Source organism: Musca domestica, unplaced genomic scaffold (genome assembly GCF_030504385.1).
Source record: "Musca domestica strain aabys unplaced genomic scaffold, Musca_domestica.polishedcontigs.V.1.1 153, whole genome shotgun sequence".
In the NCBI taxonomy this organism is placed as follows: Eukaryota; Metazoa; Arthropoda; class Insecta; order Diptera; family Muscidae; genus Musca; species Musca domestica.
In genome coordinates, this window is record NW_026712211.1 from 211,204 (window position 1) to 283,292 (window position 72,089).

At 34.9% G+C, this 72,089-nt stretch overlaps 3 protein-coding genes and 5 non-coding genes across 12 annotated transcripts; 2 read left to right on the top strand and 6 right to left on the bottom strand.

Annotated features, from left to right (window-relative positions):
* The first annotated feature begins 9,689 nt into the window (after positions 1-9,689).
* Positions 9,690-9,761, top strand: TRNAC-GCA (transfer RNA cysteine (anticodon GCA)). Its single transcript has one exon. It is a non-coding gene; the product is annotated as a tRNA-Cys (tRNA).
* A 5,754-nt stretch (positions 9,762-15,515) lies between these two features.
* On the bottom strand, positions 15,516-15,733 carry LOC131801331 (small nucleolar RNA U3). The gene has a single exon (XR_009341791.1). It is a non-coding gene; the product is annotated as a small nucleolar RNA U3 (small nucleolar RNA).
* A 4,292-nt stretch (positions 15,734-20,025) lies between these two features.
* LOC101899779 (hypothetical protein) lies at positions 20,026-45,484 on the bottom strand. Of its 2 annotated transcripts, none has more exons than XM_011296442.3 (2): positions 45,379-45,484; positions 20,026-20,946 (listed from the first exon to the last, which is right to left on the bottom strand). In XM_011296442.3, exon 2 carries the CDS (start codon positions 20,897-20,899, stop codon positions 20,138-20,140), a length of 762 nt encoding a protein of 253 aa, XP_011294744.1. In that variant the 5' UTR covers positions 20,900-20,946; positions 45,379-45,484; the 3' UTR covers positions 20,026-20,137. The 2 variants fall into 2 exon arrangements, with proteins under 2 accessions (XP_011294744.1, XP_005176061.1); XM_005176004.4 differs by lacking the exon at positions 45,379-45,484 and adding an exon at positions 31,912-32,034.
* On the bottom strand, positions 21,055-21,128 carry TRNAI-AAU (transfer RNA isoleucine (anticodon AAU)). Its single transcript has one exon. It is a non-coding gene; the product is annotated as a tRNA-Ile (tRNA).
* TRNAI-AAU (transfer RNA isoleucine (anticodon AAU)) lies at positions 23,474-23,547 on the bottom strand. The gene has a single exon. It is a non-coding gene; the product is annotated as a tRNA-Ile (tRNA).
* TRNAI-AAU (transfer RNA isoleucine (anticodon AAU)) lies at positions 23,750-23,823 on the bottom strand. The gene has a single exon. It is a non-coding gene; the product is annotated as a tRNA-Ile (tRNA).
* Positions 36,217-48,528, top strand: LOC101899953 (mitochondrial dicarboxylate carrier). Of its 2 annotated transcripts, none has more exons than XM_005176005.4 (4): positions 36,217-36,462; positions 46,605-47,063; positions 47,129-47,261; positions 47,381-48,528. In XM_005176005.4, the coding sequence occupies exons 2-4, from the start codon at positions 46,648-46,650 to the stop codon at positions 47,699-47,701; spliced, it is 870 nt and encodes a 289-aa protein (XP_005176062.1). In that variant the 5' UTR covers positions 36,217-36,462; positions 46,605-46,647; the 3' UTR covers positions 47,702-48,528. The 2 variants fall into 2 exon arrangements, with proteins under 2 accessions (XP_005176062.1, XP_005176063.1); XM_005176006.4 differs by lacking the exon at positions 36,217-36,462 and adding an exon at positions 45,857-46,195.
* A 2,631-nt stretch (positions 48,529-51,159) lies between these two features.
* LOC101900242 (histone-lysine N-methyltransferase PR-Set7) lies at positions 51,160-58,821 on the bottom strand. Of its 3 annotated transcripts, none has more exons than XM_005176007.4 (3): positions 58,505-58,821; positions 57,660-58,301; positions 51,160-55,514 (listed from the first exon to the last, which is right to left on the bottom strand). In XM_005176007.4, the coding sequence occupies exons 2-3, from the start codon at positions 57,958-57,960 to the stop codon at positions 53,410-53,412; spliced, it is 2,406 nt and encodes an 801-aa protein (XP_005176064.1). In that variant the 5' UTR covers positions 57,961-58,301; positions 58,505-58,821; the 3' UTR covers positions 51,160-53,409. The 3 variants fall into 3 exon arrangements, with proteins under 3 accessions (XP_005176064.1, XP_019894478.1, XP_011294754.1); XM_020038919.2 differs by having other exon boundaries at positions 58,402-58,821; XM_011296452.3 differs by having other exon boundaries at positions 58,384-58,821.
* Positions 58,822-72,089: the final 13,268 nt, after the last annotated feature.

A 72,089-nucleotide genomic window follows, 5' to 3' on the forward strand; every position in this document is an offset into this window, starting at 1 on the left:
GATGGTGTTGAGTCCTGTTGGAATGTCCAAGGTCTGCGGCCAAAATTTTTGCCTGGCCAAGGCTTTAATGGTGTATTATAATAATATTCGGCATTTATTCTGATTAATACGAGCGGAGAGTGACCATCGACTGTTATGGCGGCCCACACCATTGCACATTTTCAGTTGACCTCTTTGGCAAGTAAACACGAACATTTTGTTTGCGTACAAACTGTTGGACAATCAATGTTTTCTCATCGGAGAAAACCAAAATCAGCAGTTCACCACTTTCGGCCAAGCGGATCAACTCTTTAGCTCTTGAGTCTATTTGTAAGCAATGTAATGAACCGTCACTGGAATAATTTTAACAACTGTCGGACGAGTGGCTTAGAAATGATAGCAGTCTGAAGTTGGTTGCAGTTTTTTCATCTCGACCTAGAAGGTAAACATTTAGCTTTTGATAAAAATTAAAAATGGGAGATACCAATTCACGTTTTTTAAAGGTTTTGATCGCATTTACCAATAGAAAATCGGGCCACGTTTTCAAGTAGCCTCCCAATTTCAGGTATTTTGGAGATTATAAACGTTTCATAACAAAGTTTTGGTATGGCTCCCCCAATAATTGATATTCTCTGTTTTGGGATAGTTAACAATCGGTAAATGTTTTGTAAATAAATTGGAATGTTGTGGAGTGTCAAAAGTTCAGTCCTTCCTAACTTTACGTTTTTTTACCTTCATCCACGTGTTTATATCTTCATTCAAAGAAATAACACTTTTAGACCCTACGTCTCTTTGGACCAAATCCATTTCAGTACATTTGGAGTCGATCTAGCATTGTGCATCCGCCTGTCTATCTAGCTTGTGCACACGATAACTCTCGAAGGGAGTATCCGGTTTGGTCCAAACATAGTACATCGTAATATCATTGCCAAACTTAGATGGAGTTCTGAGATGGGCAAAATCGATCCACCCCTTCTGGTACCTCCCCCAGAATAGATAAAAAATTTCCAAAGAAAATATTTTACTGAACAGAAAGAGAAAGGATAATCCGATTTTGCTGCAACTTTATATATTTGCATCAGTGCTAGATCAGGTTTTGAATAACCATGATAATCATTAAACCCCGAAATAATTATTCGGTTCTCTTCAAATTACACACATACCATTATTTCTAATAACACAAGATCTGCTGTAAAGATGGGATATATATGTATACTCCTTCTGGTACCTACCCCACAAAGTGCCAACATTTTGAGTACCCATGAAGCCCATAAAACACGATATTAACATTCTATTCCATTCAGACTTGGTACATCTCAATATTTACATCAACACAAGATCTTTTATAAAGATGGTAAAGATCGGACCATTCCTTCTGATACCTCACCCACAAAGGCTGAAAGAAGTCAAAATAAGCATCCAACTCTCTTCAAATTTTACACATCCAAACATTTTTTCTAACACAATATCTGTTGTGAAGATGATTGATATCTGCGAACGCCTTCTGATACCTCAACCACATAGGGTCACAATTTTCAATACTTATATCTGTCATAACTTGCGATTTTGTTGTAAATTTGTCCACACCCATATTTTCAATTGTATTAGATGAAGTATGAAAAAAGAATAATTCGGTCGACTATATCTGGGACGTCGGGTACATTTTAACCTTTTCTAAAAATTAGCACATATGTGTCAAGGAAGTAACCAATATTGTTCAAACCTGACACGTTGCAATATTTATATCATATTTATTTAGGTCCGATACGAAATGGACATTATTGGTCTATTGCTTAGGAACCCAATGCATAGAGGGTCAACAATTTGAATAATCATAACAGAAGTCAAAATATATTTAAATTATCGAACATTTATGAATACCCTATCTGCCGGCAAAACCAACTGATACTTTTTAACTTCTTTTATTTAATTTCTATTTATTTATTTATTTATATTTTTTTTATTTATTTATTTTTTTTTTTTTTTGAAGCGCACGTGTTATGACCCAAAATTTAGTCCTCCTCTTTCCTTGTTAATTTAATAACATTGCTATTTTCATTAGTGTCTTTTTTGCCATACGTATTCCTTTTTAAATTGAATATCAACAAAAGTCCCCGCCCAAGCATGTTCCTCGTAGAAAATAATCTAAAACACGCTTCAAACATTTAAAAGTATCAAATTGGCCTCCATTGCTTTTTACAATTTTGGACCATTCATGGCAGCAGTTTATTTCAATTTCCTTCTTCACGTGACATTAGCTCGTGAATTCCAAAGAATTGTTCGTTAATATCCAGTTGGACACAGGCTAATCAATGGTCTACAAACAACATCCTCTAGCCGTTATTTTTATCTCTACCTCCCCCCACGAATAGCATTGCATTATTTTTGGCAACTGACAACTCACCAAATGTTTTCCTTTTGATTTTGAAATTTCACCATTTGGGATTCTGGCCATGGAGTCCTGTTGCTTTTTCGACAGAGGGAAATTACTTATCCATGTAATTTGTGGATTCGATGTATAGTTCGGCAACAGTTTCACTAAACTCTCTTAAGCGTGTTGCGGGCAATATCCAATTGCTCCCATGTGGTCAGACGCTGGCTTGTTGTGCGTTGGCAACTGTTGATTTTCCCACAAATTGTTTGTGTTCCCCTTCCCTTTTTGTGAAAGCATATGCGCTCGATGTAGACTTTAAGCTAAAGGACTTGTTACATAGATTAATTCTTCAGAGATTATGTATTCTTTGAAAAAAATGACAATAAATTTTTGTTTAGTATTTATACGTTGTGAATAGGAGAGGGATTATTTTCGAGAAAATTTAAGGAAATGTCCAAAATTAACAAAAATACGAAATTAATGGGAAATTGGTGTTTTTACGAGGGAGATATAGTAGTTGTCGGTCGGTTAAGTAAGGTTTGAGTTTGAATATACCAATAATCTCTATCAACGTGTGTTGCTAATAAGGGAACTTGTTCTCCCATTATAGTGACCAACGGTGCACGCAACAAAACCGAAGCCGAACAATTTTATTGGAGTTCTAGAGTAAAGTAATTGACTGACTAACTGACTGACTTAACGATTAATAAACGACTAGAAGAAACGGTTATAGCTAGAATATTGAAATTTTGTGTAAGGGTCGCCCAGAAGGGGTTAGATGAGACTGGGTTTTTGGAAATTTGTACTGTAAAACTGTACGAAAAGTTTTAAAATGTACTAATGTGGTACCCTTTGTATTTTAGGAAGCAGTAGAGCTAGAACTCTTAAATTTGGAATGAGGTGATGGAGTGTATGAAAAAGCTACCAAAGGATAATTGGAAATTCGCACTATAAGTGTACGAAAAGTATAAAAATGTACTACATTTGGTACTATTTCGTATAATGAGAACGTTAGGAACTAAGAACTTGAAATTTGGAATGGGAATGAAGGTTAAGAGGTAAGGTCGATGTGAGGAGGTAGTTTTGAAAATTTGGGTGAGGGACACTCTTGTACTAAAGTTAGTACAATTTAAATTTGAAGCATGGAATGTAGATCGCTTTGGAAATTCGTACTTATGTTTACTAAATGGTACTAGATTTGGTACATTTTATATTTTGAACCAATAGAGTTTTAATCCTAAAATTTGGAAAAAAGATTACTTTTGAATTCTAGGATTGAGAAATGTAGGTAGTTTAGAAAATTTTAACTTATATGTACTAAATGATTCTTAATTTGGCACAATTTACATTTTGGAAAAACAAACAGAGTTGGAATTCTGAAATTTGAAAAAAAAAAAATTCAATTGGTCTATATGATTTGCGTGAACCAGTAGTGCTGATATGTACGTAGTTTTGGGAATTTGTACTTATATGTACTAAAGTGTACTAAATTTGATACAATTTGGATTTAGGTGAAACGATAAGGTTGGGATGCTGAACTTTTGAACTGGTATTGTTGTGTAGGATTGTGTGGTAATAAATTCGTACTTATATGTACTAAATAGTACTAAATTTGGAACAATTTTGTTTTGGGTGAACCGATAGGTCTGGAACTCCCACACAAAACGGCTGAAGATGGAATCATAAAATTTTGAATGAGACACTGTCTAGGTGCACAGCAGTGTGATAGGCTTGGTTTTTGGAAATTCGTACTAAAATGATACGAAAAGTACTACAAATTTAATCTTTGTATTGGAAGCTACAATTTTGACATTGGAAAGAGACTTACTGATAGAGTGCAGGATAGATGTACCAAAGGGTTTTTAGAAATTTGAACTTTAAGGTTATGAAAACTATATATATTATGTGAAGGGATAGAATAAAACCACGAAATTTGGTATGAGAATCAAGTTTGGAAACGAAGTTTGATATATGAAGGTGGTTTTGAAAATGTGTACTAAGTGTGCGAACTGTAGCCTGGACATATGGATGTGGTTTCAGAAATGTGTACTATAATTGTGCAAAAAGTACTGAATAGTGCCATATTGAGTGAAGGGTTAGAGATAAAATTCTGAAATTTGATATCAAGATTACTGATAGTATCTGTGTTTGAGATTTGGCGATTGTTTGATAATATGTCCTTCATTTGTACGAAAATTACAAATTGGTACTAACTTTAGTATTTGGTATATGGAAATCCTAAAATTTGATTTTGAGGTACTTGCTGTTATCTTGAACTTAGATATGGAGGTGGGTAGAAAAACTGTTCTAAAAGTACTAAATAGTACTAAATTTCGATCACTGTTGCTGTCTAGGATGGAGAAATGTAGATTGTTTTGAATCTGCGTACTAAATGCCACCATACCGAAATTAAATATTGAGGTTACTGTTGATTTCTAGGGCTTACCTATGGAGACGTTGAAATAGTTTTGGACAGAAAAATAGGATGTGGATCCCATGTGCAATGATTCTATTAATATTCTCATCTGTAAACTTTATATTTTATGATATTGAAGACTTTTTAGTGTAAACGGTAAACCTTTTTCCTATTATTGTTTCCGAAAATTGAAAAACTTGAATAATATATAAGTCCTTGAAAATCTAAAAATATAGTTCGATGTATGAAGGTTTTATAAAAAAAAAAATTGTCTAACTGCATAAATTATGCATTTTGAGTAGAAAAAAACGAACTGATGGAACGAATCTAAAATGTTAAGGCAGAATCTTCGCTGACAAAGAAGCGACCTCACCAATAGCTACTTTTGAGGATCTCCATAGAATCACTTTCTGAGTCGATTTATGCATGTCAGTCTGTCTATCCGTCCGCCCGTCTGTCCATGTATTCTTGTAAATAAAATGCAGGTCGCATTTATTATCCGATTGAGATTAAGTTTTCCGAACAATATTTTTTGGTCCAAAGACGAACCCGATTGGAATTGGTAATAATCGGTTCAAATTTAGATATAGCTCCTATATATATATTCAGCCGGAACCGGGTTAATTGCGCACCAAATGAGCAATAGCAGACCAAATGACCTGAGTTTTGGCACATCCGACCAAATTCAGTCAAGTAGCAAGTACATCAAATTTGGTGAAAATCGGTTCAGATATAACTTTAGCTCCCATATATATGTTTCATGTTTAAGTCCCTCACATCAGATACAGTCCAAAAATGCAACTGCCAAATTTTATTAAGATCAATTCAGATTTAGATATAGCTCTCATATACATCTTCAACCGATTTCGGGTTAATTGTGCACCAAAATGCCAATATCAATCCAAATGACCTGAATTTTGGCACATCCGACCGAATTCAGTGTAGAATCAAGTACATCAAACTTGGTGAAAATCGGTTCAGGTATAGCTATAGCTCCCATATATATGTTTTATTCGATTTGATGTTGAAGTCCCTCACATTGGTAATGTGCACTCCACAAGAGTGATATTTAGTAGCAGATATAGAGTTCGGAAATACATATCCTTAATAATTAATTTCAGGTTTATTGTCCGAATAATGTCTAATATCAGCCCAAATGGATTTGATTTGATGGAACTCGTCTCCGATATATAGTTCTTTAATATAATCCTTTTCGAAATGATATTATGCACTCTATAGTAATGTTATTTGACATGAAAGATAAAAATGTCAAATTTAGTGAAAATCGGTTCAGAATTGGATATGGCTCCCATAGTTAGTTTTCTCTGAGAAAAAATTATAACTATTCTAAAGCCAAATGTTGATAGGTGATAAGATCTGCTTAAAAAAAAAAAATTCTTTTGTTACGGGAGTACTACTAAATATGCATAGTGATGTAGGGTATTACAGAGTCGGCCCCGGCCTACTTTTGACTTCTTTCTTACTGGTTTTTCTTTATATCAGCATTTGGTCCCACTTATCTGCTTTAAAATATCACTGCCTTATCCGCTATATCACTCAAAGTTGGCATAACATTTGGGTTTAAAATGAAAAAAAAAAATAAAAATGAAAGTATTTGTAGCAAATTTTACAAAATCATCAACAGACTCCACAACATATTCAATGTGTCCACCACAATTTTTTTCTGCCATTTCTCGTTTATCAATAAACCATATTTACATGCATACATTTAAAATTAACAGACCTGTTGTTATTATTTCATTCATTCAAAATTCAAAAACTTGTAAGATTTTTGTTTGCCCTAGCCCTATGCTTTTTTATTAGGAATTTAATTTTTTCCCGCAAAAAAGCAATCTCATCGCACCCCAATATATGTACATACCAACATATGTATGTATGTATGTATGTATGTATGTATATACCGACATATATATGCTCGCCATGGACATGAGTCCAATTTTCAGTTCATTTCACCCCCAACACATAAACAATATTTCATTGTGATTGATTACATATTGATGTGCAAAGTTTATTGCCATCGGCATCGGTTATGGTTGTGTTGGCATGAAACCAATACCGGGAAATGAGACCACTTCAATTCCCCAGTGGGTGGTTGAATGGAAATCAAAAAAAAAAAAAAAAGAGTTCTCGCCGAGCAGTGAATAGGTTCCAAGCCTGATAATAACTTACAATTTACAACAAAACCTTTACCGCCGAGGCAATGATAATAAATTTGTCAAAACAAGCTCTCCAACTAATATCCATTTAAACCGTTTATTATGGCCATTTGTGGTGGTGGTTGGTCAACTAGTGTTGGACATCGCGTGGGAAGTGTCGCCCAGTGTCACCATAGAATAGTCCATTATTTAAATTTTTATCTATGTCCGTATATCCCTCGCAATAAAATGACAACGGGATACATTTATTTGTCATTTAATGTATTTTTTATGACCACTTTTGATGACGTTTTTCCGTAACGACAAAATGGTTGTGTAAGAAATCCCATAAAATAGTATCTAAAGTTAATGCCACAAAAGCCGCTGATGATAGCCTTTTCAAGACTATTTCGCATTTTTTAGCTGCATTAATTCAAAAACAATAAAAATTGAGCCATTATATTTTTAGAATATCCTTTAAAGATTGTGTTACATATTTCTGGTGTAGGCGGAAGGAAACAAAAATCGTATTTTATGGTAAGTAGTTTGGGAAATAAAATGCCATAATTGTTACATTTTTACTACGTAATGAAAATGAGGGGATATTATGATTTTTAAAGTTAAAAATAAATTTATGCGGAACATAGATGTGAAAGCCTAGAATAAAAAACCATAAAAATTAAAACAAATCAATAATTCGACTTTTGTTTGCTAAGTTAAACTAGCATCCCAGGGCGGCTTTGTTTAGACTAAAGAAAAACCACAAATTGCGATTAAATAGTCTGCCTAAAAGTATGCTTTTAACTTTGTGAAGTATAAACCCGTTAGTAAAATACCAATAGATGGTTCTATTTATAAATGTCGCTGCATGTCATCTTTGACGACATTCATAATTCACTGACAACGTCTGTAGCGGAAAGGCATCGTTTTTAGTTAAGACAAACGAAAACCAGTAAGGAAAGGTCAAAAGTCGGGCGGGCCGATTTATGATACCTTACACCACTATGCATATTTAGTAGAGCTCCCGTAACAAAAGAATTCATATTGGGAATTTATTTCAAGTAGATCATACCACCTATCAACCTTTGGCTTTAAAGCAGTTATAATTTGGTTTCAGAGGGAGCTAATATATGAAAGGCATATCTAATTCTGAATCGATTTTCATCAAATTTGAAGGAGACATTTTTATATTTTATACCAAATAACATTGCTATAGAGTGCATTATATCACTTCGAGATGAATTATATTAAAAAATAAAATAGCTGTCATTACTCTCCACCATTTGGAACGAATTTGGCAATTTTCAAAAAAATAAATTCCGTTCAAAATTCTGTTAAAATAATAAAAATACCGAATGTAGCCGTTATATTAGGATCTATACGATGATGTGGACCTGTATAGACAACTTCTGTCTTAAGCCATCATCAAAATACCGAATATCGACAGCTAACGTTATATGGGGGCCATACGAAGGTGTGCACATGTACAGATAATTTTCTGTCTTAGGCTGTAGTATCCATTACAAGCTTCAAATACCAAATTTGAAACAATTCCGGTGAAAAATGTAGCTAAAATCATCAAGATACCGAATATATGGACGTATCTTTATATGGGAGTTACAATAAAACGTGGACCTGCATAGACAATTTTCTGTCACAGACTGTAGTTCCCATTACGAACTCTAAATACGTCATTTGAAACTACTCCGGTGAATAATGTCGCTAAAATCATCAAAACACCGGATATCGGAAGGTACCGTTAAATGGGGGCTATACGAAGACGTGCACCTGAACAGACAATTTTCTGTCTTAGGCTGTAGTATCCATTGCGAACTTCAAATAACAAATTTGAAACAATTCCGGTAAATAATGTCGCTAAAATCATCATAATTCCGAAAATAGGGAGTACAATTATATGGGGCTATACGGAAACGAGGACCTGCACAGACAATTCTCTGTCTTAGGCTGAATAACCCATTACGAACCCCATATACCAAATTTGAAATAGTGTCGCTTTAATCACCAAAATACCGAAAATAGGGAGGTACTATTATATGGGGGCTATACAACATCTACATGGACCTACATGGTTCGTTTTCAATACCAAACGTCCTGCAGACATAATATACATTTGAGTAAAATTTTATCAATTTACTTCAATTCGTTCGGAAGCTAGAGTGATTTCTACAGACAACCAGGCAGACGGACCGACATCGCTAAATCGACATAGAATTTTATGCCGATCAAGAATATATATACTTGTGGGATCTAAAATGTACATTTCGAGGTGCTACAATCGGAATGACAAACTTATATTTATATAGGGTATAACAAGTAAAACAACATTAATTTCGGCCGGGCCGAACCCTTAATACCCACCACCATTTGCTAAAGAAAACATTTTTATATAAAAGTATCTGAATTATTCTTCCAAAATATTTCTCTCCAAAACAGTACTGTCCTTGCGTGAAGTATAATGACTCGAAGCTAGACATTGTTTAACCACAATTTTTACTTCACCCTAACACACAAGATTAGCACAAGTCAAACTACTTTTTCAAAACAACCACCATAGCTGTGAGCGCGACCACATACAACAACAACAAACAGTATTGAAAATACCATCGAATGATTTCATACATTGATGCGACTGTTACAAATATAGAATTATGTTAACAACAGCAAAAGAACAACACACTACTAATGGCCATTGCTGTGAGTGGCTGTTTTCTTAACAGAGCTGTTAGACACACAGCTAACATCAGGGGATATAGCTCAGTGGTAGAGCATTCGACTGCAGATCGAGAGGTCCCCGGTTCAAACCCGGGTGTCCCCTAGATTTTTTGTTAATTTTGATTTTTTTAAATCCGAGAGAGAGGCTTTGGTTTATGAAAAAAGAGTTTTTTTTTAAATAAACAAGATTATTATATAATACTGTGATAGAATAAAAATAAGTCTACATTAATTTTTATTGTAATAACAGATAATTATTTAAAACAATAAATTATTGTTACACAAGAATATGGAATATAGATAAAGCAAATTTTTTACCCTCCACCATAGCATGGAAGGTATATTAAGTTTATCATTCCTTTTGTAACACCTTGAAATATACGTTTATATACAAAGCATATATATTCTTGATCAGCATAAAATTCTATGTCGATTTAGCCCTGTCCGTCCGTCTGCTGTAATCACGCTACAGTCTAAACGAATTAAGATAGGAAGCTAAAATTTTGCACAGATCCCTCTTTTGTCTGCAGGCAGGTCAAGTTCGAAGATATATCGGTCCACGATATTCGGTATTTTGATGATCTTAGCCACTTTTTCCAATAGAATTTTCTGAAATTCTACACAAGGAGTTTTTCGTGCCTACTATAGCACCCGAAAAAATTGACTATATAGGTCTGCGAAATCGTATAACCTACATATAACGGTACCTCCCAATATTCGGTTCCTCCCGGTACCGGTAATCCCAATATTCGGGTACTATGTCTTTGTACATTTGTTTGTATCATGGAGAAGGAAGCGAGATAGACCCATAGTTAGTTTTGAGGATATTCATGGAATCACTTTCTGAGTCGATTTATGTATGTCAGTTCAATGACCTGAATTTTGGCACATCCGACCTAATTCAGTGTAGAAGTAAGTACATCAAATTTGATGAAAATCGGTTAAGATATAGCTAGAGCTCCCATATATTTGTTTCATCCGGTTTGGGGTTTATATCCCTCAGATTCGTAATGTGTACTCCACAACAATGATATTTGGTATCAGATATCGAATACAGCCCAGAAATACATCTGCCAAATTTTATCAAGATCGGTTCAGATTTGGATATAGCTCCCACATATACCTTCAACCGATTTCGGGTTATTTGTGCACTAAATGGACTATATCAGCCCAAATTACCTGAATTTTGGCACATCCGGCCTAATTCAGTCTCGAAGGAAGTACATCAAATTTGATCGGTTCAGATTACATAGCTATAGCTCCCATATATATGTTTCATCCGATTTGGGGTTTAAACCCCTCAGATTCGTAATATGCACTCCACAACAATGATATTTGGTACCAGATATCTTATTGAGCTCGAAAATACCTTTGCCATATTTTTATCGAGATCGGCTCAGATTGTCATATAGCTCCCATATATATCCTTATTGTGATTTCAGGTTTATTTTGAAAATAATGGCTAATATCAGCCCAAATGGAGTGAATTTCGGGACGTACGTTGCCATTGGTGGAACTCGGTCCCGATATATATTTTTTTCTCCGAAAAAATTGGTTAAATCGATTCAGAATTGGATATGTCTCCCATATATTAATTTCCTCTAAAACCAAATTGTAACTGCTCTTAAGCCAAAGTTTGATAGGTGGTATGATTTACTTCAAATAATTCGTTTGATACAGGAGCTCTACTAAATATTCATGGTAGTAGTGTAGGGTATCATGTAGTCGGCCCCGTCCGTTTTGACTTTTCCTTACTGGTCTTGCAAAATGCAAAAGAGATTTATTTTAGGAAAATAATAAAAAAACGAGTAATACCTATAAAAAATTGTAATTTCTAGGATATACCTATCGAGGCACTGACGTATTTAAAAATTGCCGAACATAAATCCTCAACTGTAAACCTTAAACAAAATGTATACCAAACAGCGCAACATTTATAGTCCAAAACGCATAAAAAATAAAACAAAGTGCCAAAGATGAAAATAAATTTGAATTTCTGCTGAGCCAGAGCATGAATGTTATAAAACAAAAAAATTGAATAAATTCAAATAAAATATGTACGGCACACACACATCTCAGTGACCAAGTGTGCCGTCGCCGCCAAATGCCGCAGTTGAAATCAAATAAACATTACCCATAAACATCAGCATCAGTAGTCACATCACAAGCTTCAACGCCCGCACAACAAAACAAACCTAGAACATAAATTTCGCACTTTGGAATTTGTGTCGGAGAAGGATAATGGTGCAAAGAACAGAGAATTCCATTGGAAGTGGTGGAGTCTGCATTGCAAATGCAAAGCTTAACACAAAGCCCTGAAAGTGATTTGTGTGTATGTTCGTGGCGCGTTGATTCAATTCTTGTTGGCAAAGTCATGACTGGAGCACTGCCAGCCAGGCAACCAACCCACCCACTGCCATCCATAAACTATCAATTGCATAAAATGCCAATTTAGACCACATGCCGGGAATAGTTGCATGCATTCAAGTCATTCGAGTATGAAAAACTGAAGTTAAAATAATACGCAAATGCAAGTGAAAGAAATATAGAAAAAAAATATTTGTTTAGGAACGCGAAATAAGAAAATTACATGCCGTCATATACTTATGCATGCATATCTGCACATACATAAGAGCTGATTGACAGATCGATTTATCACCTCAAAAACTACTCGAATTAATTCCAATTAAATGCCATGGAAAAGAGGGTATATTAAATTTGTCATTCTGTTTGTTACGTAGAACGTAAAACTAATATATGGGAGGCATATCCAATTCAGAGTCGATATTGACAAAATTTGACGGACATTACTATACTACATACATATACATATCACTTGGAGAAGGATTATATTTTAAACAAGTTAAAAAGCAGTAAGTTCGGGCTGGCCGAACTTTCAATACCATCCACCATTTGGAACGAATTTGGATATTTTCGAAAAATAAGATCCGTTAAAAATTTGTTAAAATTTTAATAACACCGAATATATCCGTTATATTGAGATATATACGACGTGGATCTACATAGGCATTGTTTGTCATAAGCCATTACCATATTCAAATTCGAAACTTTAAATTAACGGTGAATAATGTTGGTAAAATCATCAAAATATATAGGGATATATATATATAGGGAGGTACCGTTATATCGGAGCTATACGAAGACGGAACCTTCAAAGACAATTTTCTGCCACAGACTGTAGCATCCATTACGAACTTCAAATACGACTTCTCAAACAATTTCGGTGAGTATTGATCGTCAAAATACCGAATATAGGGAGATACTGACATATGGGGCCTATACGAAGACATGGACCTGCATAGACATTTTTCTGTCACAGACTGTAGTTCCCATTACGAACTCTAAATACGTAATTTGAAACAATTCCGGTGAATAATGTCGCTAAAATCATCAAAGTACCAAATATCGAGAGGTACCGTTATATGGAGGCTATACGAAGACGTGGGCCAGCACAGACAATTTTACATCTTATGCTGTAGTATCCATTTCGAACTTCAAATACCAAACTTTGAACAATTCCGGTGAATAATGTCGCTAACATAATCAAAATACCGAATATCGAGAAATACCGTTATATGGGGGCTATATGAAAACGTGAACCTACATGGCCCATTTACGAACTTAACCTGCCTACTGGCAAAAGTAGCATGTGTGCACTTCAATTCGTTCGAAAGATAGTGTTATTACAACAGACAGACAGACAGACGGACGGACGGACATCGCTAAATCGACTTAGAATTTTACGCTGATCAAGAATATATATACTTTGTTGGGTCTGACATGAATATTTCGAGGAGTTACAAACGGAATGACAAAGTTAATATACCCTCCATAGGATGGCGGAGGGTATAAAAAATACATATTGGAGCCGAGTTCCACCAAATGGAAATGTACGTTCCGAAATTTACTTCATTTGGGATGATATTAACCATTATTTGCATAAAAAATCTGAAATCGGATTAAGAATAGTTGGGAGCTAGACGATCTTGATAAAATTTGGCAAAGATATTTCCGAGCTCTATAAGATATCTGTTGTCGAATGCATATTACGAATGTGGGGGACTTAAACACCCAATCGGATAAAACATGTATATGGTAGCCATAGCTATATCTGAACCGATTTTCTCCAAATTTGATTTACTTGATTCTTCACTGAATTTGGTGCGATGTGCCAAAATTCAGGTAATTTTGACTGATATTGGCTATTTGGTGCATCCGAAATCGGTTAAATATATATATATGGGGGCTATATTTAAATCTGAACAGATTTTGATACAATTTGGCAAAGGTATTTCTGGACTGTTTCTGATATCTGGGACCAAATATGATTCTCGTAAAGTGCATATTACGAATGTGAGGGACTCAAACACCTAATCGTATGAAACTTATATTGGAGCTATAGCTATATCTGAACCGATTTTCTCCAAATTTGATTTACTTGCTTCTTGACTGAATTCGTTGGAATGTACCAAAACACTGGTCATTTGGATTTATATTAGCCATTTAGCACACATTTAACTCGAAATCATTTGAAGATGTATGGGAGCTATCATCAAAAACTGATCCGATTATCGCCAATTTCAATAGGGTTCGTTCTTGGACCAAACAAAATTGTTCGGAAAATTTCATCTTAATCGGAAAGACGGACAGACGGATAGACGGACTGACCTGCATAAATCGACTCAGAAAGTGATTCTATGAAGATCCTCAAAAGTAACTATGAGTCTAACCATGGTACAATAAAAAGGTAAGGTAGAGCACTCAGCGGATTACAATTTTTTTCTAAGTGTGCCCGACTTCTGCCAATTTTGTGAACGTATTTATTATTTTCAAAACCAATGATTGGAAGACCCGTACATTGCGGCGCGCGCATTAATGCTGTTAACAAGTTTACCCATGAAATTTAAGGATTGAATAGTTTGGATCATATTTTTCAGAGAAAATCCAGGTTATTCATTCATTTTTCCCGTTATATAAATCATTTTAAAAATGAGGAAAAATATGAAAAAAAAAAATTAAAACAACTTGTTGTATATAATTTTGAATGAGTCTAACAAGGAAGCGGGCATAGCCTTAGGGCTGTATTTCTGTAGGTCTACGAAGCTATTCTGCCTCCTTATTGTACCATGGGTCTAACCATAGACAAATAAAAATATAGATAACGAAATGCTCTCTCCGTTCATCTCCGAAAAAATTCGGATCAAGAGATGTCGTTTATAACGTTTCAGGGGTTTGAGTGATAATATTGAAATCATACAATTCATATATCATAAACTATAAGGATATTTATAATTTAAATTTTTTTCCATAATAAAACATAAGTGAAAACTACGAGATGGCATCGAAAATATGGAAATATCCAGTGAAATTCTTGAAAAACCATAAAATTGACTATGATGAGAGCCGCCTTGATAAAAGATAAAACTAACTTTTCGTTGTCTATGGGTCCATCCATGGTAGAAAAATACAGGTAGATGCATCAACGCTTGGGAACATTGATATGTCAAAAATTTTGAAATGTCTTTTCAAATATAGGTCGATTTTTATTTGTTTTCTTATACGACGTCATTCGGAGGAGTATAATGCGTGTTTTTCAACAATTTTTATAAATTTAAATAATTTTTCATTCAACATTTTCAATTCCAAAATTGGTTTGCCAGTTCATTGTCCCAACAGCTGTGTGCCGAAGCGCCCACCTATATTCTTACCATGGGTCCGTTCTATCTCCCACTTCCCTCTCCATGTTACAAACAAAGGCACAAAGACTTAACACCCCTACCACTACGTGGACGTAGGGTATAAGGGAAACATCAAATTTATTAAATTAAAAAGAGCAACCACTCAGAAGTCGTTCTATCCGTTTGAATCGAGCGATCATCGAAGAAACAATACCACCAATGGAATTCCGTAGAGATCCCAAAAGAATGGCAAAGTTCAAAACCTCACGCTACAGATAGAACGATGTACCTCCTCATCGCAGGTTGATGGTTTTCCATTTTGCAATGAAAGTAATTGAAGACTGACTACAGAAATGATCCTGTGAAGTATAGTCTTAACTTTTCAACGCCAACAGTCAACTTTATTAGGTGGGCTGAAAATGAACTAATTGAGAATTAAAAGAAAGCAACAGAATCACACGATTTGTACGAATGTTAACGAATACACATTTCCTAGAGTCAAATACTACTAAAATAAGCAGTTGTTATCGACGTCTCTTGTGTGTTTGGCCTGATGTGGTGACGATCAACAACAACAACACTCATTCACATATAACTAATGTGAGAAGTGTGTGCTGTGCTCGTTGTTGTTGCGGACGAGGGAATAAACATCTAGAAATAGAATCATGTGCTTGTAGTGTAGTTGTCGATCGATCGGTTGTATTTTTTTTGTTGTTTGGCATTTGTTGTGTTTTTCTTACAGTAGGTATTTATTGTAAAAGGTAGATTAATAAGCAAATAGAATGGGGAGGTTCATTTATTTATGAGTTTAAATTTGCAATGTAAAATGAACACAAGACTCAATGATTTTTAAAGCATTTAACTCTATTGATTGCCGAAGAGTCATTTTTATACCCTCCACCTTGGAAAGGAGGGTATATTAACTTTGTCATTCCGTTTGTAACATCCTTAAATATTCGTTTTAGACCCCATAAAGTATATATATTCATAATCAGCATAAAATTCTAAGTCGATTTAACGATGTCCGTCTGTCTGTCTGTCTGTTGAAATCACGATACAGCCCACAATATTTGACGTAGAGCGCCAAAATTTAGCAGAGCTATTTGCATTGTGTCTAGGATGGTTGGTATTGAAAATGAGATATATCGGTCCACGTTCTGGTATAGTCCCCATATAACGGTACCTCCCGATATTCGGTATTTTCATGATTTATGCCACATTTTTTCACGGATTTGTCTGGAAATTTGGTATTTGTAGGTCATAACGGGTCCCTGAGCGTGTGGCAAAACATTGCATGTATAGGTCCACGTTGTGGTATAGCCCCCATATAAAGGTACCTCCCGATATTCGGTATTTTAGTTTTTTTTTGCCTCATTTTTCCACGGATTTGTCTAAAAATTGGTATTTGTGGGTCATAATGGTTTCCAACTCTTGTGGCGAAACATTGCATGTATGTTTCAATGATTTGGTATAGCCCCCATATAACGGTACCTCCCGATATTCGGTAATTTGATGATTTTTGCAAAATTTTTTCACGGATTTGTCTGAAAATTTGTATTTGTTGGTCATAATGGGTTCCAGCTCCGGTGGCGAAACATTGCATGTATGGGTCCATGATTTGGTATAGCCCTCATATAACGGTACCTCCCGGTATTCGGTATTTTGATGGTTTTTGCCACATGTTTTCACTGATTTGTCTAAAAATTATTACATGTGGGTCATAATGGGTCCTAGTTCGTGTGGCGAAACATTATAATTATAGGTCCACGTTTTGGTATAGCCCCCATATAACGGTACCTCCCGATATTCGGTAATTTAATGATTTTTGCCACATTTTTTCACGGATTTGTTTGAAAATTGGTATTTGTGGGTCATAATGGGTCCCAGTTCGTGTGGCGAGTCATTGTAATTATAGGTCCGCGTTTTGGTATAGCCCCCATATAAAGGTACCTCCCGATATTCGGTAATTTGATGATTTTTGCCACGTTTTTTCAAGGATTTGTCTGAAAATTTGTATTTGTTGGTTATAATGGGTTCCAGCTTCGGTGGCGAAACATTGCATGCGTGGGTCCATGATTTGATATAGCCCCCATATAATGGTACCTCCCGATATTCGATATTTTGATGGTTTTTGCCACATTTTTTTCACTGATTTGTCTAAAAATTGGTATTTGTGGGTCATAATGGGTCCTAGTTCGTGTGGCGAAACATTGTAATTATAGGTCCACGTTTTGGTGTAGCCCGCATATAACGGTACCTCCCGATATTCGGCATTTTAATGGTTTTTGCCACATTTTTTCTAATGTTTCTTTTACCCTAAGGTGGAGGGTATTAAAAGTTTGGCCCGGCCGAACTTAATGTTTTTTTACTTGTTGTCTGAGATCTTATAAAGAATAAATACTTTTATTATGTAAAAATGTTTGTTCTATGTCCAGGGTGAATTGTAAAATACCTAGCACAACTAAATGAGCTGCGGAAAATGTTCAGTAGAAGTCTAAAACTTGACATTGCTCCCTTCGAATTTAAAGGTTTAGAACCATTTCTACGTAAAATAATTTTAATTTGGTTCAAAGAGGATATTGTCCTCTCCAGTTGAAAACGTTATTTTCCTTGCTTCAAAAATTGCTGTTATCTTATTGATATCACTGTGTGACAAATTTCAATCTGTTCTATAATTACTGGGAAAATCCAGCAGATAATGAAAGTAGAGCTAAAAAAGGAGACACGTGTTTCGGCGTTTTGAAAGTTTAGATCCAAAAGTAACCAAAATAGAGGGGCGAGATTTGCACTCTTCCACACTTTTGGAAAATTTTGGATTAATCCGTTCATTTAAGGAATCCGTTCATTTAAGGAATATAGTGTCTTCGGCAATATTGCATATAACAAGTAAAATACTCTCCACCATTTGGAACGAACTTGGCAATTTTCAAAAAATATAATCCGTTAAAAATTATGTTAAAATCTTAAAAATACCGAATGTAGCCGTTATATTAGGGTCTATACGACGACGTGGACTTGCATAGGCAACTTTTGTCAAAATACCACATATAGGAAGGTACTATTATATGGGGACTATACCAAAACGTGGAACTGCACAGACAATTTTCTGTCATAGGCTGTAGTATCCACTACGAACTACAGATACGAAATTTGAAACAATTCCGGAGAATAATGTCGGTAAAATCATTGAAATCCCGAATATGGGGAGGTATCCTTGTATGGGGGCTATACGCAGACTTGGACCTGTATAAGTTTTTTTTTTTCTGTCACAGGTAGTAGTACTCATTACGCAGTGCAAATACGAAATTTGAAACAATTCTGGTGAATAATGTAGCCAAAATCATCAAACTACCGAATATCGGCAGGTACCGCTATATAAGGGCTATACGAAGACGTGGAACTGCACAGACAATTTTCTGTCATAGGCTGTAGTATTCGTTGCGAACTTCAAATACCAAATTTTAAACAATTCCGGTAAATAATGTAGCCAAAATCATCGAAATACCGAATATTGGGAACTGCCATCATATGGGGCTATACGAAGACCTGGACCTGCGTAGGCAATTTTTTTCTCAGGCTGTAGTAAGTATTAGAAACAGATGTATACCCCCAGCCTTGACTTATGATTATTCAAACTGTTGATTCTTTAGGTACGAGGTTCCGAAGCAGTTGGCCACTATTGGTATCTGATCTGACCAATTCGTATCTGACCTAAGACTGATATAAATACTACAACGTAACAGATTTCGACTATACCAACTACTTCCTGTACCTGAAAGGAGATATGTGCAATTTTTTGGGAAAATATGGAAGTATCCGTGAGGTAACACATATAGCGGACCGAAGTATTCCATTTTCATTCTTCATCGTATACAGATAAAAATATTAGCATGTGCAAAATTTGAAGGAAATCGAATATTCATATCCATTTTTTGCAAAATCAAATATGTGGCGAATGATCCTATCTCTACCACCTTTATAACAGATCTTGTGTTTATAGAAATATTAAGATGTGCCACGTCTGAATGGAATCGAATTTGATTTTGCGTTTTATGAGCTTCATGGATATTCAAAAATTTGACCCTTTATGGGGGAGGTACCGAAAGGAGTGGACCAATATATTCCATCTTCACACCAGACCTTGGGTTAATAAAAATATTGTGATGTGTGAAATTTGAAGACAATCGGACTCTTGCATCACCTTGTATAGGAGTTATAATTATTCCAATATGTGACCCTTTGTGGGGGAGGTACTTGACGGAGTGAGCCGATATTATCCATTTTCGCACCTGACCTAGCAGTGATGCAAATATTAGGATTAGCAAAGTTTGAGCAAAATCGGATTATCGTTTCTTCTTCTGCGCAGTAAATTAAATCTAAATCTAAGTTTGACAATAATATTACGATGTACCGAGTTTGGACCAAATAGGATACTCCCTTCGAGAAGTACAGACAGACGAATATATCCCCAGAATATAAAATATCCCCATCTCTCTCAACTATTTGTACCTAACCTGTCTGAAATATTGAGTGTTAAGTTCTTACTCGTCCCTTAAAACTCTATTGAATAAAAATCTTTTTCAAATACATGTTCTGAAATTTTTAAGAAAAAAAAATACAATACAATACCCTTTGTATTACAATTTCATTTAATTTAAGAAAAATATTATTTTTTAAGAAAATATATATTTTTTTATTACTAATCAATTAAAGTTTACAATAAAAATATTCATTTATCATTTAATGTAAATAAATGTTTTCATATAAAAACGCAACAGATTTAGGCCTTCAAGCCAATCTCTCCGGGATTGAATATCTTCACATTACGATCGTTGACCTTGTAAAGGATTTCCTTTGTGGTGTAGTTTGATTCGTAACAATTATCCTCCTCATCTTGGAAACGTTTGATCAGCAGCTTGCCATCGACTTCACGGAAAACTCCACTCTTCAACTTGATGACCTGAATGTGCACGGAACCCAGTTTGGAAACATTGTTATCATCCAATGAGTACAGATCGGAATTGCTCATTTTTGTGATAATCGATAAATTGGAAAATTCCCGAGTCAAAGCAACCAAGCCGTGGCACAGTTGTTGTATGTCCTCCTTGGAAGCACCCAAATTATAGAGTATCGACAAGTTATCAATTATAACGGTATTGTGAATGCGAGCGGTGAACGTTGAGCCCGTTGTCAGTTGTTCTCTTATATCGGCGAGTAGTAAATCACTTAACTTGTGCTCCCGCGACAACCATTTGCAGCTAAGAAAATCCTTGGCCATCTCATTGGAAGGATCAATTATGCCCAGTGTTTTGCCCAGGAAAATGTTACAGTTGTAACCCAAACGCATGCCAGCATTAAAGTAATGCTGATAGTTGTGTTGCAGACACACCAGCAGCGTACCGGCATTGGAGATACGCAAACGTTGTCCCAATATTGAGCTAATCAAAAAACTGCCATCGACATTTGATTCTTCGCTGATGTGTATGAAGGATGGTAATTTTTGTTCGTTTAGACCACACGCAAAGAGAACGGAAGCAGCCATGTTTGTGGGGGTGTACTAAGTAAATAATGCAACGGAAATTGGAAAATCTGAAAATAGATAAAAAGAAAGTAGATAATTACATATTATATTTATTGGAGCTGTGTTAAAAAATTAAAATAATCATTAAATTGAAAACAAAAACAAAATATTTCATGTGGCCCATGAGGGGATCGAACCCGCGACCTTCGCGTTATTAGCACGACGCTCTAACCAACTGAGCTAATGGGCCGATGTTGCACGGCGTTCTCAGACACTGTTTTCATCAACCGATTCCATTATATCGCATATGTTATTATCGATAATGCGACACAGGGTGACTCATAACAGAGAAGATTTGTATAAAGCTTTTGTAATTAAAGCTTCAAAAGTTCTTAAATAGCAAACAAATTCTTGGCAAATTTAACAAGCCATGAAAAAAAATTATTTTGTGTTTTACAGAAGCTTATTTTTTTCAGACTGAAATAAAAATAAATAAATAATAAATTTCGAGAGCATGAAATCAAACTTAAATAAGGCATAAGACCCTTGGACAGCTTCCTGAGTTATGTGTTATATACATAACTCAGGATGTTGACCAAGGATCTGAACTAAAACTCCTTAAATACATCTATAGAACGCCCTGAAATTGCTAAAATTAGGAGGACATAATCATTGGAGTGCTACAAAGGGCTAGATTTTTTTTTATCAAAAAGGGAAAAGCGCCTTATTAATATTCATATTAAGTTCCACGAAAAGTCAAGCCGACGGACCGTCATGGTCATTGGAATATATGGCCAAGACCCTTACAATAACTAAAATCATTAATATTTTTTGTAAATAGCGTTTCAATATAAGAAGAATTGGACAAAAAAGGAAAACTTAAAACAAGGAGAATATTCCAAAAAATTAACAATGATTCTAATCTCTCCAACCGAGACTGCCTATTGCTCAGTGAAGTCATAAGAAAATAATTGAGGTAACAGATATAGTGAACCGAGGTATTCTATTTTCATACTTCATCTAATACAGATAAAAATATTGGTATGTGGAAATTTTGAAGGAAATCCAAAATTTATATCCAATTTTATGCGAAATTATAAATTTCGATAGATTACATATTCATATCAGATTTCTGGTTTAGAGAAATATGTAGATATAGCAAGTCGTAAGGTATCGCCGTAGGCGATAAATTTCTGACCCAATATGGGTTAGGTATCAGAAGGGGTTCGCAGATATATAACAATTTCACAACAGATCTTGTGTTAGCAAAGATGTTTGTATGTGTGAAATTTGAAAAGATAATTATTTCATTTTCTTTGAGCGTTTTATTTTTCAAAATCTCAACCCTATGTGGAGGAGGTACCAGAAGAAATGGTCCAATCTCTACCATCTTTATAACAGATCGTGCGTTGATGGAAATATTGTGATGTACTAAGTCTGCATAAAATCGGAGATTAATTTCGCGTTTTATGGGCTTCATTAATATTCAAACATTTTATACTTTGTGGGGAGGTAACAGAAGGAGTGGACCAATCTATACGATTTTTACACCAGATTTTGGGTTAACAAAAAGATTGTGATTTGTGAAATATGAAGAGAATCGGATGTTTATATCGGATTTTATGATAGTTTTAGTTATTCAAAATGTTGACCCTTTGTGAGGGAGGTACCAGAAGGAATGGTCGGATCTCTACCATATTTATAACAGATATTGTGTTGATGGAAATATTGAGATGCGCCAAGTCTGAATGAAATTGTATGTAATTTCGTGTTTTTATTGAGCTTCATGAATATTCAAAGTTTTGACTCTTTGTAGGACAGGTACCAGAAGGAGTGGACTGATATATCCCATCTTCACACCAGCCCTTGGTTTAATAAAAACATAGTGATGTGTATAATTTCAAGACAAGTGGACACTTAAATCACATTTTATAAGAGTTAAAAATATTCAAAATGTTGACCTTTGTCGGGGGATGTACTGTATGGAGTGGACCGATACTGTCCATTTTAGCACCTGAGCTAACACAAATGCAAATCTTAGGATTTCCAAAGTTGGAGCAAAATCGGAGTATCCTTTCTCTTTCTGTGCAGTAAATTATTTTCTTTGAAAATGTTGACATTTTGTGTGGGAGGTACAAGAAGTGGGGTGGGCCGATATTGCCATCTCCGAACTCGATCTAAGTTAGACAATAATATTACGATGTACCAAGTTTAGATCAAATCGGAAACTCCCTTCGAAAGTTTGTATAAACTCACATGAAGTACGGCTGTGTTTTAATATATATGAATGCCTGGCGTTTAGGTGAGATTTCGATTGTTAACGTCTTCTAGGGCCTATAGTAGAATTGTAGAATAAATAATTTTATAGACTATTTTGACTAACTACGATCCCGTTTGAAGAGAGTTTTTAACCTTATTTCAAAAAAGAACCAAAAAACCCCTTTGTTATTCGCTTGAGGATTAATATTGAGGATCAAAATATTCATCGTATTTTCATCTGCAATATTGGATAAGACACTATATGCCTATAATGCACGGACGCCAAAGAATTTTAAACCAAAAATTTGCAAATGTAAAAAATAAAAAAAATCTTGCTGGCCCATGGGGGGATCGAACCCGCGACCTTCGCGTTATTAGCACGACGCTCTAACCAACTGAGCTAATGGGCCGATGTCAGCCTGCAGCTAAATATCTAATAAGAAGAAAATATAATTTTCAATGCGTAAAAGTTTATGAAACAAAATGTTTGTGATTTATCGATACATACATTTTCAATGATTAATATTCAATAATTTCTTAATGTTTTAATTATAAAATATTTTTAACAATATTTTTCTGGCTAATTTGGAATAAAATGCATAAAAATCGATCTGGCCCATGAGGGGATCGAACCCGCGACCTTCGCGTTATTAGCACGACGCTCTAACCAACTGAGCTAATGGGCCATGTGTCTGTGTGGCGGTAAATAGTAGGCAAGTCAACCGATCTCAATACATTAAAACTTTCTTTAATTCTATCAAGTTAAGAATATAGTATTCTTGGTGGTGACATATACTGGGCCCATTATACCTCCAGCCATTTTAAAACAATAACAAATCAAGTCAAGTCGTTGAAAAATTCAGCAAATTCATCTATTTAGGGTATATATCACTTGATTCGGCTAAAACGTGTCTCATCGAAATAACGATTTTAGACCCTAGTATTCATTGGACCAAATCCGCTTCAGGACATTTGGATGTCCGTCTGCCTGGCTGGTGTGCACGATAACTCTCGAAGGGAGTATTCGATTTGATCCAAACCAGAGGGCTGCAACGAGTATGCAAAAATTCAAGCATACTCGGTTTCTTATATGATTTTTGTTGATGCAGTCGTTTAGTTTGATCTGAATGAAATGACCGTTTTCGCTTCTGATCGCATCACTTCACTCACAATCAAACATGAGCGTTCGAGACGGTTTGATGTGTTCAGCAACATGAGTTGATCAAACTCATGAATGTAAATGAGCAATCACAACCGTGATTGTCTTCTTTGAATCGAGTTCAGTCAGGGTCATTGTTTATTCAACCATTTAATCAAGATGGGACAGTTTATTTTGACTTTTTTAATATTTGAAATGGAAGAATATTGTGATAGTGCGACAGAAATTGTTGCAAGTAGAAACTACACAGGTGTAGGTAAACGAAAAGGTCGAAGTTTGTGAAAAATCTTGACCAATATTGTAAAATAAAAAAAATATTTAAACATTTTTAGTTTTCTAAATACCAATGATGTGTTTCTTTATTCAAAAATTTAATTTTGTTTTTTTTTTTCAAATAAGTTACTGAAGTCTAGCATACCAAAAACCCCAAAAAAAAAATTAAAAGTTGTATGATTATTAAATATAATTTGTACCAATTTCTTTAATGGGGACATCTTTTAGTTATGAAATCCTTAGTAAAATTACAATCATGATTTCGCTCAAATTCGAACATTTGTGTTCTAATCAAATCAAATCACTCACTTAACTAGGATAAATAAAACCGATCAGACTCATCATAGATGATCGACCCGTTATGAACAATTCAACATAAGTTCGTAAACAAATAACTCATGTGAGCTGTTTGATTGCAATCACAAAACTTCGATCAATACATGTTTGATCACAACTTTTTCGTTTGGCTTGAGTAACTCGAATGAACATGTTGCATCTGACCGACTGATTGAGTTTGATTGTATTTCCATTGTGTGTGATCAAGCCTACTCAATCATTCTCATTGCAGCCCTCTGATCCAGACTTAGTATGTCGTAATACTATTGTCAAACTTAGATCGAATTCGGAGATGGGCAATATCGGTCCAATCCTTCTAGTACCTCCCACACAAAATGTTAATATTTTCACGGAAAGAGAAAGGCTAATCCGATTTTGCTCCAACTTTGCAAATCCTAATATTTGCATCAGTACTAAGTCAGGTGCGAAAATTGGCAATATCGGTCCACTCCATCCAGTACTTGCCCCCACAAAGAGTCAAAATTTTGAATAATTGTAACTCTTATAAAATGCGATGTAAGTGTCCGATTGTCTTCAAATTACACATATTACAATATTTGTATTAACCCAAGGTCTGGTGTGAAGATGGAATATATCGGTCCCCTCCTTCTAGTACCTCTTCCACAAAGGGTCAAAACTTTGAATATTCATGAAACACAATAACAACACGAAATTAACATGCGATTCCATTCAGACTTGATATTTCCATAAACACAAGATCTGTTATAAAGATGGTAGAGATCCGACCATTCCTTTTGGTACCTCTCCCACAAAGGGTCAAAATTTTGAATATTCATGAAGCTCATAAAACGCGGAATGAACATTCGATTCCATTCAGACTTGGCACATCCCAATATTTCCATCAACACAAGATCTGTAATAAAGAGGGTAGAGATCGGATCATTCCTTCTGGTACCTCCCCCACAAAGGGTCAAAGTATTGAATAACCAAAGGATCATAAAATACGAAATAAGCATCCGGTTCTCTTCATATTTCACACATCCCATTATATCTACTAAAACAAGGTCCGCTGTGAAGATGGAATATATCGGTTCACTCTTTCTGGTACCTCCCCCACAAAGGTCAAAATTGTGAGTATCCACAAAGCACATAAAACACGAAATTAACATCCGATTCCATTTCCATCAACACAAGATCTGTAATAAAGATGGTAGAGATTAGACCATTTCTCCTGGTACCTCCCCCACAAAGGGTCAAAGTTTTAAATAAACAAAACGATCATAAACTCCGAAATAAACATCCAGTTCTCAAATTAGACTCATCATAAAAATGTTTATTGGTCTCCTCTTTCTGATATCTCCCCCACAAAGAGTCAAAATTTTGAATATTTATGAAGCTCATAAAACTCGAAATTAACATCTGATCCCATTCAGACTTGGTACATCTCAATATTTCAATCAACACAAGATCTGTTATAAAGATGGTAGAAATCGAACCATTTCTTTTGGTACCTCCCCCACGCAGGGTCAGCTTTTGAATAATCAAAACGATCATAAAATCCGAAATAAGCATCCGGTTCTCTTCATATACCACACATGCCATTATTTTTACTAACACAAGATCTTCTAGTAAAATGGGATGGATTAGATGAAATGGAATATTTCGGTCCGCTATATATGGCACCTCACTCATATTTCCACATTTTCCACAACATTGCACATATCTTATATAAAGTTTAGGAAGTAGTCCAAATCTGACAGGATGTAATATTTATATCCGTCTTAGGTCAGATAAAAATTGGTCAATATTGGCCAACTGCCTCCCCCAATAAAGGGTCAACAGTTTGAATAATTATAACTCAAGGCTGGGGGTATACCTCTGTCGGCAAAACCGGCTGATACTATTTTACTTTTTATACCCTCCATCATAGTATGGAGGGTATATTAAGTTTGTCATTTCGTTTGTAACACCTCGAAATACACATTTTAGACCCCACAAAGTATATATACTCTTGATCAGCATAAAATTCTATGTCGATTTAGCAATGTCCGTCTATGGAAATCACTCTAGCTTCCGAACGAATTTAAGTAGATTGATAGATTGATTTTGCTCAAATGTATGTTATCTCTGCAGGACTTATGATATTAAAAATGGGCCATGTAGGTCCACGTTTTGGTATAGCCCCCATATAACGGTACCTCCCGATATTCGGTTTTTTTGATGATTTTAGCGAATTTATTCACCAGAATTTTTTCAAATTTGGTATTTAAAGTTTGTAATGGATACTACAGCCTAAGACAGAAATTTGTCTGTGCAGGTCCACCTCTTCGTAAAGCCCCCATATAACGGTACTTCCCGATATTCGGTATTTTAATGATTTTAGGGACATTTTCACCAGAATTGTTTCAAATTTGATATTTGAAGTTCGTATCAAATTTTCTTATAGCCCCCATATAACGGTACCTCCCGATATTCGGTATTTTTATTTTATCGACATTATAACCGATTTTTTTAAGTTTCGCATTTGAATATTGTAATGGCTTATGACAAATGTTACTTACGCAGGTTCATATCGTCGTATAGACCCTAATATAATAGCTACATTCGGCATTTTTAAGATTTTAACAGAATTTTTAACGGATTTTATTGTTTTTGAGAATTGCCAAATCGTTGCAAATGGTGGGGGTATTCAAAGTTCGGCCCGGCCGAACTTACAGCTTTTTTACTTATTATTTTTAAAATACTCAACGTCGTGTAGGGTATGGAAGTTTTACTCTTTTCTAGTCGGTTGCTTCTTCGTAAAAGTTTTATTCCATAAATAAATTTTCTTCAACCCTGATGGTATAATGGAGAATGGTATTACCAGCCGACCGATACACGTTCTTATACATATTCTACTCTTATAACACCTTTAATTATCACATTTTTAAAAAATATAGAACACGTTTAAAATAGGCATTTTAGCATTTTGCTAATTTCCAAATCAAATAAACAGTTTTTCACAAAAGAAACAAAGTATTGTTGCTATTCGCCGAAAATGTAGGTAATGCTATGACAATACTCAAAGTGTGAACAGTATCCATGCTAATTCAATAAGCAAAAACAATAAATTCGATGCGAAATCAAACAATTATGTTATTCAATAATATAATCAATATTGCTTCCATTAATTATCTCACGTGCATTATAGTTTCCCCGTTGCACAGCTTTTGTCAAATTTATAAATTTTGAAAACCGATATCCTTGAAATATGTCAATTATAATTTATGGCATTCGAATTACAAGAGGAATAATATGACAGCCCCAGCCTTTATTCATTTCCTCATTTGCGTGTGTGCATGTACTTGTGGACAAATTGAACAAAAGAATTGAAATAATATTTTACGCATTAATTAAAATTGGAAAATGTACAACATTTATTTAATTTACAAAGTGGGGGAGGGTAACGTTAGAGGACCTTGTCTATAAAACAAATAACACTTTGCAACTACATGACCAGAGCTTATTGGAAATTTTTGAAAACATTTTCATTAAATACCTGGTAATAAATTGCTAATTACAAAATACATATTTTGGTTTTTTGTTATTGCCACAAAGGTCGGATTTGTGTGTAGAAATGTAATCGCTGCACTAACAACAAGTAGAACAATATTTAAACACGCTCAATATATTAGGTTTCGATTTCAAATACAAATTGCTTTTTAGATATATGTTTTCAACTTAGAATGAGCGTTTTTATTTCAGTTTTTATAGGTTAAATAGTCAAGCGGCAGTTTTAATAGCTGAGGTACAATGTCGCTCAGTCACAGAATAGTTTCAATATTCTTTTTCCCGCGATTGCAAAGAACAGGGAAATAAAGTTTATGTATATTCTAGTGGCTTCGCTAGCCCCCATATAACGATACCTCCCGATATTCGGTATTTCAATGATTGTAGCGACATTTTTCACAGGAATTGTTTCAAATTTCGTATTTGAAGTTCGTAATGGGTACTACAGCCTTTGACAAAAAATTACTAGAGAAGGGCCACGTCTTCGTATAGCCAACATATAAGGGATTTAATTTTTCTACGGAATTGTTTTTATTTTATATGTATTTCCTTCAGGAGTGTAAACATTGAAATCGGTCGGTCTGACAACGCGTGAACATGCCAGGATCAGCTGATCATGAGAAAATCAGGACCGATTTCAATATATTTGACAACATTTATTTTTAGTCCAAATTCCGCCATGCATTCAAAACTTCATTGAAATCGGCTAAAAATATTTATATCTGATTTCGATAAAATTTTCAAATTTATTTTAGTACCCAATTTCGTTACACATTCCAAATTTCATTAGAATTGGAGATACTTGCGTGTTTGGTGCATCAAATATACGAAATCGGCTTTTTATTAATATTTTTGTCAGGTAGATATTCTCATACTGAGAATATTACTGTCAAATTCGAAACATAGTTTCAATCATTAAAAATATCGAAAATTAGATCATATCACTTTCTGAGCCGATAATGCAAGTCGCATGTATTATCCGATTGGGATGAAATTTTCCAAACAATATTTGTTTGGCCCAAGGATGAACCCTATTGAAATTGGTGATAATCGGATCAGTTTTCGATATAGCTTCCACATATCTTCAACTGATTTCGGGTTATTTGTGCACCAAATGGCTAATATAAGTCCAAATATCCTGCATTTTCGGCACATCCAACCGAATTCAGTCTAGAAGCAAGTACATCAACTTCGGTAAAAATAGGTTCAGATATAGCTATGTCCCTCACATTCGTTACATTCAGTCTAAAATAATGATATTTGGTACCAGATATCAGATACAGGTCAGAAAAACCTCTGTTAAATTTTATCAAAATCGGTTCAGATTTTAATATTGCTCCGATATATATCTACAAAAGATTTCAGGTTAATTGTGTGCCAATTGGCCAATATAGGTCCAAATTACCTGAATTTTGGCACATCCGACTGAATTCAGTCTAGAATAAAGTACATCGGAGAAAATCGGTTCACATATAGCTATAGCTCCCATATATGGGTTTCATCTGATTTGGTTTTTAAGTTCTACACATTCGTAATATGCGACCCCACAAGAATGATGTTTGCTATCGGATACAGCCCAGAATTACATCTGCCAAATTGTATAAAGATCGGTTCAGATTTGCATATAGCTCCCATTTATACCTTCAACCGATTTCGTGTAAATTGTGCACCAAATGGCCAATATCTGTACAAAAGTCCTAAATTTTGGTACATCCGACCGAATTCAGTGTAGAAGCAAGTACATCAAATGTTATAAAGATCCGTTCCGATTTGGATATAGCTCCCATATATATCTTCAACCGATTTCGGGTTAATTGTGCACCAAATGGCCAATATCTGCCCAAAAGTCCTGAATTTTGGCACATCCGACCAATTCAGTGTAGAAGCAAGTACATCAATTGGTGTTAATGTCCCTCACATTCGAAATATACAACAATGATATTTGGTACCAGATATCAGATACAGCTTAGAAATACCTCTTTCAAATTTTATCAAGATCGGTTCAGATTTGGATGTAGCTCCCATATATATCTTCAACCGATTTCGGGTTAATTGTGCACCAAATGGCCAGTATCAGTCCAAATGACCTGAATTTTGGTACATCCTACCGAATTGAGTCTAGAAACATGTTTATCAAATTTGGTGAAAATCAGTTCAGACATAGCTATAGCTCCCAAATATATGTTTCATCCGATTTGGTGTTTAAGTCCCCACATTCGTAATATGCATTCGACAACAATGATATTTGGTACCAGATATCTTATAGAGCTCGGATATACCTTTGCCAAATTTTATCGAGATCGGTTAAGATTTCGATATAGCTAATCCGAATCCCAACTATCCTTAATCCGATTTTAGGTTGTTGTGCATTTAATGGTTAATATCGGCCCAAATGGAGTGAATTTGAGGACGTACGTTTCCATTTTGTGGAACTCGGCTCCGATATATATTTTTTAATATAATCCTCCTCGAAGTAATATCATGCACTCTATACCAATGTTATTTGGTATAAAAAATTAAAATGTCTCCGTCAAATTTAGCGAAAATCGATTCAGAATTGGATATGCCTCCCATATATTTGTTCTCTCTCAAACGAAACTATAACTGTCCTACAGCTAAATGTTGTTAAGAGGTATGATCTACTTCAAATAAATTATTTTGTTACGGTAGCTCTACTAAATATGCATAGTGGTGTAGGGTATCCTTACTGGTTTTGCCATCTTTCATGGCCTTATTGTATCATTATTTCAAAAGACAGCATAATCGTCTCAGAACTTTAGACTTTAGACACCTCAGACCAATAGCTCGAGGTATTGCAAACATAGTGATATATTTAATATAGCCCTTCTTATTGTGGAGCTCATTAAAAAAACTTTTTTTTGCATATATTTATTTATTAATTAAATTTATTTGTTAGAATATTGATAATTACTAAATTATAAAATAATGAATATATTTACAATATTCTGTATAACTGCTAAGCTTAAATTGTCCACTAAAATAAACACAAAACTGTAGTAAACAAATTCACAAATCGCCATTAGGCGATCGTTAGCAATAATCGTGACATTTATTTTAAAGCTGCTATAAAATAAAAACAAACATTTCCAATTCTAATACTAATTCAACTTAATTTCATACCACAAAGAGAGGAGTATTGTATAGCAACATATATATTTATATACAACTATCGATCACGCTACCAGATTAGAATAGAAAAAAAAAACAAACAAACTCACTCAGAGAACAATGACAGAATAATAATAAATATTTAATTTTGCAAATGTTTTTATGGGGGCTCGTGTAGAACCAACACACACTAGAAACTAAGAATCTTTATTTGTTTGTGTCGTCGCCCCTATTGTAAACACTCTGCAACATATTTTCAGAATAAACTACCAAAATCTCATTGTTAAATTCATAAGATCACCCAAATTACCTCCGCTATAATTTTTGCCTACTCACTCAGGGTATGAAAAAATCAACTTATACTTACGTCGTCTGTCTGGATCTTATTTATATTTACGCACTTGAACTACATACAAAAAAGCGTCTTTATTCTGTTTTTGAATAAGCGAGCTTCCAAACTAAAACTATCCCCCCACTCATGGTCGAATTTGAATTAATTTTGGCATTTTGTTTTCTCCAGCCATTGTTATTCTCTCTCTCTCAGTCTCTAATAGAATAGAGTGAATATTTCCTAATAACAAAGATACTACTCTCTGCCGTGTGGGAATGGAGAAGATAAGGTATTGTTAACACAATGTAAATTGTAGAAAAGCTTATGTCAATATGTTCACAAATTTAGAGAGTACAAAAAAGTGCCGGTGAGAAACTAATAGACTAGATAATATTGCCAGATGCTTGATTTCCGAAAAGGTTTTTTTTCAGTTGAGGAATTTTGGAATATATGATTTAATTCAGCTAGATATAAGACCCGGGGTTCAATTCTGGTTCTATGAAAATATGATATGTATAAAGGGAAGAAATGTTAAATGAAAAAAATTATAAGGGGAATATTTTACTTTTCATATTTTTATACAATAAGAATTCAGCCAATCGAAATCAAAATACATATGCTTAGTCAATTAAAAAAATGTTAAAAATAGTTTTAAAAATGTTAGATATGAAAGCAATGATTTAAGAAAAATTTTAAATGTAGAGATCAGTTAAATGTTAATTGAAACTATTTTATTATACCCTCCACCGTACTATGGAGTGTATATTAACTTTGTCATTCCATTTGTAACTCCTCGAAATACTCATGCCAGACCCAACAATGTATATATATTCTTCTGTCGTCTGTCTGTTGTAATCACGCTATCTTTCGAACGAATTGAGAAATTGAAATTGATCTACAGTCTGTGACAGACTATTGTCTATGCAGGTCTAGGCCTTCGTATAGGCCCCATGTATCAGTATCTCCGTATATTCGGTATTTTGACTATTTTAGGTACAATACTCGCCGAAATTGTTTGAAGTTCGTAATATATGCTACAGCCTGTGGCAGGAAATTGTCTATGCATGTCTTCGTATAGCTCCCATATAACGGTACCTCACTATATACGGTATTTTGATGATTTTACCTACATTAATCACCGCTTATTCCATGTTTCGAATTTGAATATGGTAATGACTTATGACAAGCAATACCTATGTAGGTCCACGTCGTATAAACCCAAATATAACGGCTATATTCGGTATTTTTAAGATTTTAACAGTATTTTTAACGGATTTTACTTTTTGAAAATTTTCAAATTCGTTCCAAATGGTGGAGGGTATTCAAAGTTCGGCCCGGCTGAACTTACTGCAATTTTAGTAGTTGATGTCTTCTATTTGTCGTTATTTTTGCTAATTGCCAATGTAAAGAGCGATTTTTCTGCTTTTATTATTTTTTTCAACACTGGTCTAAATTGACGCTCTTTTAGGGTTTCGTTTCACTGTAAAATTATTTTGTTTGGTTAATAATTTTACCCTGAATCCGTCCTACAAATTGGATTTAATTGTGAAAATAAAGAATTGAAGATTGAATTTTTCATTTTATGAGCTGACCCATTATACCCTCACCCATATGGCTAGTCGTACCCTTAGTTATTTGGCTAGAGAGGGTATATATCATTTGATCTCGCCAAACCGTGCCTAGTCGAAACAACAGTTTTAGACCCTAGGCCTCTTTGGACCAAATCCGTTTCAGGACATTTGGAGTCGATCTAGCGATGTCCGTCCGTCTGTCTTTCTGGGAGGCTGGTGCGCACGATAGCTCTCGAAGGGAGTATCCGATTTGATCCAAACTTAGTGCATTGTAATATTATTGTCAAACTTAGATCAAGTTCGAAGATGGGCAATATCGGCCCACTGCTTCTGGTACCTTCCCCACAAAATGTCAACATTTTCAAAGTAAATACTTTACTGCACGGAAAAAGTCCGTTTTAGCTCTAACTTTGCAAATCCTAATATTTGCATCAGTGCTGAGTCAGGTCCGAAAATGGACAATATCGGTCCACTCCATCCAGTACCTCCCCCACAAAGGGTCAACATTTTTAAAAATTATTACTCTTATAAAATGTGATGTAAGAGTCCGATTGTCTTAAAATTCACATCACAATGTTTTTAATAATCCAAGGTCTGGTGTGAAGATGGAATAAATCGGTCCACCCCTTCTGGTACGCCCCTACAAAGGGCCAAAATTTTGAATATTCATAAAGCTCATAAAACGCGGAATTAGTCTCCGATTTTATTCAGACTTGGCACATCTCAATATTTCCATCAACACAACATATGTTATAAGGATGGTAGAGATCGGACCATTTCTTCTGGTAAAATCGGAAATACGCATCAGGATCTCTTCAAATTTAACACGTCACAACATTTTTAAATAACCCAAGGTCTGGTATGAAGATGGGATATGGCGGTCAACTCCTTCTGATACCTCCCCCACAAAATTTTGAATATTTATGAAGCTCATTAAACGCGAAATTAATCTCCGATTTTATTCAGACGCAATACTCATATAAAGTATAGGAAGTAGACGATATACTCCAAATGTGGGACGTTGTAATATTTCTATCAGACTTAGGTCAGATACGAAATGGACATTATTGGCCAACTGCTTCGGAACCTCCCCCATAAAGGTTAGAATAATCATTACTCAAGGCTGGTGGTATACATCTGTCGAAAAAAACAGACTGATACTATTTAACTTGTATGTTACGAATTTCTAGAAATTTTAACTTGTTTATTACGAATTTCCAAAAACTCAGCGTTATCACACCCCTGCGCCAAACCTGATCCTTCCATTTCGTAAGGGCCTTGGTTTTCAAGTCGGTCAGTTATTTCACTACGCTTTTGTATATAAAATAATACATTTTTAGAATGAAATGTTGGCAAACGCAAAGTCTATATAATGTCGCCCAATAATAATATCTAAATTCTACTTTTGCCTTCAAAAACCAACATTCTGATTTGAAGTTTAAAAAATTTGAACTCACAACAATGCAAAAATTACTATTTTTTTTTAAATGTTGTCAAAAACAGTATTTTTGTTTGACCTTGCATAGGCCTTGGCCAAAAGTATAATTTAAAAAAATAAATAAATAAATATACAAAGTTACCTTAATAATTCTACCATGAGAAAAAAAATTAGTAGCGATTTTGGAAATTTTACGTTAGGTTTGCCTTTAGCACCTGATGCTGAAGTTTGGGATGGAATTTGTATTTTTTGATAACACCCTTCGGATCTTTTTCTTTTGGTGGATAGAAAATATCCATAATGAACCAAAATACTGTTCAGAAGAGTCTCAGGATGATATTTGCTTCAAGGTATTACCTGTTGCTTTGGCACTGAATTTATAATAAAGTATCAATTCATAATGTTATTACAATAATGTCGACATTTTAGAAAAATAGAGAAATTATAGAAAAATTATTATTGAATATGGACAAATTTCGAGCTACCACAACCCAAAATAGAGCACTCTCTTCTGCATTGATTGCTTTTAACCACGAGATTTATTCACTTACACAACATTGTGGTCTGTTCCAATTAGAAATATGTACGTATTATACAAGTAATGAAGATCTACTTTTTCTCTATCTTCGATAGAAGTGTTTTGTTACAAACTGTAGAAAAAACCGACAACAATTTTTGGCGGTACAAACATAATTTCAAATGCCTAAAGTCGCCATTAGCATACAATGGCATTATGCATTTGCTTTTTATGTTGTTCTACAAACGAAACCCCAGCAGCGAAATCCTTTGAAGGATTATGAACGTTGAAACACACACGAACGCATTCAGTAATGTGAACAGGTAGTTAAGGGTGTTGATGTCTGTCCCCCTTTTTTTCCATGGAATTTATCACCGAAATTGTGAAAACTACGATCAATGTGTTCTCATGTTTTTCCACAAAAATAAACACTCGAGTTTTCCACAATGTTCAACAGCGAAATGTCTGGTGGCATCTCGCCTCGTCTATTAATCTTCCAGCCAGTTTTGTTGTTTTTCAATGAAAACTGAGAACTACGGCAGCGAACAATCAATAGACAGACACACGGACCTGCCGAACAACCACACCACACCACACCAGCGGCAGAACGGCTAAAGTTTTGAAAAACAAACACAAAATCTGATCAGCCGCTCTTTTGTTTTGTTTGCTTGTTGCTCACTCGTCCAATCGCTCTTCTGGCTGGGTTTTATACCGGGCGGGCTATGGCGGCCAACTTTGTGTTGTGTTTCCATTGCGGCTGCCTCTCATGGAGAAACGTTGCTTTTTCACTTTCGCAGTACGGAACGAGTGAGCTGATATTAGTCAGTGGTTGTAGGTCGTCTGGTTCAAATCGATTCGATTTTGGTTTCCATGTTTTGAGTGTAGTTTTGAAATTTTTGTAACACACTTGTTTGACGCGAAGAGTCCAATGAAGTGTTTACCTTTGGTGGAATAAAAACAAAGTTCTGTTAATACAAAATAAAATAACAACAATTTTATTGATCTCCAAAATTTTCGGTTTGTTATCTTCGTTGTGACGGCGATAAAAGTTTTATATCAAGGTAAAGTTCAAGTAAAACATGTTTCGCAGTTTCTTGCCAATTTCAATGAATGCATTTGAAATTCAAAAAAAAAAAATCACAACGTATTTAGTTGTCTCATTAAAACTAATTTCCATGTCAAATCGTAGGAAATATTTGAAAATTTGTTATAACACCCCATTGAGTGACAAGCGGGCGCAACTGCTCATTAATTTAGTGGCCAAAGCTTTCTTCATCCACAGCGTACAAAAACTTCCATGTTTGACATTTTGATAATTTTGTGTTGAAAATCACGCGTTCAGCGTCAAATGAGATTAATCTCTTGCACACATTAGTCATTTGGCGAATGTTTGAATCGTACCACCTTATATTTTCTTGTTACTCCCCCATTATCAGAGAGATTTGCTCACGTTTTTGTTGGAAATAACAAATAAAAAAATAAAATGGAAGAATTTTAGAGTTGTTATCTGGTAGAAAGAAACAAAACAGCTGATCCCCCACGGTCACTGATAACTGTTGAAATCAAAGGAATTAGATTTTATTTTGTCTTAATTTTTTAAGGAAACCAAAAATGTGAAGTAAATTCTACCTTTAATCTGAGGTTTCCGTGTAATTTCTATTTTATAGGAACCCCGAAGTATTCTAGTATCCCGAACAAATAATAGGAATTGTGGTTAAATATAACAGCAAAATTATGCAAGCGGGATAGGAGAAGCATTTTGAATATATGAATTCTTGCTCTGAAACAAATAGGGTAGTTCCAGTCTCTCATGTTTTGATAAGTAGTCACTTAAAATTGCACATATCAATGATGACCTTTGCATGACATTTCGTACAGTTTTAGACCATAGATGGCATATGATAATGATTTTTTATTTTTTCATAATATATTTTAGGTTCAAAAAAGTTCTACAGCTTTACAACTACAGATTCTATAGTTCTATACTATTTCGTACTATTTTATACTTTTTGGCGCCGAAAGTTAATAACCAAATCTGATCGTTTCTTAAGGTTAGGTTAGATTTTAGTATGCGAATATACACACTGCTTCACTCGGAGGCTGTGTTCATCCTAAGAAAAATAAGTTATGATAGGAAAAAAAGAAGAGATAGAGATTTCTAGTTATACCAAGGCTTGCCTAGTCATAATACAGGGTGAGATAAAAAAAACTGCAACAAAGTCAAGCCAACCTTGCTTTCCAAAATACCCGAGACGCAATAGTCCAACGGATTGGTATCCCGATATTTTGGTGGCAATTGTGCGCTGGAAATGAAAAATGAACCTCATTTTGTAACCATCCTTGGGTGGCGCGTGCTGAGTGCAATGATGCTGAGTCCTGTTGGAATGTCCAAGGTCTGCGGCCAAAATGTTTGCGTGCCCAAGGCTTTAATACACCCTCCAGAATAATTTCACGATAATATTCGGCATTAATTTTGATGCCACTGTCGATAAATACGAGCGGAGAGGGACCATCGGCTGTTATGGCGGCCCACACCATCACCATGGTCGACGCTTAAGTTCTGGTGGCTAACCGAAGATGCACATTTTCAGCTGACCACTTTGGCAAGTAAACAGGATCATTTTGTTTGTTTACAAACTGCTGAACAACAAATGTTTTCTCATCGGGGAAAACCAAATTCGGCAGTTCACCACTTTCGGCCAAGCGAAGCAAATCTTTAGCTCTTTTGAGTACACTTTCTTTTCGTTTCGGTGTAAGTTCTTGCATTTTTTGGAATTTTAATGGCTTTATCCCGAGCTCATTTTTCAATTTTTGCCAAATGGAATATTACGATACGTTCAGCGCACGAGCCATTTTTTGGCCACTGCGATGCTGGTTTCGATCAAGTCGCTTCTTTACTTTTCGAACCATTTGTGCTGATGTTTCTGTCTTCTTCCGTCCACTTCCTTGGCTTCGAGCTACGCTACCGGTATCACGGAGTGCTCTAACGATAGCCACTTGTGGTTTTCAAGCCAAATATAAAGAAATCACACTATCACGCTTAAATTCCATTACGCATAACTTTTTTTCTGGAAAATTCTTGCCAAAATGCTTTTGTATGCTTGTAAACAATATAATGAGATGTCACTAGAATAATTTTAACAGCTGTCGGAGAGTGGCTTAGAAATGACAACAGTCTGAAGTTGGTTGCAGTTTTTTCATCTCACCCTGTATTTGGTACCCTGCTCATAACTAAGCAAATGAGCGTTTATTGCACGATTTAGGTTCTCAGAGACTTTAAACATTCCCTGGTAAGAATTACCCAGATAGGTTCACAATTTGGAATGCCACTTATATTCAAAATTGTCAACCGAGAAGGAATTTTTTAAGGATTCTTGCATATCGATAAACGGAACTCTAAGCTAAAATTAATCTCTCCAAAAGTGCAATCTCGATTAAAATCTGAAAATCAGTCACCATCTATTTACATTTTTTATGTCATATGAGAAGAGCGGTCATCCTAGTAACCCTTTTTCATTCTTGCAATTCGGGAACATATCAACTGTTATGAAAAGGATCAGACTCAAATAAATCAGTGTGGTTAGATAAAGAGTAGTTACAAACCATAACACAACACCCCTTTCCAAATTACCCAAATGTTCTATTGGTTACTACCTGCAAATGTTCGCTGCCAAAAACTAATAACATACCACACTTATGAATTTAAGATAAGAAGTATAATAATAATAAATGTAGCAACAAATGGCAATTTTCTGCTTTCATGTTTCCTGTGTTTTGGGCCGAAATAAAAAACATCGATTATGAACAATATGTCATAATACAATATAATAATAACAGTCGTCGTTGGTGATTACGCCAGTGAGGAGCGAAAACACAAATGATAACAAAACACAGCAACAAAATCAAAATAATGAAAGTAAAATTCATACACTCAAATACAGTGAAATAACAATACGGTCACAAGAAACAATTAGGCTGGATGGCAATATGAGAACTTTATAATTAATGTTTGTTAAACAATGACAATATGCAAATATAAGAACACATTGTCAATGAACTGTGCACAAATGTTTGCAGAAACATAGTAAATAATGAATTCATGATAATATTCAAGAGGCAAATCATGTTTGGAAATCGTATCAAATGCGATAACGCTTATTATAAACCTTTTTTTGGAGGTATGTCCAATAATTTGCACTCAGAAAAGTAATAATATCGACTGGATGGAGGTTGCCTTTTTGAGTTACAAGTGATTTTAACGTTTCTAAAGTTTTCATCCGTTTTTCAATAACAGCTGAATGTTTTAATTATTATATAATCCCTTTTCATTTGAAAAATCAAAAAATTATTTTTTGTTTTAGAAAGTTAGAATTCATAATATTAAAAAAAAGCTGTAATTTGCCAATTAAAAAAAAAAACGTTAATAATTCTGTTAAAATAATGCAAAGACAATCTTCTTCCATAGGCTGTAGTAGTATACGAACTTCAAATACGAAAATGGAAGCAATTCCGGTTAATAAAGTCCCTGAAATCATCAAAAAACCGAATCTTGGGAGGTACCGTTATATGGGGGTTATATGAAGACGTGAAAATGCAGAGACAGTTTTCTGTTATAAGCTGTAATATACATTACGAACTTTAAATAACAAATTTGAAACAATTCCGGTGAATAATGTCGTTAAAATCATGAAAGTACCGAATATCGGGAGGTACCGTTATATCGGGGCTATACGAAGATGTGAACCTGCATATACAACTTTCTGTCTCAGGCTGTAGTATTCATTACGAACATCAAATACCAAATTTGAAACAATTCGGGTTAATAAAGTCGCTGAAATCATCAAAATACCGAATATCGGGAGGTACCATTATATCGGGGCTATACGAAGATGTGAACCAGCATATACAACTTTCTGTCTCAGGCTCTAGTATTCATTACGAACATCAAATACCAAATTTGAAACAATTCCGGTTAATAAAGTCGCTGAAATCATCAAAATACCGAATATCGGGAGGTACCGTTACGTGGACCTGTACAGACAATTTTCTGTCTTAGACTGTAGTATCCATTACGAACATCAAATACCAAATTTGAAAAAAATCCGGTTAATAAATTCGCTGAAATCATCAAAATACCGAATATTGGGAGGTACTTTTATATGGAGGCTATACGAAGACGTGGACCTGCACAGACAATTTTCTGTCATAGGCTGTAATATCCATTACAAACTTTAAATACCGAATTCGAAACAATTCCGATGAATAATGTCACTAAAATCATCAAACTACCGAATATTGGGAGGTACCTTTATATGGGGGCTATACGAGGACGTGAACCTGCACAGGCAATTTTCTGTCTTAGGCTGTAGCTTCCATTACGAAATTCAAATAACATTTTTGAAACAATTCCGGCGAATAATGTCGCTTAAATCACCAAAATACCGAATATCGGGAGGTACCGTTATATGGGAGATATACGAAGACGTGGACTTAATATATATTTGAGCAAAATTTTATCAACCTGATTCCCACAGACAGATAGACGAGCGGAGATCGCTAAATCGACATAGAATTTTATGCTGATCAAGAATGTAAATACTTTGTGGGGTCTAAAATGTATATTTCGAGGCGTTACAAACGGAATGACAAACTTAATATACCCTCCATACTATGGTGGAGGGTAAAAAAATAGTACATTGGTACATTTTGTAATTGAGTCAGAAGAGAAGATATGGGACAAGTTGAAAAAGTACAAACGTTTTTTTTTTCCACAGATAACAATTTCAGCCAAACATATCCAAACATTGGAGACAGAAACTAATACCTTCCGTGAAATTAGCAATTTTATCAGAATTCAAAGTCTACCCATTAACAATTTTCATATATACTGATATCTTTTTCCTTGAACAGGTACTCGATATGGAATGACCGGCCCTCACAATAACATATAAGTTAAAAAAAAAAAAAAAACAATTAAATTTATATAGATTTTCTTATCTGATAAACAAACATAACACTAAGATATTGCTATATCGGTTGCTAATACATATGTAATCTAGAAACACACATTTCAACCTAAGCAACATTTTGACATTCGTTTCAATTATTAAACACAAAAATTAACATTTTGCAATATTATTATTCACAAAAAAAATCATTCAATAATTTACAAAATTTCGTCATGTTTGCAAAATTCAAAATTGGTGTTTCGCATACAAAGAAGCTACCGATGTCTTTGTATTCCTATTTTCATTTTTAAATAACACCTTTCGTTTAATTAATGACAAACTTGCCTCTTGTTTTTTATGTTTATTTTTTATTACACGTGCTAAAAATAAGACTTTATAACACTTATAGGTCCACCAACCACGTGCTATTGTTTTTCTCCCTCTCGCTCGTTTTGATCTGAATCGAAAAAACACAAATTTCCATCATATTTTCATTTGTGTCACCAGTTGTTCACAACAAATGAACAACGCTTAACAACAGCGATATTTTGTTCAATATGAAAAACAAATATTTCTGTATCTAGATGATGAAAACAGGCCAGGCCACAACAGCTTTCACCCAATGGTCAATGTCAAAAAAAGAGGAAATTAAATTTTAAAATATCTGCCGACTGAAAATTAGAAAAATCTATGGCGTCATCAGAAATAAAAACATCCACATGAATATAATTTACAATGTGCAGCAATACAAATAGATGTGGTGTTTTTGAATTCCCACACAGAAATAATAATCAAACGAGCCCCCTAAGCTATTTTGGAAAAATGTTTTTTTTTTTGAAATGAATTGGGAAAATTTTGTATTTACAAATCGAATACAATTTCATGTTTTTTTATTATTTCTATTCCACATAGTGCACCGCCTTATTTTATAATTTTCATATGGTTCGATCTATACAAAAATCGGTAAATTTTTTCGTGCACCCAAAACAAGTTCGAATTTGAAATTTTTCAAAGTAAATATATGCGTTTTTGGATATTCGTTGCTATGAGAAAACTTGTTTTCGATTTTCAATGCATATTTATTTTGTGAACTGTAAAATAGCATCATAGTAAACATATATACTGGAGCTTGCTTCTGATGTACTTGTTTCTAGACTGAATTCGGTCGGCTGTACCAAAATTCAGGTCATTTGGACTGATATTGGCCATTTGGTCCACACATGAAATCAGTTGAAGATATATATGGGAGCCTTATCCAAATAAATGAATGAACCGATCTTTATAGAATTTGGCAGAGGTATTTCTGGGCTATATCTGATATCTGATACCAAACATCAATCTTGTGGGGTACATATTACGAATGTGAGGACTTAAACACCAAATTCGATGAAACATATTTGTGGGTGCTATGACTATATCCGAATTTCATGTACTTGCTTCTAGACAGAATTCGGTCGGATGTGCCAAAATACAGGATATTGGCCATTTGGTGTACAATTAACCCGATATCGGTTGAAGATGTATATGAGAGCTATATCTAAATCTGAACCGATCTTAATAAAATTTGGCAGTTGTATTTTTGGACATTCTTATGGAGTGCATATTACGAATGTGAGGGACTTAAACACCAAATCGGATGAAACATATCTATGAGAGGCATAACTATATCTGAACTGATTTTCTCCAAATTTGATATACTTGCTTTCAATACAGGTCATTTCGACTGATATTGGCCGAAATCCGTTGAAGAGATATACACTGGTGGCCAAAACTAAAGCAACTTAAATCGCAAAGACAATAAATGTCCTGTAACTTTTACAAAAATAAACAAATCGTAATTATTTTTCCAGTTTTAAATGAGGGGTTTAATTCACTTTTAAGAAACTAAAAATAAAAATACAAAAATAATTTTGAACGAAAAATAATATGTGGAAAACTAAAATGACCCAATTTTTGCTTGGTCAAAACTAAAGCAACTTTTGATTTTTTATTTTAAAATAATTAAATTTTGGCTAGTAGTCGATAGCATAACCATTATTTTTGATAGCAGCTTCACACCTACGAGGCATTGAATCTATAACACGCTCAATTTGATCCTTGGGTGTGCCTTCCCAGGCACCCCGAATTCTTTAGAAAAATATTGTGCTTATTTATTTCCGAATCTCTCATGATCTTCCTATCTACGATACTCCAAAGGTTTTCTAAGGAGTTTAGGTCAGGTAATTGTGCCGGCCATAACAAAACATGAATTTTTGACTCCCGCAACCAATATTTGACATGTTTTGATACAAGTTTGGGATCATTGTCATGCTGAAACACCCAAATCAGCCGAATATTTTACTCAGCGTAAGGGAACAACGTAATGTCCAACACATATTTGTAAATAAACCGATCCACAACTTCCTTTATTTTATGGATAGGCCCAAGTCCATAGAAAGAAAAAAAGCACCACGCCATTTTTGACCCTCCCTCATGCTTCACTGTACCTTTGCAACACTGCGGCTTGAGTCCTTCATTTTTTGGCCTTCTCACCGTAAAATTGTTTACGTCTGAGCCTTTAATATTAAACGTAGACTCATCCCAGAAATAATGTTTTTTTTCCATTGAGCTTGATTCCACTTAATATTATCGTTTCCGAAAGCCTTTTTGATTTTTTCAGATATAAATGGTTTTTTGATGTCTTACGGGCATGCAGACCAGCTGCCACTACTCGTCTACGCACTGATCACGAGCTTATATCCAATGATTGCTCTCTCACCAATCCAGTTGAACTCTTAAATAGTTGTTTTTTATTTCTGTCACAATTTGTGGATCAGTACGGGCTGAAGTTTTTCACGGCCTTCATCCGTTATAGACTGTTACTACTGATCCAATTTCAAAAAACTGACTTAGTATACAGAAATAATTATGAAATCACATAAATATTTATGAAATATTTCTCGGAAATCATTTTCTGCGATATGTTGTTTTGATAGTCACTGATAATTTGCTGTTTTATTCAGGTACTGTATTTGCTTTTAGCCATTTTTAAAATTTTTTTGGGCAGTACTTAAAAAACGAAAAGAAAAACACATACTGTTGTAAAAAACTTCTCAAAAAGGATTTATGACAAGCGAAATTGTCGAAGGAAGCAAAAAGCCATAAATATCACAGTAAAAACAACTGAAATTGCAGCGGTTATATGAATGTACAACAGAGTTGCTTTTGTTTTGTCCAAGCCAAAATCGGGTTAATTGACTTTACCAAACATTATTTTTTATATAAAAATGAATTTTGGTTTTATGTTTAAGGTTTTTAAAAAGTGAATAAAGTACCTAATTTAAAACAAGAAAAACTTTCTCATTTTCTTAATTTTTGAAAAAGTTACAGGGCATTCATTCTCCTTGTAATTTCAGTTGCTTTAGTTTTGGCCACCAGTGTATATGGGAGCTATTATCTAAATTTCAACCGATTCTTACCAATTTCAATAGGGTTCGTCCTTGGGCCAAACAAATATTGTTTGCAAAATTTCATCTCAATCGTGTAATAAATGCGATCTTCATTTTGTTCACATAAATGCATGGATAGACGAACGGACGGACGTGCATAAATCGACTCAGAAAGTGAATCTATGAAGATCCTCGCTTCCTTCTCCAAACAAACAAATTACAAAGACATAATACTCTACTTATGAAAGTAGAATTTCTGAGTTTCAATTGACATTTTTTTAAAACAGTGTAGACATATTTTTTCTTATAGCACAAAAATTAATATCCGCCGAAATCAAGTCGCTTAGAACCTCCGGATTTTATAACTTATATAATTGTACAATACATCTCAAAGTCCGGAGTTTATTAAAAAATAGTACAATATAATACATTTATATCAAAAAAGTACGCGAACACAACCATAGTTATCCATGCCAAAAAGCAAATGTGAAACTAGCCTTTTTTAATGAAGTTCATTTAATGTTTGACCACATTCTGCGACAATTTGTATTTCCATGTATTCCTTTAATAGCTAGTATATGAAATAAATTGCTCTACTTACCGTTTTTAATGTATTTTATTGATAAGAACTTTAGAAAATAAACCAAACGCTTCCAATCAGTATAAAAACAAGCACATATGATTTTGGCAACTAGGAACTCACTATGAATTGACGACACATTAACAACTTTTCTATTCACACAGAATTGGGGGCCCCAATGTTGACAACCAAAATTAATATGGCCAACGGCAACAAATACATTTTCCTTTAAACTTGACTCTTGCAAGTACAAAAGACAATTTGTTTTCAGAAATTTTCATTTTACATTATGGTCTTTCTCGTTATTTATAAAAACACAAGAGTCTTACGACCAGTACGAGCATTTCCATCATCCTTGCCTCTTTATCTTAAAACAGAAATATGCCTAATGTAATATAATAAGAAATGAAAACACTAAAAAATTGCATACAAATATAATATTTGTTATAATTGACATCACTTACCACAAACTTGTTGTTGTTTATGTTTGGATTTCCTTCCTTTTTCATTGTAATTGTTACTTTCGTTCGGTATACATTGCGTCGTAGGAGAATTGGCAAATATATTTTTGGCATTTGGGGTCGGTGGTTTGATACCACTTGAATTTATTTAAAATCTATATTCAAACCCTAACAAATTGTCATGCAAAATTAATAGTTATTTTAAAGTTCCTACATACAAAACCAACAACAGTCCTTCATTGCTTTGGCATTATTGTACCAAGAAGAATTATAACCTAAATACATTCCAAAATGCCTGAACTACTGTTGTGTATATAGTATTCCATAATCCGCCCATACAATTCCGTCCACAAGGATTTCAACACAAAACCTACAAAGTAAGTGTCGAAAGATGTCCTTAATATAAGGATTAAAATTGTAGTGTGGGTTGTCATACGATGTTTCCTTGGTGCAATAAAACGTGTTTATTTTATACCTACATGTCCTTTTTGAAAGCAGTAGCACATTAGAATACACACACTCGCTGGCAGTGAGCGTATTCAATAACACTTGATGTGATTAGGTCGGGTAATGTTGTGGGGGCTGTGGCCAACAATGTTTGTAATGATGACGTGTTTTGATTTTCAATCTCTACAAGTGACGTCATTTATCATAAACACATCAATTAATGAACTTGCATCATCATCATCAATCAAAGAGCATTTGAAATCATGGTCATATTGTTTCTCAAACCAACTGCTTAGGCATAATGGGCAAAATCTAATATTTTCAATTTTTCTTTTGCAGCACAAGGATTTTATTAGTCTGAATATACACTTTGCCAAGAAAAATGTCTGCTGTTGTCGAGGATAAATCCAAACGTTTGGGACGTTGGTATTTTGGTGGTTTGGCTAGTGCCGGAGCAGCCTGCTGTACCCATCCTCTGGATCTGGTAAAGGTAGCCTTGCAAACACAACAAGGCAAATTGTCCGTTGTGCAACTAACAGCCAAAGTTGTACGTGAACAAGGTGTCTTGGCCTTGTACAATGGTCTATCCGCATCCGTGTTGCGTCAAATGACATACTCAATGACACGTTTTGGTATCTATGAAGTGGGCAAGAAACACATTAACACTGATACTTTCTTGGGTAAAATTACGCTGGCCAGTTTGTCGGGCTGTTTTGGTGGTATTGTTGGAACTCCAGCGGATATGGTCAATGTCCGTATGCAAAATGATGTAAAATTGCCAGCCGAACAAAGAAGAAAGTAAGTGAAGAAAAAAGTGTAAATAATATTTATGTCATTGTATAATCGTTTACATGTTATTGCAGCTATAAAAATGCCATTGATGGTCTGATTAAGGTTTATCGCCAGGAAGGATTCAAACGTTTATTCTCCGGTGCCACTACAGCTACTGGCAGAGGTGTTTTGATGACTGTTGGTCAGATTGCTTTCTATGATCAGGTATGTTTTAGGAAGAACTTTTCAAAGTAGATGCGAATGAAAGTAGTATATAATGTTCAATTATGATTCTTGACTTTCTTGTACAGTATTTAATCATATTTTTCTTACTCTAACCACAGATCAAATCTATGCTCTTGGCAACTCCCCATTTCCAAGATAACTTGGCTACACATTTCACAGCATCCTTGGCGGCCGGTGCCATTGCAACAACTCTAACCCAACCCTTGGATGTTTTGAAGACACGTTCTATGAATGCCAAACCTGGAGAATTCAAAGGACTGTGGGATATAGTCAAGTTTACTGCACGTTTGGGACCGATGGGTTTCTTCAAAGGTTATATTCCAGCTTTCGTGCGTTTGGGTCCACATACAATTATCACCTTTGTATTTTTGGAACAATTGCGTTTAAATTTTGGCATTACACCGCTACAAAAGGCGTAAAGTTCTAACAGATTTCTAAATGGCATGACGCTCTAGAGAAGGAGAACCTATTTTCTAGATAAAACAACTAAAGAAAAACAAATATAGTTTTATATAGGCTTTTATGCGGAAACTTGGAGAACAGAACGAACAAATTTTTTGTATGTACAATAGAGTAAAGTAATCGAACGACCGACTCCAAATTTACCTATATACACTGATTGACTAGCAAATTGTTTTTTTATATGAATAGTCAAACTTTTTGTTATTGCATTTTTTTATATAAATGTATTTGCCTTTTTTGCTGCTAAATGATGTACACAGATTTAAATGTAAGCAATTATCAGTAAATGGTCAAAGTTTTTTGAATCTTTGTACTTAGAATAATTTACAAACGCAACAAACAATAACAATACCAATAATGATTAATTATTAACAACATTCCTGCTGAATTGAGTACTACTAGCTTTTTTGATTTGTAATTTCGTTTAAGATAACTAAATGTAACTTTCATTTAAGAAACGCAACATTATCAATTACTATTTATTTAAAATAGTTTTTACGATTCGAGTGATAAAGTAACTGCAATTGTTTTTATTAGTTTTCGTTTGTATTCTTCACGCACAACTCTAGTTTATTAATGTTTTTTAATTGATTTTGTCATATCTTCCATAGTTTGTTAAAAACAAGCTGCTGTACGTACTAGCATAACAATTGTTGTCTATTAAAAGGATTTATGTTAAATGTTTTTTTTATACATCCTTTAGTGATTCTTTTGATTCTAATTTTAATTTTGTTAACAAATGAAGACTGCTTTTTTAATAAAAAGCTGTAAAATATAAACAAAATGTGTTTTAATTATTTAAGAAGGGTATATTTCGTAAGTGTTCAATTGTGATCTTAACCGATTTTACCAATTTCGATAAAATTAGTCCTTTGGCTAAAAATTAAGAGCTTTAATCTCGAATTACATGTCAACTTTAGAGGGCGATTCTAAGCAGAAATTGATATGAGTATGCATCGCCTACTTTTTAACTCCTTGCAGTTCTGGAACAGAGCATATGTTGACTTGCTGTGGAATGACGTCTTGGATGCTTTCACGACAGCATCTGAATTTCTGAGAGGTGGGAGTCAAATCACAACACGTTATGTTGCCTGATCATCGCTGTCCATCCGCACTCATCTTTGTTAGCAATTTTCTGCTATGTTTACAACTGAATGTCACTTAGGAATGACGCACAGATCGATGATTGGGTCCCCTCGAAATGGCTTCGAAAGGCATTTGGGCTAAGTCGGCGATACCGGAGCAGCATAACTAACTAACGGAACGAAATATGAAATATGTGAGACGAGCATTAGAGAAAGCTGTCGAAGATAACCCCAAACATTTTTGGGTTATGCATTGTAGGCACACGCGATTGTGCTCCCGAAAGAAATTATTGATGGGGGGTAAGTAGTAGGATATCTCAGCACTTGAATCGTCAATGTTCAGACCTGATGCAATAAAAAAAAACTATCGTCAACGTATATCAAACGTAATGGAAAACTAATAAAGAACTTTTTATTATTAATACATAATTTGGACAAAATGGGCGAAAGGCCTCTGCCTTGCTTGACATCCACTTTGATATTGCGGTATTTCAAATCGGCAAAGTCTCGAAATTCGGCAAAGTCCCATAATTAAGTAGTTTGCGAGCCAACGCTTTCGTGATGGAATTCAAGCGTGATAGTGTGATTTCTTTATATTTGGCTGGAAAACCACAAGTGCGTATCGTTAGAGCACTCCAGCATTTAAATGTAAACAAATCTTTTGTGTCTCGTACCATCGCTAGTTACCGTGATACTGGTAGCGTAGCCCGACGTCAAGGAAGTGGACGGAAGAAAACAGCAACATCAGCAGAAATGGTTCGAAATGTAAAAAAAACGACTTGATCGAAATCCGCGTCGCTGTGATGGAAAAATGGCTCGTGACCTGAACATATCGCAATATTTCATTCGGCAAATATTGAAAAATGAGCTCGGGGTAAAGCCATTGAAATTCCAAAAAGTGCACGAACCCTCACCGCAACAGAAAGAAAATAGACTGAAAAGAGCTAAAGAGTTGTTTCGCTGGCCGAAAGTGGTGAACTGACGAATTTAGTTTTCTCCAATGAGAAAACATTCGTTGTCGAGCAGTTTGTGAACAAACAAAATGATCGTGTTTACTTGCCAAAGAGGTAAGCTGAAAATGTGCACCTATGGTCGGCCACCAGAACTCAAGCGCCGGCCATGGTGATGGTCGGTGATGGATGGGCCGCTATTTCAGCCGATGGTCGCTCTCCGCTCGTATTAATCGACCGTGGCATCAGAATAAATGCCCAATATTATCGCGAAAATATTCTGGAGGGTGTATTAAAGCCGTGGGCACGCAAACATTTTGGCAGCAGACCTTGGACATTCCAACAGGACTCAGCACCATCGCACTCAGCTCGCGCCAACCAAGAATGTTTACAAAATGAGGTTTCTCGCTTCATTTCCAGCGCACAATGGCCACCAAAATCTCCGGATATCAATCCGTTGCACTATTGTGTCTGAAGTATTTTGGAAAGCAAGGTTGGCACTAAAAAAATACCAAAGTGTCGATTATCTCAAGCAAGCGCTGCGCCGAGAATGAGCAACATTAGAGCAGCGTGTGACGGTTTCATTGGCCGTTTGAAGGTCATAATTCGGGCCAAAGGTGACCAATTCGAATAAATCTAAACCTATTCTAAAATTTGATGCTATTTCCGAAATTTTTTGCTTTCATTCAATATTAGAAAAAAATGTAAAAACTATGGCGTTTGACTATTTTTATTTGCTCTGTAGCCATATGGCTGAGGATATAAAAACGAATATCCGAATAACGTGATAAACCGTGAGTATATATCGTGCATATTCAACACCAAACTATTCACAATTATTAAACCTATTTCTGTAAAATTCTAAATGCCATTCACTTTAAAAGTTTCTCGCCGAATGTACCACAAGTTTCCTTTATTTTCATTGGCTTAAAGTTTATAAGTATTAAATGCTTCGTTAATAAAAAACACCATATTTTGTTTTTTGTGTATTTTTATTATTAAATATATTCGTTTTTTTTTAATTTTTTGTTTAAGTTTAATAATGTGGTTTTTATGTTTTAATCATTTTCATTTATTTGTGCTTAAAAATAGCAAAAAAATTAACTTAAATAGTGTAATTGAAAACAAGAGGATTATATATTAGCCTACAAATTAAATATTTATTTTTTAATTGTAATAAAAGCTTCTTTGTTTTTATGCACGACGAATGTGCAAAAAAACCTTAAAAAACAAATTATGTGAAAAAGAAACATGGGAAAGTAGGGGAATTGACAATCATGATGGTTTGATGTATGTAGCTTGTTTGTATTTTTATATTTCTATTTTCTACCATCAATGTTTGTTTGTTTGTTTGTACACGTTAAAAGAGAGAATAATGTGTTTATATAAATTAATGGTAAATGGATGTCATTTCTTTATTCATAATAAAAAGTAAGTTACAAACTGAAGAGTAATAAATTAAAGAGGAAAAATTAATGAAATTTATAATTGTTTTGTAATAACTTAAGCTACTAATGGGTAATCATAAAAAAATATTTGAGTTTATTGTACATTAAAACTTGTTGTTTATGTGGGCTGTGGGGAACTTTGTGAAAAAGAAAAAAAGGATGATGGTGGCAGAAGAATGTTCAAGAAGGTTGAACTAAATTTATGAAATATAAAAAGTATATTTTATTTCTATTTCTAATTGGGGACCAGATGATAGTGCATTGATAAAAACTTAACATTAAAAAAGGAAGAAATATGTTTGTATTGGAAACAAAGGTACCAGACCAACAATTTTATGGGGTGGGTGAGGGGGCAGAATAGTGGGACGATAGCACTCATTGTTAGAGCTGCTTCTCAATTGCAGTTATATAATAAGATTAAATTTTTGTTTTTCTTTCCAACTTGCTTGTGATGAAACAAATATTTAACAATTAAATTAGCTCTACAAAAATGAATATAAACCTTAATTTGAGTTGTTGTGTTTTGTTTTTTTTTTTTTTGTTATAAATTTAGTCTTAACCTATGTTGCGAAAATGTATTTTTACTTTCGTTTATATTTTATATTGTATTAACAATTAAATATATACTTTTCCTATGTAAACGTAAAGTTGCTTATTTTAACTTCAGTGGTTTTCTTTCTGAGGCTATAAATCTAAGAGTTAATATATGTTTATGTTCTGTTGCATTTCGTTTTTGTCATACAACATAAGACAGTTTTTTGTTTTCAAATTCAATTCTTTTATATTTAAGATTTGATTTTATTTTCTTTCTTAGGCATCTTAAAAGAGAACCATTTTTGCATAAATGTATTTTAAATAAAAAAAACTTTTTTGTTACTTGCAAAAATATAAATAACATTGGAGACTTTGACTACTGGCTGCTGAATGCGTGGGAAAGGAAATGAAAATGAGCTTAAGGAAATTTTGCAAAGAAAAAGAATGTATGAACGTTGAGAATGCAATGTAAGCGATTTTCAGCAAGAATAAACTCTTAAAACTTAAGCTAAGATAAACGTCTGATCAAGTTTCAGTCGTATTTGGGCATCAAAATATACATTATGATACTAAATCACAATTTTTCAATTCAACAATATCTGCTATCCCCAGTCTGAGAGAAAGGTAAAACGACTTGGTTAGTAGTCTGTACAAGGGCACGATCAAACAAGAAGATTTAACAGGGGAATATGTTTTCCCATAGTCAACATGTTACAGGATATTATCTGATTATGTGCCGGCAATTCAGAAATCTCAGCCCATGGCCCATACATAATTAACCTGTTAAGAGAACCGAGAGAAAATACAACAAATGTTTTCCAAAATAAAGGTTTTCTTCCCATTTTGCCTCACTGAAAATCGCTTTGAATTAAAAATTGAAATTTTTTTACTAAATAATTTTTCTAGTCTTTTTTAATGATTTGGTCGATATTATACTCTCCACCTTCTTCATTGTTACAAATATAAAATTTAAGTCTCAATCTCTTCTAAAAAAAAATATTGAAATAATTTAATCTATACGATTTTCAAATGTTATTCAATTTGAATCAAATCAAATACAAAAAAGTTTTCATTTTACACCTGTCGCATAAAATCATTTCAAAATTATTCAATATTCGGCAAAAAGGTATTTTAAGTATCCCATTTAAAATAAATACAATTTCTTTGATAACATGGTGATCGCTAGCTAGCTAACATGCTAGATAGTAGATAGGCAGGGTACAATTGATTTATAATAGCTGCAAAAGGTAAAAAATACCCACATTGTAGCTTGTCTGTATGAACTTAAAAGAGAAAAAATACGACTATTTGAAACATTTAAATGTTGAATGTTTGTGGTTTTGTGTGTGTTCTACTTTTTAGATTTTAAATAAAATATTCTCCTAGTTCAATACTAAATATTAAAAATAAAAAATCGCTGTATATACGCATGTAATGTTATGTGAGGGGGATGGTGGTGTGGTTGCTTGAGGTTGTTGTTTTTTTTTTTTTTCAAGTTCTAAGAACTTTCTTACAAAAGAAACAATGAGCGAAACAAAAGGAGCGAATAATGTTATTGTGTCTTGCTTATTGGTTTATCTGCGCCTAAATGTAAATGTTTTAACAATAAATGTTGTTGTTGATTTTGTCATCGACATCTTACTATCTCCTAAAAAGCCAACCACGGATGATGTAACAATGATTCTTTTGAACGATCACCGTAATCGTAACACAGTTCCTCTCCTGCCTCAATATCATCTTTGGCTATTAAAACTAAATGAGGTTTCTGTTTGACCACCACAATCTTGGTTACCAGGTTGCCGTTGCGAGAATGATTTACCAGACGCCCCAGCTTTCCAGTGTCTTCGGTGGCATCTATGCAATACTGCTGATTTTTGTGCTTAAAATAGTACATATAACAGCCTGCGTTTTCATCTAAGGCATAGCGTTTTTCACGTTCCGCTGCCTCAGCGGTCGAGATGAGATCACCCACATATTCGATTACGAATTCGCCACGTTGGAAACGCCTTTCGGAAATAATGCCACGTCCCTTGCCCTCAAAGTAGGCGATTTTAAGGCCTTCACAGCGTTCTTCAAGTATGGCTTGTTCCAGATTGCGCATCATTTCCTCTTTGACGGCAGTTTTTGTTTTGCGCACACTTCGTCGTACGGGGAAGCAGTCAGTTATTTCACGGTTGCCATTTGTGGCCGCCAAGGGCTGAGGCGCTTGGTGTTTCAGAGCTGTGTGCTGAGGCCTCTGAACGGTGTATTTGGTTTTGTGATGGGCTTTTGTGGATTTACCTTTGTTGTTGGTGGCATTTTGCTGATTTGTTGGATGTTTTGCTGAATTTAAAATGGACTTGGACGCACTACCACCATTCACAAGAGATGGCGGCGGGAGGTTGTTTAACTTCATATCGACTGTATTTGTGGCCATATTTTCACATTCTACATCATGATCGTCTTCGACTTCAACATCATCATCGACTATAACAACAACAGGTTCATCATCCTGTCGATTAGTTTCAGCGTCTAAGGCAGATTTTTGTTCTTTAGGAGGCGATTGATTCAGTCTTCGTCTAGTTTTGTTGGGTGCCGTTACAACAGCAGCTCCACCACCGGCTGCTGCCATGGCGGTAGTAGTAACGTGTCTTTGTGACTTGCGAGGTGAGAGAGCCGAAGCCATTTTACGTGGCGATGGAGAACCGGCCGGGGAATTAACTCTTGGCTGTGATTTAATAGGTGAGGGGCAGCAGACAATGCGATGAGGTGTTGCTGGTTTACGCCTGCGGTTTGTTGCCGCTACTGCTGGAGAAGCTATTGCTGATGCTACTGACTGATTGATTGGACCATCGACTGGTCCCTCGGTATTGGAAGTACCATTGCATTGTGGTGTTGTTGTGACGGTGGTGTGGAAGGCCACACCACTGTCGCAGGAACTATTGTCATTTTCAGGCATCATTAGTAAAGCATAATCATGACAACTCAATTCCATGGATTTCTTTTCATAGCTACCAGGTGGATCTTTTGCCGGCGATGCATTTAACGACACAATTTGATTGAAACGTCCATGTAGGACAGAGGCAGATAAAGTTGTTGGCGAAGGAAATTTCGCTTGAACTTCTAGTGATTTGTTTACTTGATTTGGTGAAGAGAATTTTGGTTGTACTTCGAGCGTTTTGTTTATTACTATGGACGAGGCTTGATTTGGCGACTTATCCACATTGAGCGTCAAGACTGGCTCCTGCAGGAATATGTTGTCTGTTCCACTGGTGTTTGAACTACTGTGTGACGATGAATGACTATCGGAACGTTGTGATGAACGGTGTGTGGTAAAATCAAGGCCATTTGTCATATGTCCTGCACAATCGTCGTCATTCCCTGAGTGCAACATTGCGGCCTCGTCCGATATATCGGTGTGTTCGCTATCGTTCGTATCCTCACTTAGATCAAATATAAATTCTTGTGGCACAACAATGTGATCCAAACTGCGTCGACTTATAACTGGTGGCAAATGTTGCTGCTGCTGGTAGTTATGGTCGCCATTAATTTGTCGTTTTTGTTGTTCAATATGCTGTTGTTGTTGCTGTGTCATTTGTGGTGGCGTCACGGATGCAGATAATGTTGGCTGTTGTATTGTTTTTGGTGTATCCGTGGAGTTTATAGAATCGTCATGGCCATTCATGTAATTGGTGATTTTATTCTGTTTGGCAGCATTAGCTTTGAAGAAGTTTTCAATGGTACGTGTTTGGGAGCGAGTTGCAAGAGGGACACCTGTTGGGGCAAAGAAAAAGAGATGTTATTAAAAAAATACTACAACGAATATTTTTTTTAAAAGGAATAAGAATTAATTTTTGATACTGTTTCAGGTGATCTTTCCTCTAAAATGTTTAAATTTTAGACCTTTTGATTTCTCTTTTGAAAAATGAAATTATTATGACCATGTTTCTAATCTTTTTATATTTAAAGAAGTATATTGTTAAACAAAGTAAAAAATATCGCTAAAATAGTTGGAGAAAGGGTTATATACTGTTCCATATTCCTTTTAAACGTTCCAGAAATATCTGAGTTTGTTGCTCGATTAGACGTTATCGACTCCCAATACTCCTCAAAGGTCATTTGGCTGGCAATATTGGCTATAACCACACAAAGTCTAATATTTGTAAAGTACCGTTTGCGAAGCTATATGAAAACCTGAAAACAATCTTTAATCTGCAAATTTAGTCTCCAAATCTGGACTTGACATATACAGGGTGAGATGAAAAAAGGAAAAAAGGAAGTGGAGGGAAGAAAACAACAACATCAGCAGAAATGGTTCGAAAAGTCGAAAAGCCGCGTCGCAGTGGCAGAAAAATGCCTCGTGATTGGGGTAAAGCCATTGAAATTCCAAAAAGTGCAAGAACTTATGCCGCTTGGCCGAAAGTGGTGAACTGGCAAATTTGGTTTTCTCCGATGAGAAAACATTCGTTGTCCAGCAGTTTGTAAAAAACAAAATGATCGTGCGCACCTTCGGTTGGCCACCAGAACTCAAGCGCCGGCCATGGTGATGGTGTGGGCCGCCATAACATAACAGCCGATGGTTGCTCTCCGCTCGTATTAATCAACCGTGGCATCAGAATAAATGCCGAATATTATCGCAAAAATATTCAGGAGGGTGTATTAAGCTTGGGCACGCAAACATTCTGGCCGCAGACATTGGACATTCCAACAGAACTCAGCACGCGCCACCCAATAATGGTTACAAAATGAGGTTCCTCGCTTCATTTCCAGCGCACAATGACCACCAAAATCTCCGGATACCAATCCGTTGGACTATTGTGTCTGGAATATTTTGAAAAGCAAGTTTGGCACTAAAAAATGCCAAAGTGTCGATGACCTCAAGCAAGCGCTTCGCCGGGAATGGGCCAAAATACCGCAGAACAACATTCGGGCAGCCTGTGACGGTTTCATTGGTTGTTTCAATGCCAAAATGAAGTTAGGACGAAAGCTCATTTACAATGAATGTAACTTAATTATAATTAATCTTAAAACCATCAAGTTTTGTTTAAATGCACGAGATTCTATTATTCCGCATCATGCTTTTCTAATCAATTTTTAAACTAAAACTGTTTTGTAATCTTTATACATAGTGATTTCCAAAGGCCAGAAAAATATATATTCTGAGGTCTCATTATGCAAAGGGAATTTGAAAGATACACATTTTTCTATTGTAATGGCTTTAAATACGATACGTATAACCCACACATTGTGATCTGTAAGGCCTTTCATTTGTTTAGTAATGTTTTCAGGAATAGAATGATGCAATTTGTTTGTCGACCCTTTCATTTAGGAAAATAATGAGTACTTGAACACTTGCATGGCAAGGCCAGACATGTTTAGCAAAAAATTTGCATCAAACTCAACACATTGGCTGATCTTCTGTACATCATCAATGATTTCTATCGTTAACATGTTTGCCCTTTTTCCACAGATATTTGCAAACCGATTTCAACAATAAATTTTATTACCAAAACTTTTTGTAAATTCACTTTTCCTTTAACCAAAAACAGGCTTAAAGTATCTTTTTTACACAAAAACAACAATAAAAAACGAAGAGCTTTCTGCATTCTTTTGTTTGGCTCTTTGTAGAAGAAAAAGTTTCGACTGTTGCAATGTTTAGAAACAAACGCGAATATACACATTCCCACAAAACACATACACTAACTCACACACATTTATATATTCCCCTCTACTATCCAACCAAGTCAAAAGTCAATACAAAAAAAGATTGAGGTTATGCCATTCATTGCAACTAGTAATGATACACCACAAACAGACAATTTTTAGTGATTGTAGTGACAATCATGATGGGCGCAAGAAGTGTGAGTGGCCTGGCATACTGATGTCAATCACTAAACTCAAAACGAACAAAATACTTACCAATTGTGCGCCCATTTATGCCACCCTTTACTTTATTGGGACTGATGGATTTATGTTTAGTTCTGTGAGCATTAGCATCTTCGGTCTGAATGTTTGTCGGAGATGAGCTGGCACTGCTACGACCTCCTTCATCACAAGCTGATTCCTCCACTTTACAATCTTTCCTCTTGGGGCTAGCAAAGTATTGTTCTTCTAGCAGTTGGGCGGCATTGGCCAAGGCAGCTGCAGCAGATCCACCATTTGTCATAAGTTCAACAGGCGCCTTAGAATTGGCACAGGCGCGCGTACGTCGGCGCACCATTTTGTCTATGCAATTTACGGTTGAGTAGAGATAAATACCACCACCACACCACTAGATGCAAAAACCGTCTAGAGAATTTGTCGGAAGTCAATCATAAAAATATCAATCACAACAATGCATCAAACATATAGATGAGAAAAACTGTTGACCGTCGCCACAACGATAATAGTTCCGTAGCAATAGAACGGCTGCCTTGATACTGTTTACCGTTTCCGTTCTATTAGCGTCCGTCAAGTTAATCTTTATCACCAAGCGTTTGATGGCAATGGCTGAAAAACTTGCGTAGGATTTTTCACAAAGAAGTCTTTGCCGTTGTCGCCAGAATATTTTTCCGCCCAAATCTGAAAAGGGGAAAATTGAATTTTTATTAAAAGGTTCTGTTTCACATTTTGGTCTTTGTTTTTCAAAAACTGTTTGCTTTACTAATTTTCCTTCCATTACACTATTCACTCATTGTTATTTTATTTCCATCGGTCGGTCGGTTGTTTGCTAATGTATTTCTCTTTCGCCTGACCTGCCTCGCTTCTAACCGCACGTAACCTACCCGTGTCAAGCCAACCAACAATCACCGTTGTCTCGTCTTCGTTTTGTTAGGAGATTGGATTGGAGGAAATGTTCCGCCGGACCGCGGCTATTTTGTATAAAGTTTTTATCAAAAATTTTAAGGCAAATGTTTGGAGATTTCCTTGTTGTATGTTTTGTATTGTTTGGTCTTCTCTGTGATTACTTTTCCGCGCGTTTTTACAACTACATTTTTTCTTCTATGCAAGTAATTTATTTTGTTCGTTGTTTGTTGTTGTTCTTTTTTGATATAACTTAAAGAGAGACGGTTAGAGAATGTAGCGTTCTTTTTTGGTGGCAGCAAGAGTGAAATGGCTGTATTAATTGTTTGACATCAAACAATGTATGCCAAAGCTAAATGTTATGAATGAAATGTCAAAGTAAACACACAGTTGCATTGCACGTAACAGGCATCCATGTCATGGGGTTTGAAAATGGTAGATGGCGTTAAATCGAATGTGGGTATCACGTGATGGGTACCAATATTTTGTTATTTAACTTTAGACAATGTTTACATTAATGCCCTCTTCACAATAAAGGGCTTTATCACGGACTAATTCGACATAAGACGTTCGAAAATATGTGGCAAATAGATCATCGGTAAAAGACAAAATGTAAACGTAACCTTAGGCCATATTTACATATTATACATGGTACAGTAAGGAGGAAGAACAGCTTCGTAAAATTCATGGTAGAAGAATTTAGGTGGACGCATCAATACAGCTGCTGGGACAATGAACTGTGAAACTCATTTTGGAATTGAAATTTTTGAATGAAAAATTATTTAAATTTGTAAAAAAAAATAAAAGACGCTTATTATAATAATCTCCGATAGACGTCGTATCAGAAAACATATGAAAATCTACTAATGTAAAAAAAAAAACATTTTAAAATTGTTGACATATCAATGTTCCCAAGCATTGATACATGTACCTGTATTCTTCTACCATGGTAAAACTATTGAAATACACTCCTAATGCTACGCCCGCTTCCTGTCGGAATTATTCAAAATTAGATGCAACAAATTGTTTTCATTTATTTAATATTTTCCTCATTTTTAAAATTAGTAAAAAATTTACACGCAAAATCCCTGAGATGATTTCTTTTAATAATTCCATTACGAATACGTTAAATAAAATCCACTGGATTTGATTTGATTACGGAATGCAATGGAATTGGCAATTAGTAAATGTAAACCATGGTAGAAAAATATAGGTAGATTCATCAACGCTTGCGAACATTGATATGTCAAAATTTTAGAATTGTTTTGTCAAAAATAAGTAGATTTTTATATATTTTCTTATGCGATGCAAATCGAAGGTTGTTACAATATGCATTTCTCAACAATTTTTACAAATTTTAATAATTTTTCATTCAACATTTCCAATTTTAAATTCGGTTTGACAGTTCATTGTCCCAGCAGCTGTGTCGAAGCGACTACCTGTATTCTTCTACCATGGTGTAAACGTACGCTTTACAAATATTTATAATAAATACAGTGGATTCCTGATCCGACGTAAGGGTGAGAATACATAAAACATTTTTTGACTGGCTTAAGTAATCGGTATGCTTCTTCAGAAAAGAACAAAAATCGAACTTAGTTAACCTAAAACTCCTTTGTTCCTCTACGAAGAAGCCAGTCAAAAAAGCGCTTTGTGTATTGTCAAATTAAGTGAACCCTTTTCTGACGAACTCGACCTTGTCATTTTTTAAATAAAATTTAGTTTAAAATCTAAAATATTTATGTGTGACGAGTGGCAATTTTTACAATTTCTTGGCACGTAAAAATAGTTATATGTTCCATATATCTGTTTCAGTACCTGCTAGAATCTACTAGTTTTTTGTTCTGTTCAAGAACTTCAAGAATGTAAAAGCTTTTTTAGAAATGCAAGAATGTAAAACTTTTTACATCGATAACCGATTTCCCCTTTTTGATATCGAAAAAATTGCGGGAAAAATCGGTTATCGATGTAAAAAGTTTTACATTCTTGTAGTTCTGGAACAGACCAAAAACTAGTGGATTCTTGCAGATACTGAAACAGTGCATAAATGTATTTATCTTCTCTTGAGCTTAAACATAAAAAGACCGAGATTTATAACCCTTCATCTTAATAAAACGTTCTCAGTGATGTTAGTTCCTGTCATGGTAGAATTAAGAAGGTTAAGTTATGCAATCATATGTTTACAATTTTTTTCCAAATTATTTATTTGACCACCTCTCATAGTCTAAATTTATATTTATAAATCCATTGTATACACAGAAATCAGAGATGGGAACTTGTTTTTTATTCAGTAAAATTTGACAAGGTAAATTTCAGAAAATGCAGAGGTGGAAAATCTTATTTGATATGACTTTAGTAATGAATATAATTTTTGAACTTCAATTCATTTTAATCGTTTTTATTATTTTTTGAAAATGGCAACTTTGTTGTATTTCCTAACGGTCTACGTACATAAGAAGCTTGAAGTCATGGCTAGGCATATTTTGTAACATTTCATAATGGGATTACAGAGCCGCACTTAGCCCTTACGTTTTTTTAAAGTTGCATCCATGGTGTAATTAAGAGGGTAATGTCATGCATTCATATGTTTAGTTTCTTTCTCAAAATTATTTTTTTGACAACATCTCATTGTCAAAATGTATATTTATAAACCCATAGTACATAACAGAGATGGGAACGTGTTTATTAACGTTTCTGTTTTTAGTTACAAAAAAAGCTGAGATGGGAATGTTTTTTTTTAATCACTTTACCTTTTTAATTTACCGTGGTTCCATCTAGTAAAAGAGAGAACTACATAAACATGTGACACCAGGGACATTTTTTTCTTCTAAAATGTTGTATTTCCATTAAGGGTTAAATACGTAATGTAACCCCAATTTAATTTAACTTTCTAGTTGACAAAACCTTCCTCACGTTGTAACATCCCTGATCAAACTACATTTTCTCATTAACAATTAGAATTAATATCAACACCACTAAATTGACTCTTATTGGCTTCTATTTAGAAAAAAAGTAAACAATCAACTAAACACACCCTCTATTCATTTGACATGTCCACTTAAAATACATCACTGAGCCTGTGATGCGGCAACCCCATTTTATAAAACAGCTGTTATTGCCGAAAAGAGTAACACATAAGAGAAACACTCTCTTAGATTTAAAGAGAAAAAGAGAGGTGGTTGTTTGTTAACGTAATAATAAGCGCAACGAAAAGTCAAGTCAAAAGCAAATGAAAGAAAACAAGTTAACACGCACACCAGCCAGCCAGCCGTCGTCCAACGATGAAACCAGTTTTGAAATGTTGAAAAATCAAAAACAGTCGATGCTTGTATTTGTAACGGTGCGGTTGTCGGTCGATAGTGCGAAAACAACAATTAAACGAGAAATAAAAAAAAACGTTAAACGTGAAAAACGCGGCGGAAGTCGTGATGGGCAAAAAATAATAATAAAAAAATCATTGCGATGATGATAATTTAGAAATTAGATGTAGAAGCGAAATAGAAAGAAAGAAAAAATAATAAGTTATAATATATTTTAAGTCAAATTCTGTGAGTGTGTGGCATCGCAAGTGTAAATATTAGCAAGCAAGCAAGCCATCTATCCAAGCTCCTCCGTAAACTTTGTTCAGAAAAAAAATAAAATACAAAATAGTGAAGAAGAAGAAAAAAAGTAAAGCAGCAACAAATATCACAAGAAAATTCTACTTGAAATCAAAAAGAAAATATTACACAAATAAAGTAAAATAAGAATAAATAAAAGTAATTGTAAAAAAATAGAAGTAATTTTTTTGTAAAGTGTTGTAAAGAGTGGCCAAGTGGTTGTGCTTTGCGTGTTTGTGTGAATATTTGTGTGCGGCGCTTTCGTGAATATGCTTGCCAGTGTAGTAGTTGTGTACGAAAAAAAATATGGGCAAAGGTAAAGCAGCTGTAGAAGAAGAAGCATCCTCCTCAACCTCGGCTAACAGCAGTAGCAGCCAACATCACTAGTCAGTCAAGCCAGCCAGCCAGCTATAGTATATTTTGTGCAGTTGTGTGTAAATAAATCTACAGTGTGCGAGTGTGCATGTTAACAAATTCTATGACGTGTATATGTGTTCGTTTTGCCCATGAATGTCAGCATTCTGCAGTCTGAGCTGTGTGGATGTGAGAGAGTGTGTTCGTTGTTGGTTTAAAACAGGTTTACAAGTTGAAAATAGAAGAATATAAAGAATAAGGAGAAGCAGAACGAGAAGTTATTACTAGTTTGAAAAAAGAAGAAGAAGAAAACAAAGAAAAAAAAAAATAACAAAAACAAATCAAGCAACAGTAACAATAACAACAGCAACAATCATACCGACATTTATAGCAAGCAAGCAACCAACAAGAATACATGAAAAAGAAAAGAATGGAATAAAGGTGAGTTCGCAAGGCGAATCATGACAATTTCGACAGTATTTTATCCCAAATTTATTCCCCCAGTGCAAATATATAATTATTTTTGTGTGAAGATCCAAACAAAATATTAACTAGCTAAAATGTTGTCATATTTTGTGAAAAAAAAGAAAATTAAATTTATGCTCTTCATTTTAAATAACTGTTGTTTTTTGTGACCAACTTGTGTGGGTGGATGTATGTGTGTCATAGTGTTGGTCTGTTTGAAATGTGTGTAATATTTTACTTCATGGTTTTGCTTTTTTTTTCAAAGTCCATTGTTTCCTAGCCACATTTGTTGTTGCATTCTTGCCTTATTTTTGTTCTTGGCATTTTATTTTCAAATTGGCAAATGCCAGTTTTTAACGAAAACTTATCTTCATAGCCATTCTGTTTGGCAGAATAAGACAAGACAAATGGTCAATGTGAGGTGAGGTGTAAGTGAGATCAATTGGAGGCCAGTAATTTAAAGGTCACCAAACTGCTAACAAACAACAACCTCCATTGAATGGTAGTATAGGTCACCGAAAACAAATTGGATTTATGTCGATGGTCAAGATTAAATGTTAACGTGGAAATGCTTAATTTAGGAATATGTCAGATTTGTAAATATTTTGCAAAATAGGATTATGACGAGAGATATGTAGGCAGACTTTGGATCTGTTAGGCGAGTTTGTCTATTGGACATTATTACAAGTTCATTTTATTACTTTATTATTAAATAATTTCAACCTCATTTCAAGTAATAGTATGCAGAGTCCAGACTCTTGATCTATGAATATTTGAAAATAAACATATTTTTATATCCGCCACCATAGTATGGAGGGTATATTAAGTTTGTCATTCCGTGTGTAACACCTACTTTAGACCTTACATAAATTTCTATGTTGATTTACCGATGTCCGTCCGTCTGTGGAAATCACTCTAGCTTCTGAATGAAATGAAGTAAATAAATTTTACTGTACTTTACTTGTATATTGTGTCTTTAGGACACTTGGAATTGAAAATAAGCCATGTAGTTCCGCGTCTTCGTATAGCCCCCATATAATGGTACCTCCCTATTTTCGATATTTTGATGATTTTAGCGACTTTATTAACCGGAATTGTTTCAAATTTGGTATTTGAAGTTCGTAATGGATACTACAGCCTATGACAGAAAATTGTATGTGCAGATCCACGTCTTCGTATAGCCCCCATATAATGGTACCTCCCTATTTTCGGTATTTTGGTGATTTAAGCGGCATTATTTACCGGAAATGTTTCAAATTTGGTATTTGAAGTTCGTAATGGATATTACAGCCTATGGCAGAAAATTGTCTGTGCAGGTCCACGTCTACGTATAGCTTCCATATAATGGTACCTCCCGATATTCTGTATTCTCATGATTTTAGCGACATTATAACCGATTTTTTTTAAGTATCGCATTAATGGAAAATTATTTTTTTTTCATTTCGGACAGGTATTTATATTATACCATGAATACTTGGTATTGACAATTTTTAGGTAACTCCACCCACCGAATTACGGTATTTTGGAGGTTTTTGCAAACAAATTCCAACCACAAAAACTGTAATTTGATATTTCAGGTTCTCTATGGTTAGTTTACTCAACATAGGTCCATTTCTAGGAATTGCCTCATTTTAACACCTTGCAAGAATATTTTATGCAGGTCCAGAAATCCATAATAATTGGACTGGTATTAAATACAGGGTGAGATAAAAAAATCTGCCACATAGTCAAACGACATATATTTTACTTTTTTTTTAATTTTATTGAATGAAAGAATGAAAAAATGTCGGAAATATCATTAAACTTTAGAATAAGATTAGATCTGTTCAAATTGGTCATCTTTGGTACGAATTATGGCCTTCAAACGATCAATGAATCAGTCACACGCTGCCCGAATGTTGCTCTGCGGTATTTTGGCCCATTCCCGGCGAAGCGCTTGCTTGAGGTGATCGAAACATTGGTACTTTTTAGTGTCAACCTTGCTTTCTAAAATACTCCACACACAATAGTCCAACGGATTGGTATCCGGAGATTTAGGTGGACATTGTGCGCTGGAAATGAAGTGAGAAACTTCATTTTGTAACCATTCTTGGGTGGCGCGTGCTGAGTCCTGTTGGAATGTCAAAGGTCTGCGGCCAAAATGTTTGCATGCCCAAGGCTTTAATACACCCTCCAGAATAAAGGGGGTTATCACGTCCAAATACGTGTGAGCAATTGATACTCACTTATGTGGGGGCGTTGGTAGACGCATCACCCGGAGTTTAGAGCACCGTGGGGTTAAGCCAAAGCGGTAGGTACCCACGTACTCAAAATCTCGAAACACTCCAGAATATTTTCGCGATAATATTCGGCATTTATTCTGATGCCACGGTCGATTAATACAAACGACCATTGCCATACAGAGCGACCATTGGCTGTTATGGCGGCCCACACCATCACCATGGCCGGCGCTTGAGTTTTAATGGGCAACCGAATGTGCACATTTTCAGCTGACCTCTTTGTCAAGTAGACACCATCATTTTGTTTGTTTACAAACTGCTGGACAGCGAATGTTTTCTCAGCGGAGAAAACAAATTCGGCAGTTCACCACTTTCGGCCAAGGGAGGCAACTCTTTACCTCTTTTGAGTCTATTTTCTTTCTGTTGCGGTGTAAGTTCTTGCACTTTTTGGAATTTCAATGGCTATACCCCTAGCTCATTTTTCAATATTTGCTGAAAGGAACATTGCGATATGTTCAGTTCACGAGCTATTTTTCGGCCACTGCGATGCAGGTTTCGATCAAGTCGCTTCTTTACTTTTCGAATCATTTCTGCTGATGTTGCTATTTTCTTACGTCCATTTCCTTGACGTCGGGCTACGCTACCAGTACCACGATAAGCAGCGATGGTACGAGACACAAAAGATTTATTCACATTTAAATGCTGAAGGGCTCTAACGATAGCCACTTGTGGTTTTCCAGCCAAATATAAAGAAATCTTGAATTCCATCACGAATAACTTTTTTTCTGGAATATTCTCACCAAAATGCTTGTAAACAATATAATGAGCTGTCACCGGAATAATTTTAACAGCTGTCGGACGAGTGGCTTAGAAATGACAGCAGTCTGAAATTGGTTGCAGTTTTTCATGTCACCCTGTATTTTGGTAAGCAAGGTTTTCACTAAAAAATACCAACGTGTCGATCACCTCAAGCAAGTGCTTCGCCGGTAATAGGCCAAAATGTCGCAAAGCAACATTCGGGCAGCGTGTGACGGTTTCATTGACCATTTGAAGGCCATAATTCGTACCAAAGGTGACTAATTCAGGAAATATAAACTTATTCTAAAATTTGATATTATTCCGACATTTGCACGACAATAACTTTTTTATTCTACCATTTTGACATAATAGCGACACCAAGAAAAAATGTATTTTTGGAGATAGGTTTATTCTTCTCTCTTCCAATTGTACATCATTTTCCAATAAAAGTTTTCCCTATAAATACGGTAAAGCATGCAGTGTATTTCCACCTTTATATCATCCTCTTTGGGGTCAAATAGCATGTTTCCATTAGAGCTCTTTACTTTTTTTACTTCAGATACATATATGCAGTGGAATTTGAATACCAATCCAATCCAGGATTTTCTAAATCCAGTATAAACGTACTGCCAGGCACCCCAAGTTCAGATGGAAACCAAAAAAAAAAAATAATTATTCCACCTCATAGTTTTTTATTAAATTTTTAAAACACACACACAGACATATGTACATATACACACAACCAAATTCATCTTTGGTATTTTAAATTTGCGCATCATTTAACTGCCAAAGTTCAAATACGAAAATCATCAGGGTTATGTCATTCAGGCAATGGAGCATAAAACCAGAATGTCTACCACCACAATTATGACACTGACCTCGTTGTGTGAGAACTTTGCTGGCTGACTCGCAGGCAGACGGGCGGGCTAAATGGATGTTGATGTGTGGCTGGATGGCTGGCTGGATGGCTGGCTGGATGGCTGGCTGGATGGCTGGCTGTATGAATCTATCACTGCTGTTGGTTGCTGCTGCTGCCGCCTGTTTTATACAGTGATAATATTGGTAATAAAGGTCTCCAGAATGGCACTGGATGGATGAATGGATAATGATGGAGGTGATTGCCTCAGTTGTGGTGTTGTTGTGGTCTTGGGCGATAGGGGGGACTGTTGGTGACTGTTGTGTTGCTCTGTTACTGTTTTGGTGTTTCTATTCCTTTAACCAAGGTTTCTTGTTGTTGTGGTTGCTCTGTGTTCGTCGTTGATTGTTTGGCTGCCAGCCTGCCTGCCTGCCCGCCTTGGTTGTTGGTTGGATGGCTGGTTGGTTGGTTGGTTGGGTTACTCTTGTTGTTGCTGCCTTTTGAATCGAATTAGGAACGTAAATTGAATTTCACGCAAATTTCCAATTGGAAAAAATTGTGTTTTGTGTTGCGAACGGCGTGGTTGTGTTCGTTGCTGCCACTGCCGTTGCCATTTGCCGTTGTTGCTCTTCTTCTGCTGCTTCGCCTTCTTTGGCTGCTCGTATTTTATTATTTTAACACTAATCGAGTTTCGCGCAATTTACCCACAACTACATGAAAAACAACAACAACAGCAACAACAAAAACACATATATTTTCATATAAACATGGGCATCATCACAACGTAGGCTCGAAAGCAATAACGTCAATAAAAACCAACAACAACACCAACAAGCGAACGGACCACAACAAAACACTTGTAAGGGATACTTTCTCGGCTTGTTTGTTGTTGTTGTTATTGTGGGGGCTGTTCTTCTATTGTTGTTCCTGTTCAATTGCTCAAAAAGAGTGATGGGGGAAGAGGGGTGTTCATGTGTGTGTGTGAACGACCATTAGACCCAGAATCGACTGTTGTGTTCCCATTCAAGCATACTATTGCCAATCATCCATGTAGAGATATATCATTTTTATTGCTGACCCCCCAGACACACACATCCACACATTTTGCATGGAAGGTTAGATCAGCGTTTTTGGAAAATTTGGGGAAAATGAATTGAATGGAATTCAAAAGAGTGGCGAGATGCAAATATGTCAAAAAAGGTCGAAGCAAAAAAAAAAAAAAATCCATTAACGCTATTTCGAAATTTGGAAATCTTGTTCTGGAATCTTGGGAAATAATTGGTCCGAGTGTGAGCATCTGATATATGGAATGCTAAAGGTTTTTTTTAATTATAACTATAATTGTCGGTTTTTAAGAGAAAATTGAAACACTTAAGGCTTAAGGGAATCAGGGTACAGAAAAAATCGAAAAAAATCCGAGAGTTTTTTTTTTATAAAGTAGAGTTAGCCTGGAAACTGTAAATGCGGACTTTTAAGGTATATTGCTACAGAAAAAAGCAGGCGTATAACCCTGAACTTTGTAAGAATAATCATGGATTTTTTATCTTTAGTTTTGAATTTTAACAATTTTTTTAAATAATTGAAACAAGTAAAATAGTATCGGACGGTTTTTCCGACAGATATACACCTCCAGCCCTGATTTATATTTATTCAAACTGTTGACCCTTTATGGGAGAGGTTGCGAAGCAGATGGCCAATATTGATCAATTCGTAACTGACCTAAGACTGATATAAATATTAAAAAGTGCCAGATTTGGACTATATCGACTTCTTCCGATACTTCATATGAGATATGTGCAAATTTTTGGAAAATGTGGAAATATGCGTGAGGTGCCAGATACAGCGGACCGAAGTGTACATAAATTATAAAAAAATACATTTTCATATCAGATTTCTGGTTAAAAGAAATATTTAGATATGGCAAGTTGTAAAGAATCGCCGACTTGTTGCGCAAGTTATGACAGATATAAGTATTGGAAATTGTGACCTTTTGTGGGTGAGGTACCAGAATGGCTTGTGGGATCTTGTGTTTGCAACAAAGTTTGCACGAGTGAAATTTGAAGAGAATTGGAAGCTTAGTTCGCTTTATTTGAGCGTTTTGTTTTTCCAAAATCCAGAAGAAATGGTCTGATCTCTACCATCTCTCTGACAGATCTTGTGCTTTTTAACCTATTGAGATGTGCCAAGTCTGAATGGAATCGGAGGCTAATTTTCTGTTTTATAAGAATCATGAATATTCAAAATGTTGACCCTTTGTGAGGGATGTTGACCCTTTGTGAGGGATGTCCAAGAAGGAGTGGTCCGATTTGTTCCATCTTTATATCAGACTTTGTGTTAAAAAAAATTTTGCGATGTGTGTAATTTTAAGGGACCACAAGCTTATTTCGAATTTTATGATAGTTTTGATAGTTGATAGTTGATAGTTTTTCGACCCTCTGTGGGGGAGTTACAAGAAGGAATGGTCCGATCCCTACCATCTTAATAACAGATCTTGTGTTGATAGAAATATTGAGAATTACCAAGTCGGAATGGAATCGGAATGCGGTTTATGAGCTTCGTGTATATTCAAAATTTCGACCCTTTGTGGGGGAGGTACCAGAAGGTACGATCTGGGGGAGGTACGATCTAAGTTTGACAATAATATTACCATGTTGGATCAAATCGGATACTTCGAGAGTTATCGTGCGCACCAGCCAGACCGACTCCAAATGTCCTGAAGCGGATTTGGTCCAAAGAAACCTAGGGTCTAAAACTTTTTTTCAATGAGGCACATTTTGGCCGTATCAAATTATATATACCCTCTCTAGCAATATGGCTGAGGTGAAAAAAATTGAAACACCTTAGGAATTGGAAACAATTTTAGCTTAGAAAAAAATTCGTTTTTTTTTTAAATTTTTTTAGTTTTTTTTATTTTTTTTCGTTTTTTTAATTTTTTTCTAGAGATAGGTATTAGTACCCTGATTTCGGAAAAGTATTTTTTCTTGGTGCGCCGACCCAGATATGGAAATGTGGATGTGGATAATATAGATATGATTTAAAAGCTAAAATACCTATTAAACAAGTGGCCACATTATGGGAGTTATATCTTAATCATTGTTTTTTGGCACCTATTTTTTTTTATAAAATCCTCAAAATGTCGAAAAAAAAATTTAGGAGATCATAAGTTAGTTTCAAATCAAAGCTAACACTCTAAGTTTTCCAAAATGCTATAACATGTGCTATTATCCTTTCTGGATCCAAAGATATTGCTCTTAGACCCCAACCGTCTCAAATAAAAGGTATTTTATTTAGCTTTTAAACGATATTGCCCATATCGGTTTATCGGTCTAAACTTTTAGCCGGTTTAGACCCAGATCTACTAAACCGATATGGGCAATATCGTTTAAAAGCTAAATAAAATACCTTTTATTTGAGACGGTTGGGGTCTAAGAGCAATATCTTTGGATTCAGAAAGGATAATAGCACATGTTATAGCATTTTGGAAATGCAACTTTGTAAGAATAACTTTTAAGCACCTGCAGAGTTATAATCGGGGATTTGTTGGCTTTTTTTAATTTCGGCTAGTTTTGAATTTTAATAATATTTTGTAGAATATTCTTATCTTTTGATCAAGAATAATTGTAAAATATTTGTTTAAGTCTTAGTCGTGGATTTTTTAATATTTTGTCATTAGCTTCAATCGTGGGGTATAAGAGTTTAAGCTTCAATCGTGATGTTTAAATATTTATTGAGCGATCTATAATAGTGGCTTTCAATATCTCCAGCTGAGTTATAATAGTGGATTTAACTCTTATTATTCGTAACTAAAGCACCGAAGCTGAGCTATAATCGTGGAAATCTTGGAATTTCAAAATTTGAAGTATTATCAGAGCACTAGCAGAGCTTTAATTGCGGATTTTAAGTTTATTTTTAAAGCTATATAGCTGTATTTTTTAAATAATGTGTTTGAGGCACCAGCAGAGCTTTAATCATAGATTTTTTAAGAATATTTTTTGAGGTACTATTTTTAGGTACTTATTTTTGAAACTATATAGCTAAGCTCTATTGCTGAGCTAACATTTGGATTTTCAGGCTAAGAAGGAACACTAGGCTTTCTATGAATATTTTTGAGGCTTTAGCAAAGCTTTTATACTGATTTGTTCAGTAATAATTTTGAAGAACCAGCAGATCTTAATCGTGGAATTAAAAAATATTTTTTTAAAGCACCAGCAGAGCTTTAATCATTAATTTCCAAAAAAATATTATTTTAAGCATCAGGAGGAGAGCTTACAATTTAAATTGTCAAAGAATATTGTTGGAAACACCTACAGAGCTTTAATTGGATTTTTAAGAATATATTTTGAACCAATAACTGAGCTTAATATGCGGATTTTTTAAATTATATTTTTGAAACACCAATAGAGCTTTAATCGTGGATTTTTGAGACCACCAGTTAAGATAAAATTTTGAATTTTTAATGTACTTTTTCCAATAGCTACCTCAGAGTTCTTTTTTCAATAATTACTATTTTTTTATGTTGAAGTTTTTCCTTTTGACTCCCATACTCTTTTCTTTCGCTGGCATACATGCAACAATTGTGTGTTGTTAGTTCATCATTTATTTGTGTTTTGTTTTTTTGTTCATCTTCTCTCAGTTACATTTAATAAAGGAAGAGAATTCAAAATGAAAATGAATGAGTACTTCACATTTGTCGTTGCTACTTTTCGAAGTACTTGAAAAAGTTGAAAGAAGAAAATTAAGATGAAAACAAACCTCATTCATCCTGCCCCTGTCATCTTGGCAATTCTCGTTCGTTGTCGTCAGTGTCGTTCATGGCGGAAAGGAAAATGCGTGGAAAACAAAACATTCCACAACTTATACATGCCTACATACAGACATACATGTATGTGGTGCGAAGTACGAAGTACGCACTCAAGATGATGAAGAGAATAAAGCCAAAAAAAGAAGCAGCCAACAACAACCAAATGATTTTATGTGAAATGAATGAATATGAATTGTTTGTTGGCTAAACAAAAAAATTTCGAGTTAAGTGTAAGCCAGAACTGGGCGACCATAGAGAAAAATTTCTTTCTTTGGCTTTTCGGTGGGCTTTTGTGAACAACTGAAGAGGAAACAAGCAATGAAAAAAATTCAAGTACATATTTATGCCAATTGTGTTCATCGTTACCTTTTGTAGATCAAAGGGCCACAATGGTAAAGCCTAGAGAGTACTGAAAACCAAAGAGTATGAAAGTAATGGAATTTATAATTTTGGCATTCTGAAATAAAGAAATTT

Bases quoted from the DNA above. Each gene is read 5' to 3' on its own strand.
- LOC101899953 (XM_005176005.4), top strand. From the start codon at position 46,648: ATGTCTGCTGTTGTCGAGGATAAATCCAAACGTTTGGGACGTTGGTAT. The intron at 47,064-47,128 runs GTAAGTGAAGAA...ATGTTATTGCAG, and splicing joins CCAGCCGAACAAAGAAGAAA to CTATAAAAATGCCATTGATG. The intron at 47,262-47,380 runs GTATGTTTTAGG...CTCTAACCACAG, and splicing joins AGATTGCTTTCTATGATCAG to ATCAAATCTATGCTCTTGGC.
- LOC101899779 (XM_011296442.3), bottom strand. From the start codon at position 20,899: ATGGCTGCTTCCGTTCTCTTTGCGTGTGGTCTAAACGAACAAAAATTA.
- LOC101900242 (XM_005176007.4), bottom strand. From the start codon at position 57,960: ATGGTGCGCCGACGTACGCGCGCCTGTGCCAATTCTAAGGCGCCTGTT. The intron at 55,515-57,659 runs GTAAGTATTTTG...TTGCCCCAACAG, and splicing joins CATAAATGGGCGCACAATTG to GTGTCCCTCTTGCAACTCGC.